This window comes from Salvia miltiorrhiza, chromosome 5 (genome assembly GCF_028751815.1).
Source record: "Salvia miltiorrhiza cultivar Shanhuang (shh) chromosome 5, IMPLAD_Smil_shh, whole genome shotgun sequence".
NCBI classification, from domain to species: domain Eukaryota; kingdom Viridiplantae; phylum Streptophyta; class Magnoliopsida; order Lamiales; family Lamiaceae; genus Salvia; species Salvia miltiorrhiza.
The window spans coordinates 48,159,872-48,231,960 of record NC_080391.1 but is presented as its reverse complement, the minus strand read 5'-3'; the positions used below and the strand labels follow the sequence as shown (position 1 = coordinate 48,231,960).

General features: G+C 38.0%; 5 protein-coding genes and 1 pseudogene across 7 annotated transcripts; 1 reads left to right on the top strand and 5 right to left on the bottom strand.

The window, feature by feature from the left end:
• Positions 1-2,094: 2,094 nt before the first annotated feature.
• On the bottom strand, positions 2,095-5,286 carry LOC130987104 (ubiquinol oxidase 2, mitochondrial-like). 3 transcript variants are annotated; one of them, XM_057910722.1, is made up of 3 exons: positions 4,614-5,286; positions 3,729-4,304; positions 2,095-2,438 (listed from the first exon to the last, which is right to left on the bottom strand). In XM_057910722.1, exons 1-3 carry the CDS (start codon positions 5,079-5,081, stop codon positions 2,409-2,411), a joined length of 1,074 nt encoding a protein of 357 aa, XP_057766705.1. In that variant the 5' UTR covers positions 5,082-5,286; the 3' UTR covers positions 2,095-2,408. The 3 variants fall into 3 exon arrangements, with proteins under 3 accessions (XP_057766705.1, XP_057766704.1, XP_057766706.1); XM_057910721.1 differs by having other exon boundaries at positions 2,095-2,422; XM_057910723.1 differs by having other exon boundaries at positions 2,095-2,305; positions 3,816-4,304.
• Positions 5,287-19,228: 13,942 nt separating this feature from the next.
• On the bottom strand, positions 19,229-22,222 carry LOC130987103 (probable carotenoid cleavage dioxygenase 4, chloroplastic; annotated as a pseudogene).
• A 9,105-nt stretch (positions 22,223-31,327) lies between these two features.
• LOC130987102 (uncharacterized) lies at positions 31,328-32,389 on the bottom strand. The gene is made up of 2 exons (XM_057910720.1): positions 31,804-32,389; positions 31,328-31,684 (listed from the first exon to the last, which is right to left on the bottom strand). Exons 1-2 carry the CDS (start codon positions 32,185-32,187, stop codon positions 31,361-31,363), a joined length of 708 nt encoding a protein of 235 aa, XP_057766703.1. The 5' UTR covers positions 32,188-32,389; the 3' UTR covers positions 31,328-31,360.
• A 23,836-nt stretch (positions 32,390-56,225) lies between these two features.
• Positions 56,226-57,527, bottom strand: LOC131026055 (protein ALP1-like). The gene has a single exon (XM_057955833.1). The coding sequence runs from the start codon at positions 57,525-57,527 to the stop codon at positions 56,226-56,228; it is 1,302 nt and encodes a 433-aa protein (XP_057811816.1).
• Positions 57,528-57,947: 420 nt separating this feature from the next.
• Positions 57,948-59,078, bottom strand: LOC131026054 (uncharacterized). The gene has a single exon (XM_057955832.1). It carries the CDS (start codon positions 59,076-59,078, stop codon positions 57,948-57,950), a length of 1,131 nt encoding a protein of 376 aa, XP_057811815.1.
• Positions 59,079-66,113: 7,035 nt separating this feature from the next.
• LOC130987101 (probable carotenoid cleavage dioxygenase 4, chloroplastic) lies at positions 66,114-71,258 on the top strand. The gene is made up of 2 exons (XM_057910719.1): positions 66,114-67,566; positions 70,774-71,258. Exons 1-2 carry the CDS (start codon positions 66,176-66,178, stop codon positions 71,132-71,134), a joined length of 1,752 nt encoding a protein of 583 aa, XP_057766702.1. The 5' UTR covers positions 66,114-66,175; the 3' UTR covers positions 71,135-71,258.
• The last annotated feature ends 831 nt before the right edge of the window (positions 71,259-72,089 follow it).

The following is a 72,089-nucleotide window of genomic DNA, read 5'->3' as shown; positions in this document are numbered from 1 at the left end:
TATCAAATTGTCTATATGTTCCGTCCCTATCTCATAAGTTGTTGTCAATTAGTCATGTTACTAAAGAACTCAATTGTACCATGCTAATGCATCCTCACTTCTGCTTTCTTCAGGATATCAGGACGGGGGAGATTATTGGGCGTGGCACTGAGAAAAATGGACTGTACTATGTGGATGAGATTGCTCAAAAAGGCAATGTGATGCTGGCTCACGGAACTGCAAACCGGGAAGCTTGGCTTTGGCATCGCCGGTTAGGACATCCTTCCACGGGATACCTTAAACTTTTATTTCCCAAGTTAATCCAAAGTGATACTCTTTCTTGTGAGACTTGTGTCTTAGCTAAAAGTCATAGACAATCTTTCAAATCGAATGATACACAAGTGAACTCTATTTTTTCATTAGTACATTCTGACGTTTGGGGTCCTTCACCCGTGGTAGGGGGACAAGGTTTTAAATATTTTCTGTTATTTATTGATGATTGTACTAGGATGACATGGGTATATTTTTTAAAACACAAATCTGAAGTTTTTGAAAAATTTACTCATTTTCATACTATGGCTCAAACTCAGTTTCAGAAAAACATTCAAACCCTTAGAACTGATAATGGGGGGGAGTTTGTTAATAATTCCATGAAAACGTTTTGTCAACAAAAAGGGATTATTCATCAAACTACTTGCCCCCACACTCCTGAACAAAACGGGGTAGCCGAAAGAAAAAACCGAATTTTACTTGAAATGACGCGTGCTATGATGATTGAGTCTCGTGTCCCCTCCTCGTTTTGGCCCGAGGCCGTGGCAACCTCGGTTTACCTTGTCAACCGTCTCCCTACTAGGACTCTTAAACTTAAAACCCCACTACAGAAATTGTCTACCCTTGCCTCCATACCTCTTGCCCTTACTCTTCAACCACGGGTCTTTGGGTGCTCTGTTTTCGTTCATATTCCTAAACATGAACGCACCAAACTCTCTCCTTGTGCAGTCAAGTGTGTATTTGTGGGATATGGGGTTAATCAAAAAGGATATAGGTGCTACAATTCCCAAACCCGTCAAATCATCACCACCATGAACTGTGATTTCCTTGAAACTGAGTATTTTTACAATAACCACCTTACCAGTCAGGGGGAGAGTGAGAGTGAGATCGACTTGTTAAGTTGGTTACCAATGCCAAGCAGCCCGGAAGCAGATCCAACAGAAAAAGTTAACCTTGCCACAGAGCAAACTTCTACATGCTCTGATACCAACGCCGATGAGTCGAAAACACCCCTCTTTGGTGTGCTTCGTCATTCCACAGTGAGTGCAAACGAGCTTGGATTTGTCCTCCTTTCTTGTTTTCGATGATGGCATGCCGGGGCCTCTGCCGCCGGCGGTACTGGCAGCGTGTGGCAAAGGTGGTCTTCCTTGCGTTCCAGAGTGGTGGCGGGAGGAGGCGAGTCCAGCCCCTATTTCTCCCGATGATGAGCCGTTGGTTTCGGTAGAGTTGGTTGCCGGCTGCAAGATCTGTAGTCGGGCGGCCTCTCGTCTTACTTTTGAGAAAGCCGATTCGGGTGGCGGGAGGAGGCGAGTCCAGCCCCTATTGATGTGATTTTCTCTTGATTGATTCTTTCCTTTCAACAAAATAAAGGGCACATTGTTCCACTGTTATTTAGTACTTGATTATTATATTCTTATTGTTATTAAACTTCGATAATATTTTTATAGAATATGGTTAATTCATTTATTTTGAATAATTGTTGAAAATCTAGACAATAATTATAATTTTATTTGGGATTAATTTAAGATTTATAAATTTAATTTAGAAGACAAAAAGTATGGATCCGGGTCTGGAACCGAGACCCTGTGGATCTTATGGATCTGGACCTGGATCTCATTTTTTTGGATCCATTGGATCTGGACCAGATCTGGGCCTAAGTCAAAAAATTCGGATCTGGCCGATCCAGATCCGGCCCATTGCCATCCCTAATCACAATGGACTCGAAATCCCGACCTCTGAAAAATCAATGAAAACTGACTTCATACAGATTATTGATTCCTCGAATCGAACGGCCCCTAAATATATAATCCAGTGATATGTGACGTAAATTAATCACTAACAATTAAATAAAATATATCCCTATCTATTCTTATAAATTTCAATATTTACAATAAAAATGATTAACGTAATTCTAAGCAAATCTCACAAGTCACAACATAAGCAAATGTAATTAACTTATAAATTACACATAATTGGCTAATTTAGTTGCTGGCTTTTAGTGGTATCCCAGGGGAGCTGGATATTCCTTCAGCTCATGTCCTTGGCATTGTATGTCCTGCAAAAAAACATTACAAAAAATTATGTCAATTTTTACTTCAATTTCTAAAAATTATTGTTTCTCAAAATTCAAATAACCATTATAAAAATACGAATATTTTTTAAAATAATTCGCCTATTTTACACCCACACTAAGGGGGGTGTATTCGTTGTGGAGTTTAATAGATTTCTATGGATTTTAAAAGTCTGGGTGTATTCGTTCCAGACTTTTAAAAGTCTGCAGAAATCTGGGTGTATTCGTTCAAGACTTTTAAAAGTCCATATAAATCTGGGTGTATTCGTTTCAGACTTTTTAAAATCCATACAAATCTAGGTGTATTCGTTATTCCATTGACTTGAAATCCGGAATGACTTTCATGGATTTCATCCAAAAAATACACACGACGAAATCCGGCCAAGAACCACGAGAATTGAAATCCATGGAGTTTTGAGCGAGCGCTGAGTTCCAGCGGCCGCGGCCAAGAAGCCAGCGAGCGCCGGAACTCAGCACCCGTTGAGAATGTCCAGCGCTCGCTGGGTTTCCAGCGCTGTGAACTGTGAACTTTAAGGAACGCCATTTTTCTTATGATCTGAAAGCGTGTTTGCTTATGCTTATCACTAGTTGTTTGATTATATATATATATATATATATATATATATATATCTTAGAAGTTCTAGAATTTTGCTCCTGTAAACTCCAGAATAACAGGCGATATCCTGGTTTTCACGCCATAGGTTTCTCCTTTTTTCATACTCCCTCCACCCTCTCGCGGAAGTTAACAATCAATCTTTAGGCCGTTCATAATTCAGCATATTTGCATTTCATTGTACCTATCAAACAATGAGTAAATATGGCAATCTGTAGTTACTAATGGAAGTTCTCTTTGCAGTCCATTTTCAATAGAGTTCAAGCTGAGCATCGTGATAACTTTCGCATCAGATCTATATAAGAAGCACACAAAAGCTGACCTGATATCTTCTAAACCATGGGTATGCACCTAATTGCTCAGTGTAATTTCCGTAACTGCATGCTTCGTTCTTAATCAGAATGTTCGTCTTTTCCACTCTTAACTTATTTCCTTTTACATTTGAAAGCGTGCCACTGGAATTGGTTCGCACAGCGCTCGCTGGAATTTCACGTATGTGAGACTCGGTTGTCCCCTTTTACTCCCAGCGCTCGCTGAAACCCAGCGCTCGCTGGGTTTCCAGCGCTCGTTGGATTCCCAGCGGTCGCTGGGTTTCCAGCGGTGCTGGGACTCAGCGGGTGTTGGCATCATGGATTTCAATTCCAGAATTATCCCCTAAATTCTTCGAAAATCAGTGAAAATCAGGGTGAAATCCAACCACGAATTCTTTGAAAGTCGTCTGGAATCTATGTGAATTCCATGGAATTTAAAATCCATGGACTTTTTAAAGTCTGTGGAAATCCACAACGAATACACCCCCCTAAGTATTGAATTCCACAAACACAAAATTCTGGAATTCCAAAGAAGAAAAAATGAAAAACGAAGATCGGAAAAGTTTGTTACCGAAGCGAAGTGGTTGAGGTCACGGTGGTGCGCCTCGTCGGCTCGGATGACGGTGACGACGTCCTTGAGCGTGGAATTGGGCGGCAGGCGCCAGTAATCGATGGCGATGGCCGGCGCCGGCTGATTCTGGACGATCCCCTTCTCCAGATCGTGGAGGAAGTCGGTGTAGGAATTGACCGCCTCCTCCTCGAGGTATCCGACGATGCGGTGGGCAAGCTTGGGCGACAGCAGGTAGGCGGCGAAATAGGCGTTGAAGAAGACGCCCTGCACCGCAATAACTAGGGCGCGCTCCGTCCATTTCGGCTGCGACAGTTCCAGGAAGGTCATCAGATGCATCCGCTCATTCTCCGCTTCTTCCAGCAGCGCCTTGATCCATCCGCCGCTCTGCTCGAACCGCCGCAGCGATTTCAGGTGGAGCATCATTCCCCCCACCATCCCCGGCACCGCCGCCACCGTCTCCAGCAGCATCGCGTGGCACATGTGCCGCCTCTGTATATTTCATTCAGATAATAAACAAACTTTAATTAGACTCTAATAGTTAATTACTAATTACGACGTCTGCTTTAAGAAGAAAAAAAAAAGGATCATTTCAAAATAAATAATTAATCATTTGGTTCTTAGGTTATTCATCCATTTTGAAATCAATAACAATAGTACTAAACTTTGGACACAATTAGATAATTTAGTGAGGGTGCTTATGGATTGGAGTGACAATGTAATTATATTCTACACATGTATATCAACGAAATAAAATACGATAAAGATAAATATAAATTCAAGAAAAAGAAAATTAATGACCTGAAAAAATAGGTGTGTTGGGTATTTGAGAGATTGGACAGTCCAATAAGCAAACTTGTCCATAAACGTCTTAGCTTCATGGTGCTTCTTTACATCAATAGTAGTGTCTGCAGTGTACGTCTCCCATGGCCGAAAGCAGTTCCACCGCCACGGCGAGCCATCGGCCTTGCGCACCTGAGGAGTCGCCACCCCCCAATAGCTGCTAACGACGCTCTTGCCACCTTGATCATTCTTTACATTTTCGCCACCGAGCCCTAATTTTGTCTTTTCTTCTTTAGTCTCCCCTGATACTGAGCTGATCGTGTTGTTCTGATGTCTACCCCCGAGCACTGGAGCTACTCTAAAGATTTCATAATTTGCGAATGTAGAGTTTTTTGAAATTTTGGTAGCACCATTGAATATAGCCGTTGTGTTTCGAGACTGTTTGTCGAGCAACTTGGAAACTTGCAAGACGGCACGACGGCTCATTGCGTAGAAATTGAAGTTGAGGAATGAGATATGAGGTTTGGTCTTGTTTGATTGGGGTTTTGAATTTGGTGTCTCTTGAAATTAATTAGGGGTTGATGCTTATATATGTAGTGTGGCCTTGGATTCGCGTTTGTTTTGTAAAAGTCTTGGAGTTGACATATGAAGGTGTCTAGAAATAACTTGTGTTTCTATTGTTCTTGCCGTAGCCAATATGTTATGGGAATTATGACCCAAATTTGACACGTCTTTGTAACTAGTCAATATTTGATTTATTTTTTTTAGTTAGGACTTCCCGTGATATTATAATAATTGAAAATTATTGAGAAAAAACAATGAACTTTCTGTAAAGTTCATACACATAACTAACATGCATAAAAAGAATTAGCAAATATGAGCGGCTGGGAATGCTTCCAAGAAACTGGATATTAATTGATTGACATAGAAATTTAGCATTTGTTGAGAATTTCGGAGGATTGAAAAGTCCAACTTTATATTATGCATCCATAATTGCAGGGTACCTTTATTTGGGTCAACCTCATTTATATATAATATTAAATGTTATACTCTCTCCGTCACCAATATCATTTCCATATTTGTCATTTCGAGCCGTCTGCGATATAGTTTTCACGTCTATCTATAGTTGTAGGGTTCACATAACACTTTATTCTCTTAACCTTATATTTTCACCTTTATTGTGGGGCCCAAATTCCACTCACTACAATATCCACTATCCACCACTTTTCTTAAAACTTGCGCCGTCCACAATGTGGAAACGATATCGCGGACGAAGGGAGTATGTGATAGTCACACAAGATAGACAAATTAAATAAAACTAGAAAAAGTATTATGTTATGAGCAAGACTTATATAGTACTCCATCCGCCCACAATTTAAAGCCCTACTAGTCCTTAAAAATTTGTCCACAAATTAAAATCATATTCTGCTTTTTGTACTCTTTTACCCTCCCTTTTTATTTAAAATTACTACCATTTTCCATTAATTATCCATCCCCGTTTTTAAACCTGCTTAATTATAGAATTAATTACTGTAGCTAATTACTTCACTTAATAATCGAGAATCATCCCTCCCCATTTAATATTTGTAGCCTTATTTAATTCATCCACATTTTCAAGGGTTTCTAGAGAATTCGAATGATCTTTATCGTCTCTCTCTTCGTCTTCCTCTCACTGGAAGAAACCCAAGATCTATAGCCTCTCTCTCTTAGTCTGCCTCTCTCTGTAATAAACCCTAGGAGCCTATCTCTCTCTCGTGTTCCTCTCTCTGTTACTCAATGAATCTCTCACAGACAAAATACCTTCCATCTTCGATGGAGGGTGTTTTGCTACACTATGTGAATCGGTTTTATCCTCCATAAAAAACGGAGTCAATTGTGCCGGAAACCCAAATCTCGGCCTTCAATCTCTGTGAATCAGTGTCGGTTGTGTCGGAAACAGACTTCGCCGCCTTCGATCTATGTGTGTCAGAGCCGTTGTCGGCGGAATGCGAAGCGGCGGCTTTTGATCGCTCAGAAGTGTCGTGGTTGCTCCCTCTCTCTGGATCGAAGGTGATGCAGCTGGAAACCGAAGCGGCGTCGTGGTTCCTGCCGGAAACCGAAGCGACGAGCCTCCCTCTCTCTGGATCGGAGCCGATAATGCCAGAATTCGAAGCGGCGCTGTGATTGCTGCCGGAAACCAAAGCAGTGCGCCTTCCTCTCTCTGAATCGCCGGAATACAAAGCCGAGCGTCTCCCTCTCTCTAAATCGCCGGAATACAAAGCCGAGGGCTTTCCTCTCTCTGGATCGGAGCCGATGCAGCCAGTGTCTGAATCTTTCAGACGAGAGAGGGAGAAGGCCAAGCGAATCTCCGACCTCAGAGAATCTTAATTTCAGATGAGATAGGTGTTGTACATAGTTTGGAAGTTTATGAAACCACCCTCAGACACTGAACTGAGCTGTTTCAGGCTCCAACTAAGTCTTGACAGCCTATATATTTTGTGGGGTAAGGAATGGTTTTGAAGAGTTGTATACTGAAAGCAAGACTTTATGCTTGTATACATTGATTCCTTAGTTCACTATGATTCTTCTATCTGAAATATTGTTATTGCATAATCCTATTGTAGTCCAATTTATCTCATACTATAGATTATATGGTGTGTTGTAGATCACAGAAGATCATATAATTGAAAAAAGTTGAGATATAAATTGAGTTCACAATCGAGACAACTATGGACGAGTTGCTGGTTTAGATTGTAGCATAAATGGATAAATAGTTTGTCTTGGCTATTTATTTATGCTAGTACCTTCGTGTATTGAATAGGATCACAGTGAGATGAATTCTTATATTCCGACTTATTAAGAATCAAGCTCTTGGTGACTTAAATAGTCTTAACCTTAATTGAATTAATCGGTGTGAATAATTAATTGACTATTGCTTTGATTTATCAAGGGTGAGAGTTCTATTGAAGCTCAATATACTCAATACTTTGGGTGATAGCAATTATTATTTGACATGCGGTTATATTGCAATAATAATCCGTGTCCTGCTAATAACAGGATGATAATATCCTCTCGAGGAACGTAATAAGTTTATCGTATTAAACCTACAGATGGAATTAGTTCTGATATGATAATAAGTTTAAGTGGTAGCACTCGAGATGTCGTTTATAATTAAACGACAAATTAATTAATTAATTGATCGTCTGAGGAACTAATTAATTAATGGGTATTGGATATCTTAAACACGGAGATTGATTAAGTCTAATACTAGCCCCGACTCACCTAAAGAATAAAGAGGTAATTCAGTATTAATTTTCTAGTGGAATAAATTAATACTTGTGTCTCGATTTTATTCTGGGCTGAATAAGAAAATCGAGCACTGGGAGGCCAAACTTTATTCAAGATAGTAGATCCCCGCTTGGCCCAATAAAGGCTTAGCTTCTTATGGGGTGTCTGCCACTCTATTTCTCACTTAAGCCTTTGGGTTTTGTCTTAGTTTAATTAGATGATGAGCTTATTATTTAGGGTTTTAATACCCAGTATAAATAATAGGTACAGCCCTAATTCTAGTTAGTTGTGACTTTACGTGAGACTAAAAAGAGAGAAAACTGTGAGAACACAGAAAGTGAGAGGCGGCGCGCATCCCTAGGAAATGAGAGGACTTGAAGATCGTTTCCATCCAACGTCAAGTCTTGTCGTGGAAAACACGTCGGAAGATTCACTCTGGAGTCGCTCATCGCCGGATTTGCAAGTAAGATTCGTTATCTTGTAATAGGCACGTGATTTTTGTATGTATTCGTTTGGTATCCGGAATTGGTCATAGGCACGTGAATCATATATCAAAATATGGTTCCTTCAGGTTTGATAGCACTTGTGTGTGGTTTTAGCTTTTTCTCCTTTACCCACTTGTGAATCAAAGACTTAGACACACCTAGATTTGTAGACATGATTCTCATTGATGATCTTTGAAGCACAGAAAGATTCTTCACTTTTTTAACATCAATACTCTTCTTATTTTTGTATGAGCTGCCTTTTCTAATGGAGTTTACCTGAACAGGTACACCACAAGCTCGCTGATGTAATACTTGGCTCCAAATCCTCCAAATGGTCTTCAAATTCACTTTAAAGAGAAGGGTTGCCTCCTTTTTTGCACCATATTCAAGCTTGCCACCAATGCTATGTACAAGCAGCCACTGTGCTATTTTGTTTCTGTCATCATCTTGGATTTTAGGGCTTTCAATGGCCATTTTAGTGATTTATTTGTACTAGGTGAGAAATGAATGCAATTCTGAAGTTACTGTGGTATTTATAGGGATTTTAGAGGTTCGGTGAATTTGATTTTCCCTCCTAACTTTTGGAGGGACATCTGTACTTGTTTCTTGGTTAAATGCAATGAAATGTTCTATTCCCTCCTTTTTTTACTACAGATTTTAAGTGCTGACTTCATTCCATTCGATTTTTTTTTTTACTTTGCTAATTTTTGCCTGTTTGTAAAAGAAAAAAAAAAACAGATTAAAAAAAACAAAAAAATCGAAGTGCAGAAAATAAACAAGAAGAAAAAAAAAACAGAAAAAAAAACGCAGTGCATGTTTAAACAAGTAAACAAGAAGAAGAAAAAATAATCCCAAACCTATAAAAGAAAAAAATAAGGAAAATAAATTACAAATGCATATAAAAATAAATCCAAAAATTAAAAGCAATCTCCTAATCAAAAATTAGTAAAAAAGTAATCTAATCTCTTAACCACTACCCTTTATTTTATATATTCACATCACATTTTTCAGCTTTCTTAGTCTCCGTACTCACATTAAAATGGGGCTTTAAATTGTAGACGGGCGTATAAATTAGACTAGTAAAAATACTACATGTTAGTACTTTTTCTTTGTATTCATGTGAATTCGCATGCATGAGCAATGAGTAAATCAAAATGTACATATATAATAGCATGTAAATAACACAAGAAATGTAAATAACACGAGAAATGTAAATCACACTTAAAAATCAAGCATGATAGGGCTGGTGAGACCTATAGATTAGTTAGTCTCCCTTCATCTCACTTATCTTGACTTGCTTGGAGCACGGAAATTTGCTTTGAGTACACAAATTAAGAATAATGTGTTAAAAATATAAAATGGGTATAAATCATTTATTTGATGTGTGTAGAAAAGATAAGAACCACATATTATCTTTGGAAAGTGTCATTATAAAACTGTGCCAAAATAAGTAAGACGTAGAGAATATTATTTTATTTTTATAAAGTGAAAATGCATTTTATTGGTATTAAACAGTCTAGGTACAATTATTGTGCATTATCTTACGAATTTAGTAATTTTAGAATTTTCTTTATTATGTCGGTGTGAAACTATTATCTTGGATTCAAATTAATTAAATCGGACGGCTGCGCGCATGAGAAAAGTACGAGCATAAGGCAGTCGACTTGGACCAAAACTAATGAGATGACAATTATTTTTTCAATGTTATGATGATATGTGAACTTTTAATTTTAACAAAAAATTTCTTATCAGACTGCATGTATGAATGAGTGAGACAGATTGGATTGGAATTAGGGAGTGGTCCTGAGCACAGATCGGAGCGGATCTGACATGAGTCGCGGGTTTGGATCAGATTGTTCAAAGTAATTATTATTTTGATAAAAAGTAATAATCGACGTGAAGAAAAGTGATATTTTTAATTAAAACATTGTCGTTCTTTATATCAAGAATTATTTTTTATTACAATAATAATTACTTGACCAAAATAAGTACACCGTTGTCCCGCCCTTCACTCCGCGCTTGTGCCCTCTGCTGCTCTGTCAATCAGAACTGGTTAAAAGTATATTTTACATTATCTGCAAATAATATAAAATAATAGTATATAGATGGGTCCTGTGTTTTGTTATTTTACATTATTTGCAGAAAGTTTGATAGAGATAATATCTCATTCTAGTTTGATAGAAAAATATATAATTATATAAATCTATCTATGTATCTATATATATATATATATATAAATAAATAAAATAATTGTTGTTTTGAATTATTATGTTCTTATACATTTACTTGATTTATACGATTTACACACTCAAAAATATTTCAAAAACTTTTAGAACTGTTAGCATTATTGAAAAATTAATTGCATAAGTAATAGATATTAATGGCATACTTAGGTTAGGCTAATTTGTATTAAAAAGTTAGAACCCCATAAATTGGAGCAATTCCCACCGGTAGTCAAACTTTGAAAGAAAGAAGAAATTTCCGGTTTTGGTTGACAAGAAAGCTCATTGTCAATTTTATAACCTCTCTTTTTAATGTTTTTTATGGAAGGTTCTCCCAAAAAATATCTCTCCATTCACAATATACATCCCTATTTTTTAAAAAACTGTGTTCTTTCATCCACACCACATTTATCGTGGACAGATGAAATAAATAATACTCCCTCCGTCCCAATAATGAAGACACACTTCATTTGGGCACGGAGATTAAGAAGAGGTAGTTTAGGTGTTAAAGTGTTATGGCCCACCACCATTAGTGTATTGATTAGTTTAAGTTTAATGAATTTGTTGACTTTTATTTTAAGTTTTGACTTGAAATTTAAAATTTTAAATAATTAATTTTTGGAATTTTAATTTAATTAATTAATTAAATTTATTTGTACTGCACAGAATTTCAATTTGAATCCTTTTTTTCCCATTATTAATTTTTTCAAATTAGCGCATCCAATTAAAAACTGAATTGCACAAAAGCTAAATTTAATTGCACAAAAAAGTTGAATTTAAAAACTGAACTGAAAAGGTAAAAAAGGCGCTGCTTCAATTAAATTGCACAAAAACTGAATTTAAAATTCCCACCAAAAGATATGTTTACAATCCCTATAAAAGGGGTCTTTGCCACACTAATTTCATCAAAATTTCGGCAGCAATTCTACACAGATTCATAGCTCAAAAAACACTTCCCACCAAAAAAGAAAAAAAAGAAAAAGAAGATGACAAGAAGGAAAGATCTAACTAGTGAAGAAAGACAAGCTATTGCATTGTTTCTTCTTCAAAACTCTACAAATGGGAAGCTCCACTACGGGACGCATACGGCTGCCATGGCGAAATGGGGATGTTGTCGGAGTTCTATCGCCCGTTTATGGAAGGCTGCAAAAGAGGAACAATCACAAGGTCAGTTGATTAGTGTTCAAAGCAAAAAAATCAACAAGAGTAGAAGGAAAAGAGTGCAAATAGATTTAGAACTCATTTCAAGTCTTGAATTGCACAAAAGGGGCACAATTCGAAGGCTAGCAACCGGCATAAGTTGCTCAAAGAGTACAGTGGGTAGATGGATCTCAAAGGGGCTGATCAGACCTCATTCAAGTGCCATCCGACCAGATTTGACAGCCCCCAACAAGTTATTGCGGCTGCGGTTCTCTCTAGAACAGATTGTGTATGACAGGATATGCAATGTCCTAAAGTTCAAGAACATGGACAATGTAGTGCATGTTGATGAGAAGTGGTTCTACATCACCAAAGCAAACCACAAATTTTACTTGACTCCGGCAGAAACAGAACCACATCGCACATGCAAAAGTAAGACTTTCATTAAAAAGGTTATGTTCCCATGTGCAGTATGTAGGCCTTTATTCGATGAAGATGGGAGTGTGTTATTCGATGGCAAAATAGGGATTTTCCCTTTCACTGAGATGGTACCAGCCAAAAGAAGAAGCAAGAACAGGGAGGCTGGAACAATGGAAGAGAAACCAATCCAGTCCATCACTAGACAAGTGATGAAGGATAGCTTCATCTACAAGGTATGGAGAACAGCCGAGATATGTATACATTGTACTGCACAGTTAGTTGGTTTTATTTTGTTGAGTTCATATGAAGCTTAATTTCCTATGTAAGAATGTTTAATTTCAGTTTGTTGGCTATATATACAGCTTATTCCTGCAATTATGGCCAAATGGCCCCAATTTGCAAGCAAAACTATATACATCCAGCAAGATAATGCTAAGCCACATATAAAAGACAGTGATCCAGATTTCAGAGCTGCAGCAAGTGCAAATGGTTTTGATATCAGGATTATTCATCAACCTCCAAATAGCCCGGACACCAACATCAATGACTTGGGTTGGTTTAGGGCTATTCAAAGCTTGCAAGTACAATCAGTTTGCACAAATGAAGGGGAGCTAGTGAAGGCAGTTCAGAAATCTTTTGAGGAGCTTAGTCCAACAACTTTAAACAATGTGTTTTTGAGCCTACAGGGATGCTTAACTGAAATCATGAAAGTTAGAGGCCAAAATTGTTATAAACTCCCACACATGAAGAAGGGAATGCTTGCAAGACAAGGTAATTTGCCAATGGCATTGGAGGTCCCAAAGGAGCTAGTGCAAGAGTGTATTGCCTATTTGTTTGAAAAAGGAGAGGTAGAGGGCATAGACCAGTTGAAAGTGCAGTTGGGGATAGAAGATAATGCATTTGATGGAATGGAGGCAGCCTTCAATCAAATGAATTTGATTGAAGATGCCTCCACTTAATTACTTGCAAGAACAGGGCCTATGTATTTTTGTAAAGAATACTTTTTGTAAAGTTGCCTTTTTGTAAATGCCTCACAGCCTGAAAGTGTAAAGGGGCCTATGTAAGTGCAGTTGGTTTTTTTTTTGTAAGTGCAGTTGGTTTTTTTTATAAAGATTAGTTTTTGACAGCCTTCATACAAACACACATGTGAGCACAAAGGGGTCACAACCCTCATACCAACACATAAGTGAGCACAAGGGGGACACAGCCCTCATGCCAACACATAAGTGAGCACAAAGGGATCACAACCCTCATACCAACACATAAGTGAGCACAAGGGGGACACAGCCCTCATGCCAACACATAAGTGAGCACAAAGGGATCACAACCCTCATACCAACACATAAGTGAGCACAAGGGGGACACAGCCCTCATACCAACACATAAGTGAGCACAAAGGGATCACAGCCCTCATACCAACACATAAGTGAGCACAAAGGGGGACACAGCCCTCATACCAACACATAAGTGAGCACAAAGGGGGACACAGCCCTCATACCAACACATAAGTGAGCACAAAGGGATCACAGCCCTCATACCAACACATAAGTGAACACAAAGGGCACACACCATATTCAGTCACTCAACAATCTTGATCAAGAAAGAACCAATGAGCAGCCAACACACAAAATGAAGGGGACACAACCCACAATCTCATTAATTTCCTAAAGTTTAATCATAGATGTCTAGCATTGAACTTAATTGAAGAAATGAGCATAAAATCATCATCTCAGCATAGGGATTCCATCTACCACAATGTACTCCGAATCGAGACAGAGGACCACAGGTACTAAGGCAATAAACAGAGGGATCAATCAGTATAATAAGAACAATCTCACCCTTTTAGAGCAGGAAACATGCTCTCAAGCATCCGTCGTAATGCAGGGGAACATTCACTCCACCAATCGCCGCCGGCAGCCTCTCCACGATCGCGCACGACCTCATCGACAGTCGTCTCTTCCCTCTCTCTTAGGACGTCTTCCCAGTTCTCCGTGCACAAAAAAGGGAGTAAATCTGACTCCTCTTTCTTCATCGCGAGAGAGTGGCGGTGACGCCTATAACGGCGAATCATGGGCCGTCGGATCGGCAACACCGGCGAATCATTGACCGTCACCATCTCCTCGAAAGCACCACCGGAGGACTCCTTCGAGGGAGTCTGGAATCCGCCGTTCTTCTCAAAATAATAACCAGGGGGCGGCGGTGGCAATGGAGGCAAAGCAAACTCGAAGGACTCCGCGGATTCCATCTGGAATCCGCCGTTCATCTCAGAAAAATACCCAAGGGGCGGCGGCGGCAATGGAGGCACAGATTCGAACGGCTCGAAGTCCTCCGAATCGGGGACGAATTCGTCATTCAAATAGGCAGCCCAACCCAATTTTTGTGCCATAGCCTTAGAGATTTAGGGTTTCTCAAAGACGAGGGCGGCGGAAACACAGAGGACTCACACCTCGAAGGAGGGCGGCGCAGATGGAGAGAGAAACGGAGGGCGGCGTATCGGAGATCGAAGGTGGTGACAGATCGGAGATTTAGGGTGGAGGGAGACAGATCGGAGATCGAGGGTGGAGGGAGACAGATCGGAGATCGAGGGTGGAGGGAGAGTGGCGGAGAGGCCGAGTGTAGCTAGGGTTTCGATCCAAAGAGAGAGAGAGAGTGAAGTATGCAGAGAGAGAGAGAGAAGTATGCAGAGAGAGAGAGAGATTGATCTATTTATACTTTAATTAGGGGTCATTTAATTAGTGTAAATAAAGCCCTAATTATTTCCTTTTTTGGAAGTGTGTCTTCATTATTGGGACAACCCAAAAAGGAAAGTGTGTCTTCATTATTGGGACGGAGGGAGTACTACTCCTTCCGTCCACAAAAAATAATTCTAAAAGGGGACGACACGTGTCTTAATGAAAATGGTTAAGTTTATTTTGAGTGGAGAAAGAGTCCTACATAAAAACTAGTGTTAATAATAGTACTCCCTCCGTCCCAATAATGAAGACACACTTTCCTTTTTGGGTTGTCCCAATAATGAAGACACACTTCCAAAAAAGGAAATAATTAGGGCTTTATTTACACTAATTAAATGACCCCTAATTAAAGTATAAATAGATCAATCTCTCTCTCTCTCTGCATACTTCTCTCTCTCTCTCTCTGCATACTTCACTCTCTCTCTCTCTTTGGATCGAAACCCTAGCTACACTCGGCCTCTCCGCCGCTCTCCCTCCACCCTCGATCTCCGATCTGTCTCCCTCCACCCTCGATCTCCGATCTGTCTCCCTCCACCCTAAATCTTCGATCTGTCACCACCTTCGATCTCCGATACGCCGCCCTCCGTTTCTCTCTCCATCTGCGCCGCCCTCCTTCGAGGTGTGAGTCCTCTGTGTTTCCGCCACCCTCGTCTTTGAGAAACCCTAAATCTCTAAGGCTATGGCACAAAAATTGGGTTGGGCTGCCTATTTGAATGACGAATTCGTCCCCGATTCGGAGGACTTCGAGCCGTTCGAATCTGTGCCTCCATTGCCGCCGCCGCCCCTTGGGTATTTTTCTGAGATGAACGGCGGATTCCAGATGGAATCCGCGGAGTCCTTCGAGTTTGCTTTGCCTCCATTGCCACCGCCGCCCCCTGGTTATTATTTTGAGAAGAACGGCGGATTCCAGACTCCCTCGAAGGAGTCATCCGGTGGTGCTTTCGAGGAGATGGTGACGGTCAATGATTCGCCGGTGTTGCCGATCCGACGGCCCATGATTCGCCGTTATAGGCGTCACCGCCACTCTCTCGCGATGAAGAAAGAGGAGTCAGATTTACTCCCTTTTTTGTGCACGGAGAACTGGGAAGACGTCCTAAGAGAGAGGGAAGAGACGACTGTCGATGAGGTCGTGCGCGATCGTGGAGAGGCTGCCGGCGGCGATTGGTGGAGTGAATGTTCCCCTGCATTACGACGGATGCTTGAGAGCATGTTTCCTGCTCTAAAAGGGTGAGATTGTTCTTATTATACTGATTGATCCCTCTGTTTATTGCCTTAGTACCTGTGGTCCTCTGTCTCGATTCGGAGTACATTGTGGTAGATGGAATCCCTATGCTGAGATGATGATTTTATGCTCATTTCTTCAATTAAGTTCAATGCTAGACATCTATGATTAAACTTTAGGAAATTAATGAGATTGTGGGCTGTGTCCCCTTCATTTTGTGTGTTGGCTGCTCATTGGTTCTTTCTTGATCAAGATTGTTGAGTGACTGAATATGGTGTGTGCCCTTTGTGTTCACTTATGTGTTGGTATGAGGGCTGTGATCCCTTTGTGCTCACTTATGTGTTGGTATGAGGGCTGTGTCCCCCTTTGTGCTCACTTATGTGTTGGTATGAGGGCTGTGTCCCCCTTTGTGCTCACTTATGTGTTGGTATGAGGGCTGTGATCCCTTTGTGCTCACTTATGTGTTGGTATGAGGGCTGTGTCCCCCTTGTGCTCACTTATGTGTTGGTATGAGGGTTGTGATCCCTTTGTGCTCACTTATGTGTTGGCATGAGGGCTGTGTCCCCCTTGTGCTCACTTATGTGTTGGTATGAGGGTTGTGATCCCTTTGTGCTCACTTATGTGTTGGCATGAGGGCTGTGTCCCCCTTGTGCTCACTTATGTGTTGGTATGAGGGTTGTGACCCCTTTGTGCTCACATGTGTGTTTGTATGAAGGCTGTCAAAAACTAATCTTTATAAAAAAAACCAACTGCACTTACAAAAAAAAAACCAACTGCACTTACATAGGCCCCTTTACACTTTCAGGCTGTGAGGCATTTACAAAAAGGCAACTTTACAAAAAGTATTCTTTACAAAAATACATAGGCCCTGTTCTTGCAAGTAATTAAGTGGAGGCATCTTCAATCAAATTCATTTGATTGAAGGCTGCCTCCATTCCATCAAATGCATTATCTTCTATCCCCAACTGCACTTTCAACTGGTCTATGCCCTCTACCTCTCCTTTTTCAAACAAATAGGCAATACACTCTTGCACTAGCTCCTTTGGGACCTCCAATGCCATTGGCAAATTACCTTGTCTTGCAAGCATTCCCTTCTTCATGTGTGGGAGTTTATAACAATTTTGGCCTCTAACTTTCATGATTTCAGTTAAGCATCCCTGTAGGCTCAAAAACACATTGTTTAAAGTTGTTGGACTAAGCTCCTCAAAAGATTTCTGAACTGCCTTCACTAGCTCCCCTTCATTTGTGCAAACTGATTGTACTTGCAAGCTTTGAATAGCCCTAAACCAACCCAAGTCATTGATGTTGGTGTCCGGGCTATTTGGAGGTTGATGAATAATCCTGATATCAAAACCATTTGCACTTGCTGCAGCTCTGAAATCTGGATCACTGTCTTTTATATGTGGCTTAGCATTATCTTGCTGGATGTATATAGTTTTGCTTGCAAATTGGGGCCATTTGGCCATAATTGCAGGAATAAGCTGTATATATAGCCAACAAACTGAAATTAAACATTCTTACATAGGAAATTAAGCTTCATATGAACTCAACAAAATAAAACCAACTAACTGTGCAGTACAATGTATACATATCTCGGCTGTTCTCCATACCTTGTAGATGAAGCTATCCTTCATCACTTGTCTAGTGATGGACTGGATTGGTTTCTCTTCCATTGTTCCAGCCTCCCTGTTCTTGCTTCTTCTTTTGGCTGGTACCATCTCAGTGAAAGGGAAAATCCCTATTTTGCCATCGAATAACACACTCCCATCTTCATCGAATAAAGGCCTACATACTGCACATGGGAACATAACCTTTTTAATGAAAGTCTTACTTTTGCATGTGCGATGTGGTTCTGTTTCTGCCGGAGTCAAGTAAAATTTGTGGTTTGCTTTGGTGATGTAGAACCACTTCTCATCAACATGCACTACATTGTCCATGTTCTTGAACTTTAGGACATTGCATATCCTGTCATACACAATCTGTTCTAGAGAGAACCGCAGCCGCAATAACTTGTTGGGGGCTGTCAAATCTGGTCGGATGGCACTTGAATGAGGTCTGATCAGCCCCTTTGAGATCCATCTACCCACTGTACTCTTTGAGCAACTTATGCCGGTTGCTAGCCTTCGAATTGTGCCCCTTTTGTGCAATTCAAGACTTGAAATGAGTTCTAAATCTATTTGCACTCTTTTCCTTCTACTCTTGTTGATTTTTTTGCTTTGAACACTAATCAACTGACCTTGTGATTGTTCCTCTTTTGCAGCCTTCCATAAACGGGCGATAGAACTCCGACAACATCCCCATTTCGCCATGGCAGCCGTATGCGTCCCGTAGTGGAGCTTCCCATTTGTAGAGTTTTGAAGAAGAAACAATGCAATAGCTTGTCTTTCTTCACTAGTTAGATCTTTCCTTCTTGTCATCTTCTTTTTCTTTTTTTTCTTTTTTGGTGGGAAGTGTTTTTTGAGCTATGAATCTGTGTAGAATTGCTGCCGAAATTTTGATGAAATTAGTGTGGCAAAGACCCCTTTTATAGGGATTGTAAACATATCTTTTGGTGGGAATTTTAAATTCAGTTTTTGTGCAATTTAATTGAAGCAGCGCCTTTTTTACCTTTTCAGTTCAGTTTTTAAATTCAACTTTTTTGTGCAATTAAATTTAGCTTTTGTGCAATTCAGTTTTTAATTGGATGCGCTAATTTGAAAAAAATAATAATGGGAAAAAAAGGATTCAAATTGAAATTCTGTGCAGTACAAATAAATTTAATTAATTAATTAAATTAAAATTCCAAAAATTAATTATTTAAAATTTTAAATTTCAAGTCAAAACTTAAAATAAAAGTCAACAAATTCATTAAACTTAAACTAATCAATACACTAATGGTGGTGGGCCATAACACTTTAACACCTAAACTACCTCTCCTTAATCTCCGTGCCCAAATGAAGTGTGTCTTCATTATTGGGACGGAGGGAGTAATAATTAATTGTACTGTGAGTGAAAAAAATGGTTCACCGTGTGATAGAAAGTTTTTAAAAGTAAAAATTGATTAATTTTTGTAAACGTCCCAAAATAGTAAAAAAAGAGACTATTTTTTGTAAACGAGGGAGTATGTTTTTAAATTTACTGGTTTTATTCTTGGTCTTTCACAAAATTAGGAAAGAAAGTATTTTATTGAAGAGAGAAAAAAACACACAGATCACACATACACAAATAGAAATGAAAATAGATGGAAGTTTTCAAAGTTTATTAAGGTCGGCCTCCGGCACGAAGAGGCCGTGGAAGCCGTCGGGAATCCGCTGCGGCAACCTGACGGCGGCGACAATGTCAAGCGTGGGAGACTTGGCATCCATCACCAAAAACTTAGATTCTTGGGCATTCGCATCATGTACGTATGTTACTAAGTAGCCATCATCCTCCTCCGCCGCCGGATTGTTGGGATCCCGCGCCACAAAGTAGGGCTCACCGCCGCAGCAGCCTCGGCCGTAGAGGCGGCTAGCCACCGTGCAGCCACTGCCATCCTTGTCGTCCAATGATAGGTCTAGCTTCACCACGCCTTCCCACGACTTTTCACCTAATACTGATGCATATACATATCTACACATGCACACATATTCAAAATTAATTTTGATAACTTACTAATTAACTTCTCTTTCATTAATATATGTATGTTTCACAAATCAAGCTTCAATGTACTTATCGAATCTTTGTATAGTACTATATATATATATAAGAATGTCTAGTTTGGCCTATTAGCTCTATATATCTATATATATATATCCCATCACAACATACATAAACTGACAAACTATCCAGTCTGGCCAATTTGTTGAATATTAAGATATTCGATCGTATCATGTCATCATGTATGTATCCTTTCCATTTACTTGAATAAGTTGGTTAGTAAAAGAATCGATTGGGATCCTCTATATCCATGCACTTTTTGGTCCCCCTTAATATTATATACATACGGGAGTTGTAGTTACTATTTATTTATTTAAAAATTTCTTAAATTATTAATCTCTAGTACATTAGTTTGGTATTATAATTTATTAATATATAAAGACTTAATTATTATATTTTTTTTACATTCAACTTTACAATTTTTAGTTAATAATTGATTATTGGGTGTGTATATATTGTTCCATAAGTTTTAACATTATTTACTTAATTATAGAATTAATAAGGTTCAGTTTTTAGTCATAAATGTGAAGATTCATTAATAAGGAGTATTTTTATTTTTATACTTCGTCCCTCAAACATCTTCATCTCTTTTTATTTTGGTCTATCCTCGAAACATCTTTCTAACTTATTTTTGGAAATAATTCCACTAACTTTTACCTTTACAATTTTCACTTTTTGTGGGACTCATTCTCTACTTTTCAAATACACAATTAACTTTTACCCTTACAATCTTCATTTTTTGTGGGACTCATTCTTCACTGTTTAAATACACAATTAATTTTTATTGAAACTCGTGTCACTCTTCGTTAGGAAGATGTTTGAGTGACGGAGGGAATAATTACTAAAATAGTAAACTTAAAAAAGGAAATAAATTTTTAAAAATTAACAATATCTATTTAATTTTTTTTATTAGGATTTCACTAAAGATAAAATAATCTAATTATATAAAAAATAATTAGAATTAATACATTTTTATTTTTGTGACTAACTTTAAGCTTTTGTTAATCAAAAATGGTGAGTGTAATAACATTAACATTACCGGGTTTTTTTGGCAGCGTAAGCAGGATTAATGACTCCCAAATCAAGAGACTTGGTGGAGAGCCGGCGGCGGCGCACCGTCTTCTTCTCCACATCAATGGTGATCTTCTCCAACGTGATCTCCGCCAAATGAAAATTCTCCAAGAACTTGTTCACCGCCGTGCCGTTGGAAGCCACCACAGTAATGGCGGCGCCGCCGTCCTCCTCCCACGCATTGACGCAGTGCATCATGTTGAGCCCCGGCGAATCAACCCACCACATCTCCCCGTCATCCTCCGCGTACTTGGGAATCACCCCCACGCGCGGCACCTTCGCCAGATCCACCCCCTACCGGCGACCTCCCCCGGGCGAACCACCACGGGTTCACCATCCACCTGTATGTCCGGGAACACCGCGTACTTCTCCGTCACCGCGAAGTCGTGCGTGCACGAGCACGCGCCGATGGAGGATATCGGCACGCCCCGCCCCTTGCGCCCGTCCGCCCCCACGCGGAAGAACGTGAGGAAGGGGCGGACGACGTCGTACGTGTACGCGAAGGCCTCGCCCGTGGCGCGGTCGACCTTCGGGTGCGCCGTCATCCGCACCATCGGCTCGCTCGTCTCGAAGTCGTGGCGGCCTAGGGTCTCGACGTCGCCCTCCGCCGTCACTCTGACGGCGTAGGGGATGTCGGTCTCGCAGAAGGCGAGGAGGCGGCCGGCGATGAGGTACACCGTGGCGTTGGCGCCGCCGAAGCCGTGGGTGGCCGGGTCGAACTGGCCGGCGAGGACGCGCGCGGTGGTGAGCAGCAGGCGAGCGGTGGAGGCGGCGAGGCCGCCGCTGAAGGAGCTGAGAACCCTAGGGACGAAGGGGCGGCCGGCTGCACGCTCCACTGCGTGTTTGTGCGTTTTGACGTAGCGGCAGCAGAAGGTGGCTTTGCCTTGGGAGATTCTGATGACGTGAAGCATGCCGTCGCCCTCGAAGAAATGGTGAGGGCTCTTTGGGATGAACTGAGGGTTGGGGCCGTTGCGGATGTAGGCGCCGTCGAGGCAGGCGGGGAGGGCGCCCTCCACCACCGGGCACGGGGTCGGGGGCAGCTCGTCCACGGGGGCCGAGTGCCCGGAGAGGACGTGCTCGGGGTCGATGCTGGGGTGGAGGGCTGAGTCCATGAAGTTGATGATGAAATCATCTAGTTTGTCCAACATGCTTGAGACCAATGGCTTGTTGGTGATGGAGGGTGGTGATGAATTTTTTAGGGTTTGTGAAGTCTGGTTGGATTTGGTGAGAGAAGATTTGGGTATTGTGATGCTGGATTGATGGTGAATGCTACTACTTCTCTTAGATGATGTGATTAATGAAGGGAGGAAAGAGGAAGAAAGCTGGGTTGATTCCATCACAAATTTTGGTTGCATTTTGTGATATTGCTGTTTCAGGTAAGATGCATGGAGAAACCATTTTATAGAGTTTTCACGCGATTGAAAAGAAAGGTTCTAAATTAATACTCCCTCCGTCCATGAAAGAACTTCCTAGGAGGGAGTGACACGAATTTTAAGAAAAAATATTGTTGAGTGTATTGAGAGTGGATAAAAGGTAGTTGAGTGTATTGGAAATAGTGAAAATGTATTATAATTAATATTGAGAGTTGTGAAAAGTGAAAAGTAAGAGGATTATAAGTGGTGAGGTATAGTCCAAAAATAGGTAGTAAGTTCTTTTGTGAACGTCCTAAAGAGGAAAGATATGAAGTTATTTCGTGGACTGAGGGAGTAGTATATGTCAAGAAATATCTAAAAAATATTAACGTACACCACCACCCCATGATAATAATTATCATGAATTGAAGTGGAAATGAGAGAAAATCGGCCAATTTTTTTTCATATTGTCTTGAAAATATTATCCACCAAAAAGAATATGTGAAAATAGTGAAAAAGTAGTGAAAATATGTGTGTTGAAAATAATTTAATTCCAAAATTTTAAATTCACGTGTTTGGTTGATTTTTTTTTATCAAATAAAGAAAATAATAAAAATTCTGAAAACAAGGAAGATTTTTTTTTTTTTTCTCTCTCAAGTTTTCTTAAGTGCTCTATATTCTTTTTTCTCATTGTTGGGATTCTTGTGTCTTTAATTTTATAGTATTTAGTAGTGTTTTGTATTATTATTAATATTATCATAATGAAATAAAAATCCATTATTATTAATATATTTTTATTATTACTATTGTTTTATTATTATTACTAATTAGCACTGTTTTTTTAGACCACTACTACCTTCTCATATATTTTCAAGAAAATCGTAAGGCCAAAACTTCTATATATGTATGGCCTATAAGATAGACGATTGGATAACGGAAAAATTAGGACGTCCCAATTCAATAGGTCATGTTTTCTTATTTGAATGTTTCAATCAATAGGATCACTTCCTAAAATGAAAAGTTAATATCTCTATTTCTCTCTCGCACTTTTAGGACAAAAATGTATTTTTAAAAAATTACACTTTTTTCATATTTTATTATAAATTATTCGTCTTTTAATATCGATGTCCAAATTAGTGATCTATTGAATTATGACAGAGGGAGTAATAAACAACACAACCAACAGTAAGGAAGAATTTGAGGGGAGAACTTAATAGTGCTGATCACAAAAGAAGTTCTACCAATTATACTTGAATTCCTAACCTATGTAAGCACCCTAAATGCATTATTCGAGATGGCAAACTGTTGACTATATTATTATTATTATTATTATTATTATTATTATTATTATTATTATTATTATTATTTAGGGTTTAGGGTACTACTACCACCACTTGCAGCTACTATTACTACTGCTACTGTATTATTAATTTAATTTTAGTGTTTATGCATACTTTTAAATCTTTATGAAAATATGGGATTCCGAACTAATTAAACACGACAAATCCTTAAAAAAGTAAGTCCAGATTTGGAATTTTGTTGCGCCATATATGTTTCTCACATTCATTGCTTTACTCCATTATTTGGCGACAACGTAAGAGTAAATCAAGCTGGAAAGTCTAATTAAACTCATCTCTCTCTTGTGGATAGTGATTCTGTCTGCGTGCGAGTAGTTTTCCCACATTTATGTGGTGTAAAAGTTCCGCCTACGTGCAAGTTGTTTATTTAATTATATAATAAATATGTTTTGTAATTTCAAAAGAAAAAAGTTTCAAATAATCCTTTTAATTATCTTCTTTCTCTCTTTTCTCATTTAATTATTTCGGAAAATCACGTATGCATCTCAAATTAAATATTACCTCAAAAACTTCAATTTAATATATAATATGTTATATATGGATTTAAAATAAACGAATTATGATTATTAAAAATATTTCAGTACAATTTATATACGTATAAAATAATATATATATATATATATATATATATATATATATATATATATATATATATATATAGGGAGAGGTTCAAATAAGAACCACTAATTAAAATTAGAACGGAGAACCATTTTAAGCCATTCGATCATCAAGATCTACGGTGGATGGATGCAGATCCTGAGTTCGAATCCTGAAGGCAGCAAAAAATTTATTTTTTTCGGATGCATTAAATTTAACAATGAATGTATTAATTTATATAGCAGATGCATTAATTTTAATGGTTCTTATGTTCTCACGATAATTATGGTTCTCACTATAACCGCACCCGATATATATATATATATATATATATTAGTGACGGATTCGGAAATTTTGATTTGAGGGTGCAACGCGAGTTCTGAAGAACAAAAGAGGACGTCTAAGTTAGAGAGGAAGATTTTCTTTTAAGAATTCTAAAAGAAAAATAAATTATTTAGAAATACAAATAAATTCACATTTTAAATAAGTAAAAATACGATTTACAAATGAGTTGGATATTTTATCAAATAGGCATATGAGAATGAGACCTAATTTAGATGATGAAAGTGTAGTAGACTAGTAGTACCTTACAAATGGATGAAAGAGCTCGCGACGATAAGATTGAACGCCAGAGGAATTCAAGTGCAAAGAAGATTTATTTTTTTCCACTCAGGATCTCACCTCTCTGTTTCTCTCTTTGCGCGTGTATACGAGCTTTATATATATATATATATATATAAATAACGATTTCTTATCTTTTTTATGATGACTCAATCTTCGATTTATTAGTTTGAGGAAAAGCTTCTTATCAATTAAATTGCGCTTCGATGTTGAGTTTTTGTCTATATCAAATAGCCGGCGATATTTCCGGTCTTAGGATTTGTTTGAGAGGAAGAAATGGATGCTTTTGGACATCTGGATTCTTCAAAATTGGGAAACAAAAATTAAGCAAACATTATATTTTTAAAATTTCAAATTTTGTGACTACTAGGTTTGAAAAGATTCCTAGCTAGCTTGTAAACTTAATTTCATGAAATGAAATACTACTATAATTTTCTTTACAGTTTTATATAGTTAATTGAAATTTTCGACCAAGTCATATAATTTAATGGTGTCCTTCCTTTTTATAAGAATAGGATATATTCATCATATGAATCTCAATCCCGTTTATTGTGAAAACTGCGCATGCAATTTGTAATTGTTTCTTTCTTTTCTTTTTTTTGGACTTTGGGGGAGGGGAGCAGTGGGGTTTGAACCCTAGATCCCAGTGTTCGTAGACAGAAGTTCGCATTGCTTGGTGTCCCTTTAGGTACTACTTGTAACTATTTTTTAATTGATCAAAATAAGGGAAATTAATTACGAGAAACTTATAAAGGTGTAAATTTTGAATTAATTTTTTTCAAGTTAATACAGACATTCGAACTTGTTTTATCCAATCATTCAATGTCATGAATTCCGTATGTAAAGTTAAAAAAAAAACATTAATACAAAATACATAGGAGTATATTGAAATTACTATAATATATGAAAGAAAACAGTGAATAAAATCAAACCATTGTCAGGAGATACAAATGATTTTAGCAAAGTGCGTAATCTAATATTATTTCAGTGTAATACACCCAAAGTGATAATATAATAAAAGCAAAGCATCTTACATCTAAAAATAAAGATAAGCAAAGCATCTATAATTGAGAATTTGTTATATATACGACTTGTCGTTTCAAACGCATTACATTAATTATCATCGTTTGAATTAAAAATCTGAACGCTAAACACGATAAATATTTAAAAAAGTAAGTTCGGATTTGGATTTTTCACTATCCAATGTACATAATCTTATAATATTATCTCTTTTGTGAATTAGTAACAATACTCCCTTCGTCCACAAAATATTGCCCTACTTACCTTTTTTTTTTTGATGAATAATTTCTTTATAAATAATACAAACCACACACACACCCCACCTATGGTGGTTATAGTGGCCGAGAGTACTCGAACCTGTGACCTCTTGGACAACAGGCAACCACCCCATCCACTAGGCCATCCCAAGGGGACCCTACTTGCCCATTTTTCCTTATCCACAAAGTAATGTCATACTCTGCTTTTTGTACCACTACACCCTTTTTTCTTTTATTTATTTACCATCAATTGCCACTAATAGACCCACCATCAACAACTTATTTCATTTTTATATTCTACTTTATTACACTTTATTAATAGTGGACCCACCACATAACACCTTTAACACTTTAGTCAACTACCTTTATCACTTTAGTCAACTACCCTTATATTTTACTCACAACCACTTTATCAGCTTTTTTAAAATATGTGGGCAATACTTTGTGGACGGAAGGAGTAGATTTTAAACACCCATCACATTAAACTCGAACTCAAGATCTATAATTTTAAATATTAATTATTCTATTATTAGACTAATAATACTATAATATTTATATTTCTACGCGCAAAATGTCATTTGAATTGTTTATGGGAAATAATAATTTTATACTAATATTTATATTTCTATGCGCAAAATGTTTTGAATTGTTTATGAGAAATCTACGATGTTATAATATTTAGGGTAAAGGTCACTTTCTGTCCCATCGTTTCAACGAATTCTCAAAAATGTCCCACTCTAACCATAATATCAAAACGGTACACAACCTATCACAATTTTATCACGCGTGTCCCGTAAAAATTTTCCGGGAATCGGAAACTTACGTGGATTGCCGGACTTACACCATGTCAATTCCACGTGGACTCATTTAATCTAGGTGGAATGAATTTTTTTTGCAGCCATTTTATTAACTCTAAAACGGCACCGTTGCTGCAGCACACTTCGTCTTCTTCTTCTTCTCCTCGTCAAAGAAAAATTCAGACGCAGAACGGCAGAAACGTTGGTGTCTTCGTCTTCTTCAATTCACGGCGCCCTTCTTCGTCTTCAATCGCGGCGGATTCCTTCGTCTTCTTCAAATTGCGCAGGAAACGTTGGCGGCTGCTGAAGAAGCCCTAGAGGCGGCTCAAAATTTTCGGTAGGTATCGCCGTCCCCAATCGCAATGTTCTTCAATGCTACTTCTTTAGCTTCTTTCTACATATTTGTTTCAGAATTTCATTCGAAAATTTCCAGAATTTTTTCGAAAATTCCCAAAATGTTCGAATCTGCTGTACAATACATATTGCCCAGAATTTCCAAATTTCCAAATGGATTTTCGAAACATAATGGATTTAGGGAGAAGCACAGAATACATCTACATGCTGAAATTTCCTTTAGATTTTCCTTTAGATTTTCGAAAATTTCCAAATTTATGTATATTGCACAGAATACATCTACATTCTGAAATATATTCTCTAATACTCCTAAACATATTTTTTTGCAGATATAATATAATGGATAAACTTGTGGTTAGGCTTAGATTGTGGCATGGAGGGATTTTTCTCAGTGGTAGAGAGTATGAATTCAAAGAAGCATTTGATATTCCCGAGTATGACATATTTGAATGGGAGGATGCTTTTGTTAATGAGTTGGTGGCTGCCGATTTTGGGTATGATGATGTAGGTAGATATGCATTTAGAGATAAAATCAGTGGTGAGTTTGTGTTTGTGGATCCGTATGATGAGAAGGTTGATTTTGTGTCTCTTGCATTAACATATGTGGATGATGAAACAAAGATCTTGGAAATATTTTGTGATTGCAAGAAAGAAGAAAATGAGGATGATGGAGGACCAACTGTTGAGAAAAAGGGTAAGGAAAAGGTGGTAGAAGAGGGAAGACCAACCGTTGAGAAAAAGGGTAAAGAAAAGGTGGTAGAAGAGGGAGGACCAACTGTAGACAAAAAGGGTAAAGAAAAAGTGGTAGAAGTTGATGTAGGTGAGTGGGGACCAACTGTGGAGGAGGAGGTATCAACTGATTCAGATCCTGACTTTGATGAGAGGGCCTTTGAAGATGTAGAGAGCTGTGATGATGGGCTGGAAGACATAGACTTTTCGGACGATGATGATGAATTTCTCCTCGCAAGAAAGAATGGCATATCACGAAAGAATGACAAAGGCAAGAGTCTTGTGCAGTCTTGTGAAATTGAGAGTGTGAAGGCAACAGTACAAGCAAAAGATGTCGAGGATGAGGATGACCTGGACTCAGACACTTCTTGTGAAAGCACTGATGTTGAAGGCAAGAGAAAGATTAAGTCCAAGTTGTACTCGAAGAATATTCCTTTCAAGGATCTGAAGATAGAACTTGGAATGAGATTTAAAGATCCTAAGGAATGTCAGAATGTTGTTAGGCAATGGGCTGTTGCAAATGGATACAACATTAGGTGGACAAAGAGTGCCCATGGGAAAGTGGCTGCCGTTTGTGTAGATGGATGTGAGTGGCGGTTGTATGCTTCAAAGATCCATGGAGAGCCGACATGTATAATCAAGACTCTAACTGGTGAGCACACATGTGTACGAGCTGCTTCCAATCGACAAGTAGGTACGAAGTTCGTGGCAAACCATTTTAGGGAGAAGATTAGGAGCAACAACAACATCACAATCAAAGACATGATAAACGAGCTGCGCGTGACTTTCGGAGTCGTTGTTAGGCCAGTTACGTGCTATAGAGGGAGAAAGATGGCATTGGAATCCATAAGAGGTACTTTTGATCAGCATTATGCGAAGCTAAGATCATATGTTTCAGAGTTGATGTTGTCAGATAAGGAGGGGCGTTTTGAGTTGAAGACTTATCTTGATAAGCACGATCGACCCGTGTTTGAGAGATTCTATGTAGGTTTTTCAGCCCTACGGAAAGGATTTCTTATTGGCTGCAGAAAGTATATTGGGTTTGATGCATGCTTCTTGAAGACGGTTCTAGGAGGAGCATTGTTGGCCGCTGTTTCTAAAGATTGCAATAATCGGATGTACCCCGTTGCATGGGCAGTTGTTGAGAAAGAAAATGAGGAAAGTTGGACGTGGTTTTTTGAGCGTCTCTTCGAAGAACTGCACATTGGTGACGGCTTAGGATGGACCTTTATGAGCGATAAGCAAAAGGTATAAACAAAAGGATTACAGTTCATTACTCATAATTGTTGTTTACAGTTCATAATTGATTACAGTTCATTTTTCATTTGATTACAGTTCATTATTCATAATTGATTACAGTTCATTTTTCATTTGATTACAGTAGATTTCTTTCTCAATTTTTCCTAATTGTTGTTTATGTATAGGGGTTGATAAATGGCATTCAAAAACTTGCGCCACATAGTGAGCACAGACATTGCGCGAGGCACATATATGCCAATTGGAAGAAGAATTTTAGTGGCCCGAAGTACAAGGCGTTGTTTTGGAATATTGTCAAGGCAACATGCAAGGTAGACTACGAGTGGGCATTGAACGAGCTGAAGAAGAACAGCACAGAGGCTGCCAATGACTTTGAAGCACGAGGTCCAGCTGCATTTTGCAAGGCTTTGGTAAATTCCTTCACAAAAACTGACTTGGTGGACAATAATGTGAGTGAGACCTTTAACTCTTACATTCTAAAGGCAAGAGACAAGGTACTTATTGATATGTTAGAGGATATTCGTACTATGATCATGACAAGGCTATATGAGCTCTCAACTAGCATGTCTAAAAGTCTTCATTCCTCTGATCCACTATGTCCCAATATTAGGAAAAAATTGAATAAGCTTCAAGGTTTAGTGAGATATTGTGATGTGAGGCCGGCTGTTGGGAATAAGTTTGAGGTGCATATGAATGATGACACACACGTAGTATCTTTGATTGATTGTGATTGCACATGTAGAGCATGGGAGTTGACAGGTATTCCGTGTTGTCACGCCTTAAGTTGCATATTTCACAATAGAGATGATCCTGTGGCTTTCATTGATCGGTTTTACTATAAAACCAACGCTGTGGAATGCTACAACTTTGGTTTGAAGCCTCTGCGGGGATATAAGTCGTGGCCGGTTGTGACCGAATCGCCTATCTTACCTCCTAAATATTCAAGACTGACGGGAAGGCCAAAGAAGCGTCGGATTAGAGGGCTTGATGACCAACAAAATGCTACGAAGACAAAATTGTCGATGCGTGGTTTACGCATGTCTTGCAAGAACTGCGGTGGATTTGATCACAATAAGAGAACGTGTAAAGAGCCCACAACAATGCCACAGGTTAGTCTTTTCAGTTGAGTTTAAGGGATGCTAATAGATTGTAACTGGTCAAATAATATATGATGGTTTTTGTTTAGGAAAATGCGAGCTCAGCCGAGGGCACCGAGGTCAGCCAAGGTCAGCCGACCAAAAAGCCTAGGGCACCGAGGGCACCGAAGGGCAGCGAGGCACAAACTGATGGCACCGAGGGCATCCAAGGTCAGCCGACCAAAAAGCCTAGGGCACCGAGGGCACCGAAGGGCAGCGAGGCACAAACTGATGGCACCGAGGGCAGCCAAGGTCAGCCGAGGGTAGCCGAAGGCAGCGTGCCACGAGGTAGGCAGCCGAGGGCGCCTCCGAGTTCAATGTTTCAACCCCCAAGGCCAAACAATCTAGCCAAGTTTGTCAAGCAGAGAGAGATTCGCACAGTATGTATCTAAGTTAAGTTTGTTGCAATTTTGTCGAATTAAGTTACAAATGTTATACTTAATCGAACATCCTTCAGGCACGACAAGGATATGGCGCATTTGTATCTCCTGAGACTGGAAATATTTATCTTCGGGTATGTATTAGTTGGACGTGGTTTTTTAAGCTATGTGAAATATGCTCCTCTTGACGTTTTATTTCAGGAACCTGGGACACGCCGTGTGAAGTTTGTCAGTGGTTACAATGCTACTCAACGAGCTGCTCGACCTTCAAAGAAGAAGAAGAATACAGTGGAGTGCACTCCGGGATCGCAAAGTAGCCAAGTGGATGATCCAACCCCTCCTTAGTTGTATCTTTTGGGTTTTTTTTTGGTAGCCAAGTTTAGGCTTTTTGATGAAACTTATCATTTGGATGAAACTTGTCATTTTGATGCTTAGCCGAGACTAATTATTTGGATGCAACTTATCATTTGGATGAAACTTATCATTTGGATGAAACTATGTAATCCAAAGCATTTTGATGCTTCTAGCATTTCATTTGGATGAAACTTGTCATTTTGATGCTTCTAGCATTTCATTTACAGTAACTTAGATTTAAAGTGAAGCAGCAACTCAACTCATTTAAATTAGGGAGAAGTTTGTGTAATGAAAGTCTAAATTTCATTAAACATAACATTTACATAGGAAGACGACGACGGGTGTTCGATACAAACTCAACTCGACCTCCTAAAATCCAAAGCATCATAAACACATATGTTACAATCAATACACAACACAAACTATGAAGTCTACACTTCGTCTCCTTCAATGATCTATTTTCAACACGATACTTATGCATCTTGAACTCTAGGTCGTCCTTCAATTCTTGAAATTTCTCGGCTGCAACCTTTTGCTCCTTCTCAACCAATACGTTGCTTTTCCGTATGCAATGTAGTAGAGCCGCTTTTGCTCTTCCATCAAATGGCTCATCGTACCACACAAAATACTTGCAATCACCCGGCTAAATCAAGAAATACTTTGACAATTACATAGAATTGGACAAAAAAAAAACGCCTTCAAAGAAGAAAAAAAAAAGGAACTTTAACGCAAATTGCAGAAGAAAAAGAAGAAAAACCTTACCAAATTTCCAAATCGACATCTCCAAAACCTCCTACCTGGATTAGCTGTACTAAATGATCGAAGGAGATTACATTCTCCATGACGGCAGTGCTTTCTCTCAAATGAATTCACAGACTCCTCACTGTAAGAGTTCTCCATTCTATGATCTAGGTTGAGAGATTTTGCTCGAGAAATTGAAAATTCAATAAGATATAAGAAAGAGGAGAAGAAGAGTGCAGCGTCTGAAACTAGGGCTGCGATTTGAAGAAGAGTGCAGCGTCTGAAACTAGGGCTGCGATTTGAAGAAGAGTGCTGTGTTCTTTGAAGAGGAGAAGAAGAAGAAGAAGAAGAAGACGAAGTGTGCTGCGTTTTAGGGTTAATAAAATGGCTGCAAAAAAAATTCATTCCACCTAGATTAAATGAGTCCACGTGGAATTGCCATGGTGTAAGTCCGGCAATCCACGTAAGTTTCCGATTCCCGGAAAATTTTTACGGGACACGCGTGATAAAATTGTGATAGGTTGGGTACCGTTTTGATATTATGGTTAGGGTGGGACATTTTTGAGAATTCGTTGAAACGATGGGACAGAAAGTGACCTTTACCCTAATATTTATATTTCTATGTACAAAATGTGAAATTGAACTCAAGATCATTTATAAAAAAAATTAAATGTCTCAATTTTGCCATTTAAATTAAACCTCGTTGGCACATCATTCGAATTGTTATAAAATATAATAACAGCAAAGCATCTCCCATAAAAATAAAAATATAAAGCAATACAGCAAAGCATCTCCCATAAAAACAAAAATATAAAGCGAAGCATGCTATATAAGGAGTATATAATTTGTCATTGTCAGCTGACGCATTACATCATGATTCATGAATCATGATAATCGTTTTTGAATTGAAAATCAGAACCTTACACGCGATAAATAATTTGGAGTATCTAATACTATTTCAATACGCATAACGTCATTTGCCAATAGTGGAAGAATTTAGAAAGACATTATCTATAATCTATAATTTATAATATATTAAAATGGTAATTTTCTTTAAAATCAAGTTTAAATCAATTTCAAATTGAACAGAAATTTTATAATTATAATAAAATTGAAAATTTATTTACCAATTATATCTATTTTTTATTTTCTTTATCTTTATCTTTATCTTTTTTTTTCTTTCTAAAATTATGAAATTCAATTAATTATAAAATATTTTATATGCATGTCAAATTAAAGTTCACGATAAGAGTTATAATTCGATACATTTCATATGCCTAAAAAAAATTTGATGGAGTATATGTTAGGTAAATATTTGATTTAAAATGTAAATTTTATATTTATTTAATGATTGAAATTAAAAAAAATCCTCTCTCCTCTCTCCTCTCTCATTTTTTTTTAATAAATTTATTTTTCGATTCTTTTTTTAATATCTTTTGTGCCTTTTCATAATATCAATTTTTATTATTGTGAATTATTCTATATTTTATATTGAAAATTAAAATAAAATCATCAACTTAATTTCAATAAATTATATAATCAATTTTCATAAATTCGAACAAAATTACTTTAGGATATTGTTCTATTTGATTGATAAATTTATTATGAACGTGAGGAATAACAAAAATTTCTCTCATTAAATGCCTCATTTCTTTTCCATTATTTGTACATAAGAGAATTTCATCATTTTTCATTTCTATTTTTCACTCCAACAAGAAGTAATTATCCCACTATTTTTTGTGTGATAATATTATCCCTCCTTAAAGTGACAATGAGGATTGAAAAATGATTTTTTTTTTGTTATCCCTCTTTTTCTAATAATAAAATTTATCAATCAAAGATAACACACTTTAGAATAAATGCGAACAAAATTATAATCATATTAGTGCGAATGAGATGATTTGCATTGGTCGTTCCGACTAATAGCATCAGTTAGTAGTACGACTAGAACGAATGAGGATTATTCATATCAGTTGTGGTGCACAACGTTCTGGTATGACTAATACGAATAGTCCCAATTCATATTAGATGTACTAGGATGTTGCGCTCCACGACTGATTCAAATTCGTACCAGGTGTACAATATATTTATATTCGATAAATAATTGTGCAAACTTAAAGTAAGGGTATATGTAAATCTCTTCATGTTAAAATTAGTTATAAGTTATTAAAATTAAATTGGTGGCTAATATTTTATTTTCACAATTTATTTTGCATATTTCGCACCATTTACTCTTGCTAATATACTGAAATATACTCCCTCCGTCCACTAATTCAAGGCCTAAGAGATGAAACACGAATTTTAAGAAAAAATGTATTTTTATTAGTTGAGTGGAGAAATGGACCCACATTTTAATAAAGTCAAAGCAAAAAGGCATAAATTGAGTGGAGAAAGTGTACTTTTGTGATTAAAATATGAATAAATACTTACTAAAAATAGATAGGCCTTGAATTGGTGGACGGACCAAAAAGGCAAGTAGGTCTTTAATTAGTCGACAGAGGGAGTAATATATAATAAAGTGATTTATGCTTAATTGTTCTAATTTTAGGGGTTTGCATGAGCTTTATTTTAAGATAATCTTCTGGAAATTGGTGCATTTTATGGTGTATTTTATGTTTTGCAGGAGATTTAGGTTTTCGAGATGAAGAGTGCAAATTTTGGAGAGTTTGGGTTAAGAATCGTGTTTATGTGCATACTCTAGCGTGCCAGAGCAGAGAAGGCCCGCGCCAGAGCGGAAGCCCCGCGCTGCAGAGCAGGGCAGATGCACTCGCCAGAGAAATCAAAGCCAGAGCAGCGAAGTTAACTCGTCAGAGTAGAAAAACCAATCTCCAGAGCAGAGAAACCAATAGCCAGAGAAATCAACGGTCAGACCAGAGAAATCAAAAGGCCAGAGCCAGAACAGCGAAATCACAAGTCAGAGGGGAGAAAAGTCATCGCAGCGAAGTCAGAGCAGAGGAATCACTAGTCAGAGCAGACAAGTGCGCCAGAGCGGATGCCGTTTCTCTGATGGAAGCCGTTTCTCTGGCGAAGTCCATTTCTATGACAACATCCGTTCCTCTGGCAAGAGCTGCGAATTCGGTCAGAATGGAGATGACTTGCAGCGCGCGTCACAGCTGGAAGTTGCCTTATCTTACACGATTTTATTGCCTTTAGAGTTCTACTTTGCATGGCAACTTCCATGGTGATCCATAGGGATTCGAAGTCTATAAATAGGGTCATACTTTTCATTGTAAAAATACACTTTGCCCTAGTTTTAGACGCCATCTTGGAGATCTGTTGGCATCCGAAGCTTAGGATTTAATTGCTTTCTTAGTTTTCGATTTTAGTTGTTTAGGTTTTAATTTAGTTTTGTTTAGTTTTTATTCTTGGATTGTGATTGAGTGACAGCAATTGCACGTTCAAGGATTTTACGGTATTTCGTAATTCAATTCAATTTATTTTGTTTACTCATGTTTACGTTTTTCGTTCATGTTTATGCTTTCTTTTTAATTATGCAATTTAAATTATGCACTTTAGTTTCACGCCTAGATTAGTTGGTTTTTAATTTACAAGTATTTAATTTCATAAGTAGGTTTAATTTAAGTTCTTTAAAATCTTGCCTAGGGTTTAATAGTTCAATTCGCCTAGTTAATTTTAAGTTCGGTTTTTAATTAAGTTTTTAATTCCAAGTTTTAGTTTAATAATCAAACTCTTTACTGCTTTCTTTTATTGCTTTTTCCTACGATACTACTAAAAGCCCTTAAAGACTTTCCTTGAGAGATGACACTGGGTCAACTTACCATCACTAGGATGTCATTGTTCTATTGCAAGTCAACTTAGAGGTGTTTCTAGTTGAGTCAAATTTTGGCGCCGTTGCCGGGGAAGGTTTTAGGCGTTTAATTGTGTCACTTTTCTTTCCGTTTTTCTTGTTTTCTTTACTTTACGTTTTTTTTTTACTTTTCTTTTCCTCCCACCCGGTGCGTTTAATCCGTGTGTTAAGTGTTGTGTATGCAGGGACGCCGTAGTCTGAAAAGAAAACTAACGTCCCCGCTGGATAACACTCGGACACATACCAGAGCAGACGTGTTATACTCTGACTCTGATTCTGAGGCGCATTCTGACTCCAGCTCTGACCGATCAGAGCAGAACACGAAGGAGGAAGCCAGCTCTGACCTCTCTGACCGATCAGAGCAGAACACGAACAAAGAAGAGATGGCCCAGAACATGGAGTACATGGGAGATTTCACCCGGCCCGTCATCGGAGACACCAACACATCGGCTATTGTGCTTCCCACCGCCGTCAGAAATTACAATCTAAAGCCGAATTATTCAAGTCTTCTACCTCTGTTCCATGGGATGCCGAGTGAAGATGCTCTACAATTCATCCGTGATTTTTGCACACAAGTTCAAACCATTCCCTTGCTGAGTCTCACAGAGGACCAACTTAAGCTCAAGTGCTTCCCCTATGCACTCAAAGATCGGGCGAGAACATGGATGCTAACTCTGCCGCCCAACTCTATCACTACGTGGAGAGAAGCGTGTGAAAAGTTCATGCTCAAGTACTATCCCAGCCACAAGACACAGGAGCTCAGGACGCAAATCATGGAATTCACCCAAGGAGTGGACGAGCCCCTACATGAAGCATGGGATAGATTCCAAGAACTCCTTCGCCAGTGCCCGCAACATCAATTTACCAATGTGATGTTGATGCAATACTTCTACGATGGGTTAGTGCAAACTGCCCAATTCATGGTGGACAGCACTGCAGGAGGTAACATAGCTCGAAAGACTACAGCAGAGCTGAAAGAGATTTTCAAAACCTTAGCAGAGAGCTCTCAACAAAAGTTGGTCCGTGGAAAGAGAGTTGAGGCCATCGCTGTGACGAACCAGTTTGAGATGCAGAAACAATTGGCCTCAATCATGCGCGAAGTACAGCAGCTCAAGATGAGCCATATGGAAGCTGCACCTGTCCCTGCGCAGAGCATAAATTATAATCAAAGCAATGATGGATGGAGAGGTCAACACCAAAGGAATTTTCAGCCTGCTCAACAATTCCAGAATGCTCCACAATAGCCAATGCCTCCGCAAAAACAGTCCCTGGAGGAGACTATGCAAGCTTTCATGGAGGTTAGTAAGCAAAACTTTGAGATGACCAAGCAAAGCATGGAGTCTCAGGCTGCCACTATCAAACGCCTCGAGACAACTGTGGGGCAACTGTCGGGCGCGCTGGACCAGCTACAGCAGCAGCAGAGCCAAACTCATCAAGTGCTAGCTCTGGCGAGGATGCCAGAGCAGACTAGGCTGCCAGCTCTGGCGAGGATACCAGAGCAGACTATGCTACCAGCTCTGGCTTGGCAGCCAGAGCAGAGGAGAAAGCCAGCTCTGGCTCGGCAGCCAGAGCAGAGGAGAGAGCCAGCTCTGGCTTGGCAGCCAGAGCAGAGGAGAGAGCCAACTCTGGCTCGGCAGCCAGAGCAGAGGAGAGAGCCAGCTCTGGCTTGGCAGCCAGAGCAGAGGAGAGAGTCAGCTCTGACTCGACAACCAGAGCAGAGGAGAAGGATGACAGAGCAGAGGAGAGCACCAGAGTTGATAAGGCCAGAGCAGAAACTTCACAAATCAAGTACGCCATATCAACCACCGAAGCCCAGCCCGCCTCTGCCACCATCAATAGTTGATCCAACCCAACCATTGCCAAATAAAGAAGATCCAGGAAGTTTCATTATTGGTATTGGTTTGGATCGAGCTAGAGAATTCACCGGCATGTTAGACTTGGGTGCGGCAGTCAATTTGATGCCGTATGCTATTTTTCAGAAATTGGGCAGGAAGGAAGATGAGCTTAAAAGCACAAAAACAAGACTACAACTAGCTGATGGGGCAAATTGTAGCACTCGTGGTATTTTAAAAGATGTTGAAGTCATGGTGAGAGGAATCACGGTGCTAGCCGATTTTGTTGTGCTCGAGGCAGGGCAAGGCATTATAGGAAATAATGGGCGACTTGTTCTACTTGGTCGGCCTTTTATGGCTACTACCCAGACGCGCATTGATGTGGGTTCTGGAACTTTGAGCATGGCCGCATGGGCGGATCTATATGGAAGGTGTAGTGGGCTCCAGCTCAGTGCAAGCCTAAAATTTTGTCTTATATATATTAAATATATTTAGCCTAATATTTATATAGTTCAGTCCTAGCCCAGTCTAACTTTCAGAAAAAAAATGAAAATACCTTTCAATATACTAATAAAAATAAGTTTATTTTTGTAGAAGCTACATTAATTTTTTTTAAAGCATACAACGATAGTTTTTTTATATGCTTTCAATGTATATATTATTGAATCAATAGAAAGAGAATAATTATTTATTATAGTAGGTGATTGAATTTTAATCCTAAGTCTATTAAAATTCTACTTGAACATAAAAATGAACTGTACGGACTCTCGAAAAATTTTGAACCCCCACTTAATACCTTTGAAGGTCAGCCCCCCTATTGACGAATTCTAGATCCGCCCCTGCATGGCCGGGTCTGGTAGATCGGTAACATTCTCCGTTTTTAATAAAAAGCCTATTACTTCTAACTTCTCAATGCATATATGTTCTCTTGTTGAGATTGCTGACCATGAGGAAGAAGTAGAAATTTTCAGAGCTAACTGTCTTTCACCAGCTCTGCCAAGCGCTCCAGCCCTGACTCTTCCGCCAGCTCTGCCCGTTCAGCCAGCTCTGACTACTCCAGCTCTGCCGCTGAATGACAGAGCAGAAATTCCTCCGCCAGCTCTGCCTAATCCAGCTCTGACGCTGGATGACAGAGTAGACATTCTTCCATCTGCTCTGACGACCCCAGCTCTGATGAGCTCAGCTCTGAGCAGTCCGCCAGCTCTGCAGAGTACTTGCCAGAATGTTGCTAAGGAGAAACTGATGTGCACCAGCCCGGAAGAAGACAAAATTATACAAATTTTTCTTGATAATTTGCAGGATGATGAAGCCATTGAAGATCAATTTTTGGCCAAGCTTCCAATCGACGTTAATGTCCTTCATGAGGTGCCAACTACCGTGAAAGAGGGTGCAACCGTTGAGGAAGAACGGGCTCATGTGCCGCCAAGCAAGGATGATACCGTGCCAAGAGTGCAGAGTGCACCACCTTTGGAAAAGAAGAAAGAGGAGAGATCTCGACATAGCTCTTGGTTCGAGAGAATGATGAATGCGATGAGCTCTGCTTGCTCATTAAGAGGACCCGCAGCTGAACTGGAGGATGATGTGCTTTCACGAGGACTAATTCAGCTGACGTTTCATAGCGATTTTGGTTAAGGGATCCTCTACGTCGGGCTGGCGACTTTAAAACTAGCGCTTGGTGGGAGGCAACCCACCGTTGGTTTGTTTATGTTTTTCTTGTTTTGTTTTTCTTGTTCTTTCCTTGTTTTTCGTTGTTTGTTTTGAGTTTTTCCTAAGTTTCGGTTGCTTTGCGGATACTATGATGCGTGGTGTGCATGTCTTGTTTTCAGCGCTGCAATTCTCAATATGCCGCCAGCGCTGCTGCCACCACCGCTGCTGCTCTGCCAGCGCTATACTTCTCCGCGCTGCACTTCTTCGCGCTGCTCTGCTAGCACTACCCTGATTCAGCGTGGCCACTCTTCACTCTGCCACAGGCAGCAAATTCCACACTTCACCACCTCGCACGATGCTTCAGTTTCTCAATGCCGATAATCAGGGACGTTTTCTCCTCTATTCTTATTTCTTTTGTGCCCTGAGGACATGACATGCTTTAAGTGTGGGGGGTGTTTTATTGTGTTTATGCTTTCAATTGGGCAAGATTAGTCTTTCTATGCTTAGTTTTTGGTCTCGAATCTTGCTAATTTTTATGAATTTGTGGAAGAGTAGATGGTTTTCGATGCGCGTTTCGGGTTTGTGTTCGTTTGGTGGTTATTCTTGTTTTACTGTTGATATGTGTTTCTTGATTGTGCAAAGAATTTGAGTTTTGTTGCAACATGATTGTAAGTTAGTAAAACGTGATTTGTCCGGTAGATGCTAGAAGGAGTGTTGTCATTGTGATTGCCTACGATCGTATCTTATCTGTGAAATGTGAAAAATGTTGGACGAATTGCCAACTTCAAAATTGCCAGCTCTGAAACATCTGGCCTGTTCTGAAAACGTGACAGCTCTGAGTCTCTGCTCCTCTAGTCTAACTATGAGCATGGGAAACCACGTGAAAAGACTTTGGAGTACATTCAAATGGTTTTTATTTCACGAATTATGGCTCAACTGTCGAAAATCTCAAGCACACAAAGTGTGAAAAATGGTGATACTGATTATAAAGGCGATCACATTAGGGAATTCACTTCTAGCGGAGAATTGGGTCTGATCGAATTGCTTACATTACTTTTTTGTTGCTTCTTAAACTTTGAGTTACTTGCATGATCAAGAGATGTGTGTTGATTGTAAAATTTTGAATTGACTTTGTGAATGTTTGGATGGAAATTAGCATTGTTGAAATCAATCTCTTCCTAGGATTCATATGGATTTTGCTTGAGGACAAGCAAAAGGCTAAGTGTGGGGGGGTTGATTTATGCTTAATTGTTCTAATTTTAGGGGTTTGCATGAGCTTTATTTTAAGATAATCTTCTGGAAATTGGTGCATTTTATGGTGTATTTTATGCTTTGCAGGAGATTTAGGTTTTCGAGATGAAGAGTGCAAATTTTGGAGAGTTTGGGTTAAGAATCGTGTTTATGTGCATACTCTAGCGTGCCAGAGCAGAGAAGGCCCGCGCCAGAGCGGAAGCCCCGCGCTGCAGAGCAGGGCAGATGCACTCGCCAGAGAAATCAAAGCCCAGAGCAGCGAAGTTAACTCGTCAGAGTAGAAGAACCAATCTCCAGAGCAGAGAAACCAATAGCCAGAGGAATCAACGGTCAGACCAGAGAAATCAAAAGGCCAGAGCCAGAACAGCGAAATCACAAGTCAGAGGGGAGAAAAGTCATCGCAGCGAAGTCATCGCAGCGAAGTCAGAGCAGATGAATCACTAGTCAGAGCAGACAAGTGCGCCAGAGCGGATGCCGTTTCTCTAATGGAAGCCGTTTCTCTGGCGAAGTCCATTTCTACGACAACATCCGTTCCTCTGGCAAAAGCTGCGAATTCGGCCAGAATGGAGATGACTTGCAGCGCGCGTCACAGCTGGAAGTTGTCTTATCTTACACGATTTTATTGCCTTTAGAGTTCTACTTTGCATGGCAACTTCCATGGTGATCCATAGGGATTCGAAGTCTATAAATAGGGCCATACTTTTCATTGTAAAAATACACTTTGCCCTAGTTTTAGACGCCATCTTGGAGATCTGTTGGCATCCGAAGCTTAGGATTTAATTGCTTTCTTAGTTTTCGATTTTAGTTGTTTAGGTTTTAATTTAGTTTTGTTTAGTTTTTATTCTTGGATTGTGATTGAGTGACAGCAATTGCACGTTCAAGGATTTTACGGTATTTCGTAATTCAATTCAATTTATTTTGTTTAATCATGTTTACGTTTTTCGTTCATGTTTATGCTTTCTTTTTAATTATGCAATTTAAATTATGCACTTTAGTTTCACGCCTAGATTAGTTGGTTTTTAATTTACAAGTATTTAATTTCATAAGTAGGTTTAATTTAAGTTCTTTAAAATCTTGCCTAGGGTTTAATAGTTCAATTCGTCTAGTTAATTTTAAGTTCGGTTTTTAATTAAGTTTTTAATTCCAAGTTTTAGTTTAATAATCAAACTCTTTACTGCTTTCTTTTATTGCTTTTTCTTACGATACTACTAAAAGCCCTTAAAGACTTTCCTTGAGAGATAACTTGTTCTGTTGCAAGTCAACTTAGAGGTGTTTCTAGTTGAGTCATAAAGCAAAGCATCTTCCATTAAAAGAAATACTCTCTTCGTCCACCAATTCGTGTCCTAGCTAATTTGCCATTTTGATATGTCCACCAATTCGTGTTCTAATTTGTTATTTTGATTCGTCCACCAATTTGTGCCATACTTATTTTTAATAACTATTTTCTTAACAAATAAATCATTTTTTCTTAAAAATTGTGCCCCTTTCTTCACTTTTTTCTTAAAATTTGTGCCCTCTTTCTTTAGAACACGAATTGGTGGACGAAAGAAATAATAACTAAGCATCTTTAAGGTTGTAGTTGTACATGATGAATATATTTTTCATAATAATAAACATAGATAGAAATTTAGTGAATCAACCTTCTAGATTGTGATCACTTAATAATATCTACACTTTTTTTTTTTTGAGAACCAATATCTATATTGCGTTTTCCCATTGAATTTTTGTCGACAAGATTTTGATGAGGCTCGGCCCATTAATTTGCTTTTTTATGCTCTCAATGAATTTTTTCCTTTTCTAAGTTTTATTTTCTCCTTTTCTTTAATAAAATTTTAAATTCAGCTACCAATATCTATATTATTATTCGATAGCTTTTCTAAACTCTAGAGCCCATGTAAGTAAAAATACGTACGCAACACAAGCTGAATAATCCTCATAAGTGGGTGATATATATATCACTATACACATAATCAATTTAGAATCTAATATTATGAGGATCAAATAAATAACTAGCATTGAAATAGCTTAATATTATTATCTCTCGATTCCTCATTAAATAGATCAATATCATGCTTGCCTTAAAGATAACAAATGATATGATTAATACTATTTCAAATTCTCCTATATAAACATTAAGATGATATTTGGTTAAGCTTATTTTAAAAAGTTTATAAGTTTTTGGAGCTTATAAGATGTTTTAAGAACTTATAAGATGTAGTTTCTTAAAAGCTTATAAGTTGTTAATGTATTTAAAAAATTGAGCTGGAATATATGAAGTCTCAATGAACAACCAAATCTGGTAAGCAGTTCTTTTACAGATTGGTTTGTGTCCACAGTGGTGTATTGGCTTTGGAAAGAGAGAAATAGAAGAAAGTTTTGTGATGAGAATAGTACAGTGGAAAGAGTGCTAAGGCAATGTCAATTATCCATTGCCACAGTAGGGAATCAATATGGCAAAGCGATGCAGTATTTGAAGTCATAAAGGTTAGAGTAGATGATAAAATTGAGTAGTTTGTTGGATTGTTGGTTGTAAAGTTTTGCTTACACTGCTTCACTTGGTAATAAAAGTCATTCTAATTACCAAAAAAAAATTAAGCTTATAAGCAAGAGAGAAAAAAATCTTTGTCGGAGAGAGAAAATTGAAGAGATGTAAAATTAGAATGATATATGATGAAAATAAAAAATCATAGTTGAATTATTTTTGTAAAATAACTGTTGCTTATAAGATTATGAGAAAATAAGTTGGGGTAGATGTTGGGAACCCCATGGAATATCAGGTTTTATTTTGATGATACCAAAATCCTTAGGTTTGATTTGTAACAGACTATAACTGTTTTGAACTCAAGTGTTAGAGTTCGTTTCTAGTTTAGTTAGCAGTTCTGAAGACTGAAGACTGAAGGATCGAAGGACTGAAGGACTGAAGACTGAAGATACCAACTGAAGTATCAGTTGAAGAATCGGTTCAGAACTGATTACTTAATGCGTGCTTCGAGGACTCAGCAGACTGATACTAAAGTCAAGTATCAGTTAAACATTCTTCCTCGGACTGAACTTCCAACGTTCAAAGGAAGCCACGTGCGTACACGTACAGCCGCATTAAATGCAGAGATCTCAGGATCATCCCTTTCTGCAGAGGTCATTCCTATTTGGTGGCTACTTTATCAGAGACGTCACATCTCCTATCCCTCAAGAGAGCCGTTTCCACCAAACAAGGAACCTCGAAGATTGAAGCCTCAGCCCAAATTCGAATTGCCCTCCAACGGAAGAAATCTTGATGACGGTCTCCGCCAACAGATCTATTCAAGACCTCTCCAATAAATAGCGCTCGAGGATCAACTTCAATTTTCACCGATTCAACGACCTAAGCTGAAGCTCTGCCGAAATTGCTACTCAGCCCAAAGCTTAATCTCCCCAAAGCTTGAATCGAAGAAGAGAATTCCAAAGCCAAAATCAGTCACTACTGATTACACACATTCTCTTAGACCTTAGGCATATATCTGTTTACCCAGAAGCCCAGGTCAAAACTTGCTCCAAAGAACTTGTTCTTTGAAGTATAGTTGGCAAGTTTTTCAAACCTCCTTTCGCAAGAAAGAAGCCGATTGTTTGAGTGAATAGGAGTTCAGGAAGTTACTCTGACTCCGTGAGATCCTAGTGCAAGGTCGTGCTAGGAGTGAAAAATCCGACGCGAGTGAAGCGTGGGTACTGAAGTAAGGTCTCTTCAGTGAAACGGTTGTGTGCACCCGGTAAGCACACGGTTCGGTTTGCAGTGCACCAGTTAAGCACTTGCGAAGTGAATTGTTGGTTTGATCAACCGACCGTGGATGTAGGAAAAGGTTTTCCGAACCACGTAAAACTCTCTGTGTTATTTACAGCTTTCAGTCTTTCCATTCTTATATGTGTTCTTACTGTTGATAAACTGAATACTGAATAACCGCAAAGAGAAACCTAAGACTAACAACGTGCTCAACCGAGGCTATTCCGAAATAAGTTTATTTCCACTGTGTATGATATCAGTCTGACTGATCTATCTTCTGATAGTCAGGAAGATTTATATCATCTCTGTTTTAGCAAACTCGACTGAAGCCCTTACGTGCATCAGTTAAGTTCCAGTGACTTAACTGATAACTCATTACTGAAGAGTTTTCAGTATCAGTCATCAACCCTGTTTGGTCAAAACTCTTTTCAGTCAACAGGTGTCAAAGTTTGCGTGTAAAGTTTCGTTTTGATCTCATTCTAGAGATCCCTCTGTTTTTAGAGGAATTCGTCAAAAATAGCCCATAGGTGTATTCCCCCCCCTCATACACCTATTCGAGACCCTCCGGACCTAACAGTAGAGAATTTAGTTTTGTCGAGCTTATAAGCTCTTAGAGCTTCTTTTTACAGCTTATAAACTATTTAAGAACTAATTTTGTCAAACACTTTGAAGGAGCTTAAGATTAGCCAAAACCTTGAAGGAGCTTAAGATCAGCCAAACACCCTCTAGAATCTTGCTAGTAAGTTCACTTCAATTTTTATATCAGGCCTAATAAAGTACGTAGTGCTTCACAAATAAGAAAATTTTGGTCCTAAAATATCTTTATTATCTTCTTAAGACCTAAATGGATCCTTATCCACTTTAAGTGACCAGACAAGCTAATATGATGCAATATAATCATATAAAATTTATTCAAAAACCTTTATCAGGTAGGTCAATTGGTTTAAAATGTTCCATCAAGAAGATGCTCGATTTGCAGATTTAGATATTAATTTTTTTTAAACCAATTAAAGAAGCAAACTTGTATTACAAAATATCATCAGCAACAATATCTCTAAGCCATCTAGGGAAATCTCTCGTCCAACAAACGGACTCCGAACAATGAGAAGAAAATTAGCAAGACTATGAGCCGCCATATTAGCCTCCTTATAGACATGCTTAACATTAATAAGAATGTTCTCTCTAGCAACATCAAGAATCTCTTTATCCGCACTCGCCATTGTTCGCGCAGCCAACATAGAGTCTGTGAAAATCTGCATCGGCGACACTTCATGCTCGACGCACACAACAATCCCTTGAATAAACGCCATAATTTCAGCCATCATAACACTCGACGGGGCGGCCCTCAGCGACGACCAGAGCACCCTATGGTTTCTGATAATAACCCCAACTCCATATTCCCTCTTTGCCGAATCAAGTTTGGCATCAACATCAACCCCAGCTTGACTCCCAACCATTTATGAGCATCATAAGTTGGTTTAGCGTCCATAAAAGTTTTCAAGAAAGCACGGTTGTCATCTCCATGCTTAAGATTGCAATTATAAGTCCAAACTCTCCATAGCATAATGCACCAAAGGTTGTACTCGTCGTCGTCAAACTCCTTCTTAATTAATAATGTTTCAAACTCCATCTTTAGGCGTGAGTTAACTTTCTCAATACTACCTGTTTGTGATTTATATAATTATATTCACATATCCTCTCCGAACAAAATTCATTTTGTCGTCTGTATCACCAAACTATTTTAAATCACATAGTAATTTTTCTAAATTGATGTAATATAAGTATGTTGCAATTTAGGTCCACCAAAGACTTTTATATAATAATAGTTAAATTACGTCACAAATGAATTTTATAAATTTCTTTTTTTTATTCATCAAAAACCTTTGGTTCCGCATCAAATTTTTAATACATTTAATCATTTTTTTTTTGACATTAATACATTTAATCGTTTAGATAACCTAAAAGGAAAATAAGATCTAACTTCGATTGAGAAACTTTATATTAGAAATTATAATTTTAAAATCTAGACAAAAAATTTAAAAATGGAAAAAAATAATAAGGAACAATATAATGTTCTATTTAAACTTATTAGTATTTGCATTCAAATTCTTGTAGCACCATGTTAGTTGATATTTCTTTATGATTTTTTCATCATCTTTAATCTTTTGTTATTTATTATTATTATTATTATTATTATTATTATTATTATTATTATTATTATTATTATTATTATTATTATTATTATTATTGTTGTTGTTGTTGTTGTTGTTGTTGTTGTTGTTGTTGTTGTTGTTGTTCGAATTTTGGTTAAAATGTATAATCAACTAAGATAATAAATTATAGTATTTGATTATTAAGAGATTTCATAAATTTAAATAAGTTTGAGGGATAGTGGGTATTACTATAAATTGATTTGAAACCAGAATGTATAGTCAAATAATTTTTTATTGAGTTTCAAATGGTTATATATTTGAAATGAGTTTCATCGATTGTATGATATCCAAATATATACTTTTAAGTTGATTTTTTTTGTTGAATTTGTATACTGAAAGCAATAACTTTTATGCATGTATACAATGATTCATAAGTTCACTATTTTATCTCATATCTGAATTGTCCATAATTGCATATATATATATATATATATATATATATATATATATATATATATATATATATATATATAGGGGGCCGCTCCAATGAGACCCCCTAATTTTAGTAAGATCTAGTGATAACACTCATGTTTCCATGGTTTTTAGTGTTCTTATGATGTTAATTTTATAGGAAATTGAGTGTTGGATGATTGTTTTGTGCTTAAATTATTTTATCTTGTGAAATATGTTACTTTCTCGTATTTTGATGAATTTTACAGAAATATGGAGTTCTAATTTGGACTGTTGATCTTAATGAAAGTTGTAGTTCGTCTCGATACGAGTTCGTAGGCGCAAACGGTTCGCAAATCCGAGTTCGGACGAGGAAGATATGGCCGAAACAAAAAAATCGCGCACAGCAGTGAATAGTGCCCGACGGGAATTTCCGAATTTTCGGGATTTTGCGGGATTTTCGGATTTTATCAGTATTTTCGAGCTCTACACTGTATTTATCTCCTGTGCCTATATATAGGTCCTTTCCCTGACCTATTAGACACATCTTTTCACATCTCTTTACCTCTTTTCATATTTTTCAGTTTTAGACTTAGGATTTTTATGCTTTCATAGATTAGATTAACTTTTCCTGCAAGATTCAAGATTCAAGCCGTTCATCCAGAATTTCTTCCGGGTTTTATCTATTTTATTTATTTCAATTGCTTTCTTTTATTTATGCTTTTATTTTATTTTATGATGTCCAGCTAGTTCTTTCATCTGAACCTAGGGTTTGTACATAGCTATTTAATTATGTGTGTGTGATTTATTGATATCAATTTTCCTTCCAACTTGTGATTCATGATTCCTGGTGCTTAATTTCTTGTGAATTATTTGGCCAATAATTTACATGTCTAGCTGTTCAGTTTGAGTCTTGAATGCGATAATTGTTCAGCCGATTCAGGAATGCATGTTATAGAAGTAGCCTTGACACTTGAATGAGATAGGTGAAACTATAGGGAGCTATTCTTTGTGTACGCTTGGGAGTTAATTTATTCCTTGGAGTCTTGAATGTGAAGGGGGTAAATTAATCTACTTTCATAGGTGTTCGTTAGAGAAGCTTGTGAATAGTTCTGTGATCTCTCATCAGGGTTGGATTAAATTGGTAATTGAATCAATAGGTTAAATGCATGTAGTTAATTAGTAAAAGTACATCCCTAGGGTCAGAGTCTTTTATTATTTGAATTTCCTAAGTGTTTTTATTTGTTATTTTCGTTTTAGTAAATCAATCTTTATTTTCGTTTGTCTGTCTACTATTTTAGTTTGTTTAGGAGATAGCTAGAGTGATTTCGATTTTTCAGTCCCTGTGGATACGATACTCGGTTACTTTTTACTTGCTACAATTGCCTGTGTTAGTTGCAGTATTTGTTGCTAAGAAATTAGTGATCAACTTTTTGGCGTCGTTGCCGGGGAGTGATTAGAAGTTGCTTTAATATTTCCGATAGGACTAGGTAGTACTTCAGGCGTTTACTGTTTCTTTTTATTTTTATTTTTCTATTTCTCGTTTTTTCAGGCACTGCATACGATGGCAACTATTGAGCAAATTCAATTTCAAATGTTGGATATGATGCAGCAGATGTTAACAGAGATGTCTAGTATGAAGACAACTGTTAATACAAGAATGACCAATTTGGAGCCTCAAGTGGGTCATATTGAAAATAATTTCTCAGCACTGTCCAAGCAAGTGCAGATGTTGGAGACTCAAATTGGTCAGATTGCCAACCAAGCAGCCGCGCAGCACAAGTCGAGCCAATTCCCGAGCAACACTACTATCAATCCAAAGGGCAAATGCAATGCGATTTTCGATGACTCTGTGTCTCCTGAAGATGAGGAAGCGATTGAATTTTTCCTGGCAAACTGTGAGGAGACGAGCAAGGAGCATGAATCTCTGATTGAGGAACCACACAAGGCTCCTGTTCCACTTAGGGAATACATTCCAAAGGGTCCACTTCCCCGTAGGCTGATGAAGAGGAAGGTGCTTGAAGAGCAATGTGCTGAGAAGCCGAGCAAAAAGTGTAACGCAATTCAAGTGAGAAGCGAGCCAGAGCAGCGAGATCGTACAGAGCAGAGGAATCACCATTCCTCTGCAGAGCAGCGGGATCAGCCAGAGCAGCGAGATCGGCCAGAGCGGAGGAACGGCAAGGATGCCAAGGAAATCAAGCTGGAGATCTCCCATTGCAAGAATGAGAGAAAAGTTGTAAATCCCGATGAGACAGAGCATAGACGCATAGTGGATGAGCTAGAGAGGCTACTTGAAGAATCAGACCGGCGTGCAGAGCCTCAAGATAGCAGAGCAGTGAAGCAAAGTTCAGAACTCAACAGCCAGAGCAGAGAAATCAACCATTTCTCTGCCAATATCCGTTCATCTGCCAATGATAAAGAAAAAAAGGCAGTCGTTCACACCAAGAAGATGGGTCATGAGGATAGGAAAATCTCGCAGGCGACAACTGTGGGCACGGAGCTGCCAATGAAGCTACTTTCGAAGAAGAAAGATCCGGGTAGCTTCACCATTGAGTGCGAGATCGGAGGAGAGCTCTTTCCCAAGGCTCTTTGCGATTTAGGGGCTAGTGTCAATGTGATGCCCATCTCTGTTTTCAAGCGGTTGGGAATTGGAGATCTCAAGTCGACCTCAATGGAGATTCAGATGGCGGATAGATCAAGAGTGAAGCCGAGAGGAAAGCTTGACAACATCTTTGTGAAGGTTGACAAGCTCGTCTTCCCTACGGATTTCTTGGTCCTCGATATTCCTGAAGATACAGATCCGCCGTTGATTCTTGGTCGATCATTCTTAGCTACGGGGAGGGCTATGATAGATGTGCCCAATGGAAGCGTCGTCTTTCACGCAGCTGATGCGCATGGGTCTTCTACCTCTGTTCGTGTTAAGCGTTCTGTCACGCCCGCTGTGTTTGATGTTCATTGAGAACATGAGGTATCGTCGAGCTCTAGACGTTAAATTAAGCACTTGTTGGGAGGTAACCCAACTATTTTTCTTCTTTGTTTTGTTTTTCGTTCTTTTTGTTTCTTTTTGTTCCTTTGTTTTCTTTGTTTTGTTTGAGAGTTTAGTGCAGTGTTGAGCTTGGAAGATGCGGGAACTCGCGCCTTGTCCATACTACCACCATGGAGCATGTTTTTCTGTGAGTAGTGACACACATATCATCATCCCTCCAAACTTATTTTCGAACTTTTGTTCTATAATAAGTTTGGGGGAGGGGGTGAGAGTAGATATGTGTATCACTTTTGTTATTTTTGTTGGTTTTATTGTTTTATCCTGCTTGGTTGGTGTTGTGTGATTGTTAGCTCCATTAGATTTCTGGTGAGATGCCAATGATGATTTCTGTGAAAAAAAAATTGAATTTGATTTTCTGTGATGATTTGAGCATAATTGGAACTAAGTTGCATAATTCTAGAGTGATTTTGACCTAGACTTTTAGACGTTGAATAAACCTGTGAGATTTTGAGCCATAGCTGTTTATCATACACAGTTTATTCTTTGTTGTGAGTTTTATCATGCATGTGGTGATCTTCCAGAACTTGCCATGGTTTCTGTGTTGAGGTTGCTGTTGTGCCCAGGATTAGGAGATGATTTTAGGCCATCTTTTATTAGCCACATTATTATCCCAAACACTGTCCTTGAAAAAAAAAATTATCCTTTGTTATCCACTTTGAGCCTATTTAGCTTTTTATTCTTTAGCCGGATGATAGGGGGTGATGTAGTATATGGGAATCTTTGTGTGGTGAATATCATAGTGGGTTGTGAAAAAGAAGGGATGATATTATGATACTATTTACTCTTATGAGCTCTAGAAAAGTTGTGAAAAGAAAAGAAAAAAAAATTGTCGAGGAAGAAAAAAAAAAGAAAAAAGAAAAAAAAAGAAAAAAGAAAAAAAAAAGTGTGAAGTCGAGTGTACTTTGAGATATTTGTTAGAAAATCGACTTTTTGCTTGTTGAAAATAAATGGAGAGCATAAAAGAGTGTTTAGTTCTGTTTTGTGATGATTAAATCCCTTGAGTTGTGTTGATTATGGTGATATAGTTGGGTGGAAGATGGAATTTATTCCATACTTGCTTTGTGAAGTTATAAGGTTGGTGTTCTTAATTTATTTGAGTCACTTAGCCTATATTTCCCTACCTTAACCAATGTCCCTACATTATAACCCAAAGAAAAAGACCTTTCTGATCTTAGTCCTGGCACACTTTTAGCGATGGAGATTGTAGACGATTGGCAAGCCTATGGTAAGAGATCTGCATTGCATTGAATTCGATGAGAGCATACACGTCCTATATATTCCATCAAATTGAGAGTTGAGTGATACACATACCTTGTGAGATTCAATTGTTTGGAATGTCAAGGTTGATTTTGCTATAAGTTGTGTTTATTGGTGATTTTTGTGCTTAATTATTGAGGATTTGAGAATTCTATCATTCTTTATTTTTTCGGAGGCATCGATGAGCTAGATTTCTTACCCATTCGTGATATTGATTGTGTTCTTCTCATTATTCGAGGACGAACAATGGCTTAAGTTTGGGGGAGTTGATAACACTCATGTTTCCATGGTTTTTAGTGTTCTTATGATGTTAATTTTATAGGAAATTGAGTGTTGGATGATTGTTTTGTGCTTAAATTGTTTTATCTTGTGAAATATGTTACTTTCTCGTACTTTGATGAATTTTACAGAAATATGGAGTTCGAATTTGGACTGTTGATCTCAATGAAAGTTGTAGTTCGTCTCGATACGAGTTCGTAGGCGCAAACGGTTCGCAAATCTGAGTTCGGACGAGGAAGATATGGCCGAAACAAAAAAATCGCGCACAGCAGTGAATAGTGCCCGACGGGAATTTCCGAATTTTCGGGATTTTGCGGGATTTTCGGATTTTATCAGTATTTTCGAGCTCTACACTGTATTTATCTCTTGTGCCTATATATAGGTCCTTTCCCTGACCTATTAGACACATCTTTTCACATCTCTTTACCTCTTTTCATATTTTTCAGTTTTAGACTTAGGATTTTTATGCTTTCATAGATTATATTAACTTTTCCTGCAAGATTCAAGATTCAAGCCGTTCATCCAGAATTTCTTCCGGGTTTTATCTATTTTATTTATTTCAATTGTTTTCTTTTATTTATGCTTTTATTTTATTTTATGATGTCCAACTAGTTCTTTCATCTGAACCTAAGGGTTTGTACATAGCTATTTAATTATGTGTGTGTGATTTATTGATATCAATTTGCCTTCCAACTTGTGATTCATGATTCCTGGTGCTTAATTTCTTGTGAATTATTTGGCCAATAATTTACATGTCTAGCTGTTCAGTTTGAGTCTTGAATGCGATAATTGTTCAGCCGATTCAGGAAGGCATGTTATAGAAGTAGCCTTGACACTTGAATGGGATAGGTGAAACTATAGGGAGCTATTCTTTGTGTACGCTTGGGAGTTAATTTATTCCTTGGAGTCTTGAATGTGAAGGGGGTAAATTAATCTACTTTCATAGGTGTTCGTTAGAGAAGCTTGTGAATAGTTCTGTGATCTCTCATCAGGGTTGGATTAAATTGGTAATTGAATCAATAGGTTAAATGCATGTAGTTAATTAGTAAAAGTACATCCCTAGGGTCAGAGTCTTTTATTATTTGAATTTCCTAAGTGTTTTTATCTGTTATTTTCGTTTTAGTAAATCAATCTTTATTTTCGTTTGCATGTCTACTATTTTAGTTTGTTTAGGAGATAGCTAGAGTGATTTCGATTTTTCAGTCCCTGTGGATACGATACTCGGTTACTTTTTACTTGCTACAATTGCCCGTGTTAGTTGCAGTATTTGTTGCTAAGAAATTAGTGATCATCTAGGGCACGATCTGATGCATTTATTTTATCAATCCTATGGCTGATATTGTATCTGGAGGGAGATTTTTTTTTCGCAGGGTTCGAATCCTGGAGGGAGCAGAATATTTTAAATTTTGTTATTCATCAGTATAAACTGCATTGTTCGTCAGTATATACTGCCTTGTTCATCAGTATATATGTCTTATTCATTACCAGTTTTTTAAATTTTATTTTTCATCAGTATATACATCTTGTTCGTTAGATTTACGTCTTGTTCATTAGTATTATATGTCTTATTCATTGTCCTTAGTGTTTCACGAATAATAGAGGGTCCCACTGGAGCGCGCCCCTATATATATATATATATATATATATATATATATATATATATATATATATAGGGAAGGGCTAAAATAAGAACATTTCTTAAGATATAAAATAAGAATCATTTTCAGCCCTTATATATATGTGTGTGTGTGTGTGTGTAATTATCTTTATATAAATGTATTATATGGTGTGTTGTAGATCACAAAATAACCTTATGAGATATAAAATTGATCACAGCCGAGACGACTCTATAACGAGTTGTTGGTTTAGGCTGCAGTATAGATAGAAATAGTTTTTTTGACTACTTATCTATAATGGTGCATGTAAACGTATTGATAGGATCACGATGAGATGTATTCTTCAATCTGACCTAAGTGAATAATCAAGATCTCAGTGACTTAATAATAAATCCTAATAAGATTTCAAGTGTATATATAAATTTGTGTATTACTTTGATTCACTATGGGTGAGAGTTACATATTAACTTGAGTACTTTGTATCTTGGGTGATAGAAATTTATATATGACATTTGATAATTTGTATTAGGTGACCGTATCCGGTATAGGATGATGACATCCCCTTAAAGAGCTCAAAAGGTTTATTGCACTAAACTCTACAGGTTGATTAAGTTCATGTGCAATAATAAGGTTGAGTGGTATTACTTAATGATTAACAAAACAAAATTAATATAAGCTGTCAGAAACTTTAATTAATTAATGAATATTGGATATCTTAAATACGGTGGTCCAATAAGTCAAAATACAAGCCCCAACTTGTAATCGGCAATAAATGGGTAAATCAATATTGATCCTCTAGTGGAATGAATTAATGTTTATGAATTAATTATGATCTGGGTTGATCATAAGAATTAATTTATTTAAGGCCCATCTTTATTCCTTGTATTTGATCATTGGACTCGCCCAAAGTCTCCTGAGCCCTGTAGGAGAAAAATAGCTCAACTCATAAGTCAAACTCATATCCTGGATTTATAATTATAAATACATGCAGCTCTAAAAAAAACACGCAATACGTAATTTCATATTACAGAAAGTTAGGTTTTCTATGAGAGCTGAGCGGTACCTGTTGAGTGAGACTTTTTTTTCAGAGAATCTTCGAAGATCTTCGTTCATCCGATGTTGGGTCCCAGGGTGCTATTGAACTGGTGTATCGGGGGAGGAGGGGATACACCAGTAGGCTTTTTAAAAGTTTTCGACTGAAGGAGTCCAGTAAAACTGAAGTAGAAGATCAGTTGCAAGAAATAGAGTCCAGTCAAGTAAAAGTAAACACAGAGTACCGTGAGAATCCTTTTCGAAAGACTGAGAAATTATCAGAAGGAGTTCTTACACAGGTGCGGAAGCTAAGTGAACAAAAAAAACCTTTAGAGCGACAAGTTTCAGATTTTAAAGTTTCAATTTTTAAGTTATCGATTTCAGTATAGAATGATTGAAAACAAAACTCAAAAAGAAATACTGAAAGCTGTAAACGATACAAGATTTTTACATGGTTCGGAAACACGTTCCTACATCCATGATCAGTCGATCAGGCTGACGAGTACTCGCTTGTGCTTACGGGTGCACAACAAACCTTACAACTGAAACAACTGTTTCAGTACCAACATGCTAGGTTGGATTTCTCTTCTATTTTCTCAATTTCGCAAAAACGCTAAGACTTCACTCGTCTAGCTTGCGGGGGCCGAGAAATCTTTAAGTTTAGACAACCGTCTAAAACTCTAACACTCAAACTCTCTTTTCGCTCGTTTGAAAAGTGTTTGAACTTCCAACTAAATTACAGAGAACAAGCTCTCTGTAATCTGAACTTAGGCTAAAGGTTTACAACGGATTGCCTAAGAATTCTAAGAGAATGTAGGTAATCATGAATCTGATTTGAGCTTTGTATAATCTCTTCTTCGATTCAAACTTTGGATGATTGTGAGTAGGCTGAGTTGCAAATTCGGCAGAGGTTCAACTTGTGTATTTGAATTGGTGAAGAGTGAATTTGAACGTTGAGCCTAGCTATAGGCAAGGTCTTGAATAGATCCGTTGGAGGAGATGTTGTCGTTGAGACATGCTTGATTTTGGGCTTAAGTCTTCAACTTTCGGTTCTCCATAAAGCTAAAAGAGGTAATGTCTTCTTTCGCTTGGAGATGGTGTTTGCAGGCCGATGTGACACGGAAAGAGAAGCTTTGTGTCAGGAAGGACGATCTCCTATCTTTGGCATTTAATATTTCTGTCCTTTACATTAAATTCACCTTGTACGGCGGTTGACTACTTTAACTTCTTGAGCAACAGAGATAAGCATTCCAAGTTATTAGTCCGAATATTGTCAAATAGACTTCAGTGTCATTTCATCAGTCGGCTCTGCTGATCATGAATCTTCAATCTCATGCTTCAGTCAACAGTCTTCAGTCTTCAGTCTTGCATCTTCAGACATTGGTCTTCAGTCTTAAACTAGAGAGGACTAAACCACTTAAGTCCTTAAAGAGTATTAGCTTAGAGAGACTTTCTATCAGTTTTGGTATCATCAAAATAAGGAGGTTGGATATATCTTTTTGTGTCCCAACATCCGACATAAGAGATTGAGTGACAAAACAGTCCAGAAGATCAGAGCTGGAGGAGTCAAATTTTTCGCAGGAAATCAGGTTCTCGCAGTCTCTCTTGAACAATCATAACTTCTTCTACATAATTTCGATTGAAGTGAAACAGGCGGCCACAGAAAAGGTCTTTCGAAAATAAAGAAGTCGTATTCTGGGAAGAATGTGATAGTAGATCGTTTAAAGGGTCAAACGGAGCGTTAAAGTCTGCTTCCCTGTTCAATGATTTAATTGATGAAATCCTGCGAATTCTTGATATATTCAAAAGTCAAATATGGTCTTCCAAACTCTAGATAGTGATGCTTAGAATTCCGACACTCAAAACTTAGATAAGGGTGCCTCCAACCATAAGCCAGTTTTTAGTTTTTAAAATTGCCACATCAGTGCCACATCAGCTTTAGAAACCCACCTACTTTTTTCTCTCACATCTCCTCCAACAATAAACCAGTTTCTTACTTTTTCAGGGTCCCACCATTATACACACTCCCTTTATATATATATATATATATATATATATATATATCCCAATTAATTTAGGAAAGCATTATTATTTATATATTTTAATTTTAAATTAATTTATATATATTAATTATCTAATTTAATAAAATAAATTAAATTTAAAATTCTAAATAATAATTAAAATTACATTAATAAAATTCATATTACATTGCTAAAATTAAAATTACATTGCTAAAATTAAAATTACATTGCATAATTAAAATTACATTAATTGAAACTACATAAACATAATAATTCAAACTAAAATATTACTTAATTCTAGCCATCTGCGGCATTGATTTGTGCCCAAATATGTTGTGTCAAATCATGTTGAAGTTGGAGATGGACTTGTTTATTTGTTAAATCCTTGTGATTTTGGAGATAATTTTCAAATGCTTCCCAATTGTTAGTACCCATTGGTATTGGTTGCTGAGGAGTTGCATCTTCGCCAGACCAGTTGACTGCTTCTTCACCCTCATCCTCAATGATCATGTTGTGCAAAATAATACATGTGAGCATTATATTGCGAAGGTCTTCCTTAAAATAAGAGCGTGCGGGATTTCGAACTACTGCCCAACGAGCTTGTAGCACTCCAAACGCTCGTTCAACGTCTTTTCTTGCAGCCTCTTGTCTCTGCGCAAATTTTCGTCTGACCGGATCTCCTGGTGCTGGGTAACTCTTGACGAATGAAGCCCAAGTTGGATAAATTCCATCTGTAAGATAGTATCCTTTGTTATACATCCGACCATTCACCGTGAATTGAACTGGTGGGGCATTTCCCTGAAGGAATTGATTAAATAATGGAGATCCATGAAGAACATTGATATCATTGCTTGCTCCGGCGACGCCAAAGAAAGAATGCCATATCCACAAATCTGCCGATGCCACCGCTTCAAGAACTATTGTAGGAACACCATGATCGCCTCGTGTATAGTATCCTTTGTATGCGACTGGACAATTCCTCCACTCCCAATGCATGCAATCGAGGCTTCCCAGCATTCCCGGGAAGCCATGTCTTTCTTCATGCATTTGTAGCAAGCGTTCAGTATCTGCTGCATTTGGAGTCCTCAAATATCGATCACCATAAATTGCAATCATACTCCTGCAAAATTCATGTAGACATTCCAAAGCAGTACTCTCACCCATCCGCATGTACTCATCAAGTGAATCACCGGGAGCCGCATATGCCAACTGTCGAATAGCTGCGGTGCACTTTTGGAGTGGTGATAGACCATTCCTTCCAGTTGCATCTTGCCTCAATGTGAAAAAGGGTGAGTAGTTGCTCATCGCATCAACGATCTTGACAAATAAGTCCCATCGCATTCGAAACCGACGACGAAAAAGATCGCCATCATAGATGGGTTCATCACAGAAATAATCACGAACAAGACGATCATGGCCTCTTTCACGCTCCCGATCCCTATATTTTCTAGGACCGCTACTCCTTCGTGAACTTTGCATTGTTGCTTCATCTGCATCAAGCATAGCAATCATCTCTCGCATAATCGGATTGGTTGCCGAATTTCGAAGGTATTGCTTCCACATTTCATCAATTTCATGTGGACTAGGAGTATCAGACATTTTTTCTATTGTGTTTGGGAGTGAGTAAAGTTGAATGAGATGAAAGGAAGTATGAGATTGTTGTGATTAAGTGAAGAATGAATCACTTGTATATATAGCTAAAATATTTAAAACCGTTGAATGGTAGGTGTTGTGGTAGTTGATGAATGGTAGATGGTTGTATATCCAATAAGTTTGACCGTTGAATGGTAGTTGTTGAATGGTAGTTGATTACTACAAAAGTAACATAATTCAAAGCTTGGTCATAATTAATATTACAAATACATTATCTTCATACTACAAGTACAATAATAAATAAAACACACTTACAAGTCCAGAAATAACTAAAGCACACTTACAAGTACAAAATAGATAAAACACACTTACAAGTCCAGAAATAACTAAAGCACACTTACAATAGCTAAACGATACATAAACGTATTACTTCCACCCATATTTTGCCTTGATTTCAGCTACAAGCGTGAAATGGTTGTAGAGTTGATCCTCCGACATGCCACTAGTATCTTGTCTACAAAATTCAATATGTTGAAGCTTGAGTTGTTCCTCTTGAAGCTTGAGTTGTACCTCTTGCAGGCTCATTTGTTTATTCATAGTCTCTTGGAGATGCTTCCACTTATCTTCGTTGACTGTAGATGTCATTTTAGCCTTTTGTTTCGCTTGTCGTTTAGCTCTCTGTTGTCCCATCGGTCGAATTCGAGCTCCAGTGTCCGTAGAAGATGGGCTGTCTGTTTCAGAATTTTTGGCCTTTTTTTGAGGATTCTGTGGCATTTGTTGAGGAGTCCATTTCTCACAAGTTTGGATCATCGTCCATACGTGCAAGAACTTGAAGTCCTTGTTTTTTGGATCATCATTTCTCAATGCTCTTTTTGCCGCCTCCAGCACATCATCATCTCCTTGTCCGCTCGCACGATTGCTCCAGAAATTATTATAGATACCTGCCCACTTATTAAGATCTGGATTCATTCTATAGTAATGATTTTTCACCTGTGATAAACTTCGCGCAGCGGTGTCCTCTGGTTTCCACTCGTTGTAGTAAGCAGTAATTTTCTCCCAAAAATCCTTTCTTTTCTGTTGATTGCCAATAATGGAGTCGGTGCTGGTGTTGTACCAAGCTTTAACAAGAAGGATGTCTTCATCAGGACTCCAAGCCGCCTTTGTCTCCTTGGTTGTTGCAGTGGATTTTCCAACTTCCTCGACGTCATCATCAACAACAACTGGAATTTGTGAAGAATGCTGAGGAAACTGTGAGCTATTTTCCTGAAACTGATTTGGTGGAGGCATGAAATAAGTAGATGGAAAATTGGATGAAAATTGTGGATGAAAGCTTGGTCCAGTAGGAGAGTTGAATGGAAATTGTTGAGGAAAATTTGAACCACCAGGAGAGTTGAATGGAAATTGTTGGGGAAAATTCGAAGACATTTGGTAGTTGTATGGAAATTGTTGTTGAGGGTAGGACATGTGATGGTATTGTGAAGTTGGAAAATAGGAACCTTGAATATTTTGGGAGCTTGAATTACTAGAATCGGAATTTTGGGAGCTAGAATCCGCCATTTTACTTGTGAAAATGAAGTGAACAAGATAACAAAAAAAATGAAGTATTGGAGAGTTGTATGGAAATGAAAGAATGAAATGAGTATATATAGAAAATTTTAAGAATTAATACGTTAGAAAAATATTTCCGTTACAATGATAAAAAAATAGCCGTTGTTTCAGTAATTAAAATAGCCATTCCATCAAATTGAAATACTCTTTCCATACTTTAAATTGAAATAGAAAGTGAGAAATGGTGCAAACAAAAAAATAGGACCCACACAAATTGAATTTCGGCTGAATCATCCCAATTTCGGCTGAAACCATAGCAATAAAGGTGAAATAGGGCCCCACTTTGTCAGTATAAACCAGCTTCCAGTTCGCAACCAGTTTTTTGCTCAAATTTTAGAAACCAGTTTTTATTTTGTCCAATGCTAGTTTCCAAAGTTAAAAACTGGAAGAAACTGCCGTTGGAGGCACCTTCAGACATTGGTCTTCAGTCAACAGTCTTCAGTCTTCAGTCTTGCATCTTCAGACATTGGTCTTCAGTCTTAAACTAGAGAGGACTAAACCACTTAAGTCCTTAAAGAGTATTAGCTTAGAGAGACTTTCTATCAGTTTTGGTATCATCAAAATAAGGAGGTTGGATATATCTTTTTGTGTCCCAACATCCGACATAAGAGATTGAGTGACAAAACAGTCCAGAAGATCAGAGCTGGAGGAGTCAAATTTTTCGCAGGAAATCAGGTTCTCGCAGTCTCTCTTGAACAATCATAACTTCTTCTACATAATTTCGATTGAAGTGAAACAGGCGGCCACAGAAAAGGTCTTTCGAAAATAAAGAAGTCGTATTCTGGGAAGAATGTGATAGTAGATCGTTTAAAGGGTCAAACGGAGCGTTAAAGTCTGCTTCCCTGTTCAATGATTTAATTGATGAAATCCTGCGAATTCTTGATATATTCAAAAGTCAAATATGGTCTTCCAAACTCTAGATAGTGATGCTTAGAATTCCGACACTCAAAACTTAGATAAGGTATTTCAAGTTCCAAATGGGATGATGCTCAGAAGTCCCGTGTTCAATAGACATATATGATCTTTTAAACTCCAGATGATGATCTGATCTTACAAGGTTCAGATGACACATGCGGTCTTAAATTATTTTTATTTGTCAAATAAAAAAAATGTAAAAAAACAACAAACCATGTACCATCAAATGCGACACATCAATCATCCATCATATTCTTGGTCATTTTTTTTTTCTCTTTTGTGTGCACATTAACCTTTTATAAAATTTTACCATATTAAAACTTATATAAAATGATATTTCTATTATCTCAATAAAAAACTAACATTTAATTAGTTAAAATGATTAGATTAATACTCCCTCCCTCCGTCCCACTTCAAATGACCAAATTTCTATTTTGGGTTGTCCAACTTCAAATGACCCAACCTAAATTTAGAAATATTGAACACTACTTTTTGGATGGTCCAACCACCACTTTACACCTTTATCACACATTTCTTAATCTTTTTGCTCAATTTTTTTTAGGTCATTTGAAGCGGAATGAAGGGAGTATAATTTAAACACATTATTAATTTATTTGATCAAAATAAAGTAATCAAATAAACAATATATATAATATTTAATATATTTTTAGCACAAATAAACAACTTAAGGTAATTATAAATCACAATCTCCGTCAAATTTCGACCGCTGACAACCTAGTTAATACCTTAGCCATGTTTGGTTGGGTGTTTTTGGAGGTTTGAAAGAGATTCAATTAATTGAATTCATTAGTTGTTTGGTTTGGGTAGTGAGTTAACCATTACCCTTACTTGAGGGTAATCCAATCACTCAAATTGTTACTCCTCAAAATAGAAGGGAAACAAAAGAAAGAGAATCCCTTACTAATGATTTTTTTCCATTGTTAAACCAAACACTTAATAAAAGTAATTGTTATTGTTATCATTCCACTTCTTTATTTGATCTTATTCTATTTCCATTCGTCTACTTGAACCAAACAAGCACTTAGTATTAATGCTTAGAAATAACCATTTTGGTTAATAAAAGGTTAATGTACACCATAAAAATAAAGATAAAAATATAAAATCTAATCAATTTTTGAGTAAATAGACTACTCTGTCCTTAATACAATTATAATAAAAATAAATTAAAATTAAAATTAAAATTATAACTGAAAAAAAAAGAACATGTACCTCCCCAGTCCGCCCTCCCTCCACCCACCCAAACCCTTCATGTACTGATGTGTGTATTTTAGTTACTTAGTTAGTGTGTGTTTTTCTATGATTTTATATGGTTTTACATGATCGGTGGTATTTTGGATGTAGGAATTGAGCAGAAATTGGAGATGATCTTGTGAATGAAAGAAATTGAAGGAAATCGAGTTTTTGCATGGATTTGGTAAAGATGGTGGACTATTTTGAAGATGTTTAGAAATTGGGTTTAGAATTAATTGTTTAGATTTAATTAAGCCCAAAATTCTTATTTTAATTATTTTGAGAACTTATATTTTTTGAAGGGGCCGAAAGCCCATGTTGAGAGAAGGGACGACACTTTAGGGATTAGGATCCCATATTTATATTTTATTTCTTTAAGGGGAGCCGACTTTTTTCACTCATCAGAAGACATTAGACATTAGTTAGTTTTGTTCTTTAATTCTTAGTATTAGTTTAGCCGCCACTTTTTGATTCCTAGACATTAGACAAAGTTTAGTTACTAGTTTTACTTTTGTTTTATGCTTCATCCTTGGACGCGAATTTCGAGACGAGGAGTTGGTAATTTGGAGTTAACTTTTTGATTGGAGTTAGCAGATTTCGAGTTATTCATTTAGTACAAGTGGTGATTTGTATTTTCAATTTAGTTAATTATTTTCGTATTGATTAATTATTTATTTTATACTTGCTTTAATTTATTTGATTGTTTATAGTTTAATTATGAATAGCTAAATCTTTAATTCAGCGAGAATAATGAAGTATTGATTTAATAATCTGTGAGACCTAATTGAGCCTATAATTAATTCCTATTGATTTCGATTTGTTTCTTGTGTTTAAAGATAATTCTGATTTAATTTAAGCCTGATCAACTTAGGTTAAATTGGATTACAGTCAATTGGTTCCCCCAATCCGTAATTGTGGGAATAGGGCTGATTAGTGATAGAGCTACCGTGTTCGTAGTAGGAATAAATTGGTGGATTAATTATTACTAGCGTATCTAGGGTAATAGGTCTAAATTGGGTTCCTTCATCTTAATGCTATTAGAATATTAAATTTAGGTCTGGCGACTCCAGCTAGGTTATATTTTAATAAGGGAAATAAGCAGGTCTGGCGTCTCCAGCTGTTATCGACACAGTAAGTAGGAATTGGGGTACGTCCGTTGCGTTCACGGTATCCTATAACTGGTTGGTTGATAGAGATTAATTTATCTTTGCGTCGATGAACAGAGTATTAAATTAATATGGATTTATTCGAGCCGAGTTACCTTTTCTTTGATTTATTTCTAGTGTGATTTTCGTTGATTTATTTATTTTCTTAGTAAATTAATTTTTCTCAAAATTAAGGCGTGGTGGCTACACCAAATTAGGTCTTTAGGGAATTGGATGATTACCTGCTCTCTGTGGTTCGACCCTGCTTATCATTTTACTCACTTAATCTTGATAGTATTGCAGGAATTATTTGGTGGTATACGACGACCACCATGTACCCACACACTGGATCGCTGCCCTTGCCCCAATTTCCCCACCCTGTCGGCCTCTTTCCGCATCCTACCTCCACAAATTTCCTTTTTCCCTTCCCAATTTCCCACCCTACGGCCCTCCGCCATTCCACCTCCACCCATTTTCTTCTTCCCCCATTCTCCATTTTTCCACCCCGCAGCCCATCCCACCTCCATCAATTTCCTTTTTTTTTGTAAGTATAGGAAAATTACTTCTGTTTTGTCGCTTTGAGCTCCATAACTTTGACTTTGAAGAGGTTTTCAGTGATTTATGTAAAAATTGATGATACAGACGATTGGTAACGATGATGACAAAAAATGCATGTGGATGTCGGAGGTGGTGATACCGCATCGTTACGCTAGGTCTATGTAGGCGTAGCAGAGGGAAGCCGAGAACTGGATGGGAGAGAGGCTAAATTTTTTAATATTTTTAAAATATTGATAAATTTTAAAATAAAATAAACAAACAGGTATTTTGGTAAGAGTGTGTATAATTAATACGCCTTTGTCCTAATTTGTCATTTTGGTTCATCCACAAAAAGTTGTCATAATCTATTTTTAGTAAATTTGTGGATCCTTTTATGGGTAAATATCACTTTATGTCCCATCGTTTGGCCGAATTATCGATTATGTCCCAACTTTTCGATAATATCTAATTGGTACCCAACCTATCAACATTTTTTTAATTGTGTCCTATAAAAATTTTTCGACACCCGAGAGTTGACGTGGAATGCCGGAATTTGATTACATGGAATTATTAATCCACTTGGAATTGCCAGCTTTTATTATACTTAAAAAAAATCAATAATCACCACACACACACCAGTTCACACACGCACACACTCAAATCAGGGGCACCGCTTCCTTCCCGACGGGAGCAGCTACCGGCTGCCGTCTTCCCTCCATCGACCTCTCTTCTTCTCCGGCGACGGCGACCACCGCCGGTCACCTCTCCCCCATCTCCCTCGACACATGACAGAACACACACTCTCCTCACTCAACGCATACACACACTACAGACACACATCAGCGATGTACCTTCTCTCTTCTCAGACGAAGAGCGCCACCGCTGACTCTCTCTAGACCTCCGGCGACAAGCCGCCATCACCTCTCTCTCCCTCATATCGGAAATAGGACACACAAATTGGACGCAGCCTGCGCCGCCCCTTTTTCTAGCGATAGCAGCTGCCAACCGCCACCTCTCTCATCATCTCCCTTAAATCCCCAATTTCCAGCCATCTAGTTTCTTCACTGAATTACCAATAAGAAACGAAACCAGATCCCTATAAATTCTAAAACATGGTGCAAAATTTTGGAAACACAGAGGTTCATCAAGAAACGCACATTTGCAGCAAAACGAAATCCAATTTTGCTAAATTTAGGGCTAAATTCAAAGCTCAATCTCGTTTATTTCACGAGATGAAACTCGCAGCCAACGATGAGCCACTAGCCGATGATGCCGACGGTGGAGCCGATGAGAAGGATGAGGGGTGGCGAGAGGCGGTCCGAGGCAAGGCCGACAAATATGCCGAATGCTTTTTCGACGCACGACACTACTGCGCCGTCTACGACGAGAAGTGGCGGCGGGTGGGTGGGGGAGATCAAGAAGAAGGAGGCCTCCGTCACCGGAGTGGCTTTTGGCAAGGAGGTTTTCCGGCTGGAGGTGCGGCCGGGGTTCGACGCGATGGTGACGATGGGCATGGTGATCCTCTTGGATCAGATGTACGGCTCCAGAAAATTCATTTTCAAAATTTGCTCTTTTTTTTAAGTATAATAAAAGCTGGCAATTCCAAGTAGATTAATAATTCCACGTAATTAAATTCCGGCATTCCACGTCAACTTTCGGGCGCCGGAAAATTTTTACAGGACACAATTAAAAAAATGTTGGTAGGTTGGGTACCAATTAGATATTATCGAAAAGTTTGGACATAATCGATAATTCGGCCAAACGATGGGACATAAAGTGATATTTACCCATCCTTTTATCCACTCACTAACATGTGGACTCATTCTTCACTCACTAAGTTAATTAACTTATTCTAGTTTTCTTCATTTTGACCCCTTTCTCCACTAACCAAATAAACAACACAAATTTTCTTAAAACCTGCATCCCCCTTAGGACAATATTTCGTGGACTGAGGAATTATATTACTCCCTCCGTCCCCAAAATAAGTTCCTCTTTGGGGACGGCACGAGTTTTAAGAAAAAGTGGTAAAGTGTATTGATAGTGGAGAAAAATATGTTATACTAGTATTGAGAGTGGTAAAAAGGTGAAAAAGTGTTATAATTAGTATTGAAAGTGATGAAAAAGTAAAAAATAAGAATAAATAAAGTATTAATATTAGTGGTGGGGTAGTTGTCCAAAAATAGAAAGAAAGAAAGAGGAACTTATTTGGGGGACATCCCAAAAAGTAAAAAGAGGAACTTATTTTAGGGACGGATGAAGTATTATTTTTATAGGAACAACTAACATTTACTTAAGCAAAATGGCTATTTTAGTTTTGAGGTGGCACCGCTAAAACCTTTTAGTCATAAGAAATTCTAGCCATATAAATAAAAATATAGAAATAATAACATTTCTGATTAAAATATCCTTTTAGTGTGTAACAATATAAAATACATTGTTACACACTTTTTCGAAAGCAAAAAAGTGTATAATATTGTATTTTGAACTGTTACACATTTTTACACAATTACACATTCAATACACTCTTTTGCGAAAAAGTGTGTAAAAGTATAAAAGACATTGATACACGATTTTTGTGATTATCACACAATTTATTAAAAATTGTATAATAATGTATTTTACACTATTACATACTTATGCCATTTTGAAGGCGACATCGATTTGTTTACATTTACATAAAAAAATATTAGTTTTTCTAAATGTTTATCTTCATGAATATTTTTTCCATTTAGTAAGTGAGAATATCTAGTTTGGTCTATTAACTCTTTTAGTATTTGCCTCTGATACTTATTACATTGCCTAAAATCAAAAGGGTTAAGTACCAAATACCCCCAACGTTGGGGCCCCTATCGAGTATAGGACCCTATAGTCAGGGTCCGCGCTGTTTACTACCTCAACGTGGCTAAACCTAAGCAAATCCCCCCTCAAATACCAAATACCCCCTGCATTAAGTCACCGTTGGGGGGTATTTGGTACTTAATACCTGACTATAGGGTCCTATACGCGATAGGGGCCCAACGTTGGGGGGGATTTGCTTAGGTTTAGCCACGTTGAGGTAGTAAACAGCGCGGACCCTGACTATAGGGTCCTATACACGATAGGGGCCCCAACGTTGGGGGTATTTGGTACTTAAGCCAAATCAAAATTAAGAGGTGAATAGTATATAATAGAAACAAGCTTTGATTATGCTAAGCTACAATGGCTTCTCTTTCTTTCTCTTTCGTTCCCAAATCATCACTACACCCGCAAAACAACCACCACCGCGCCACCACCACCGCTCTAAAGGTTTCATCGCTTCTGATAGACGATGCCACCACCACCACTAAGCCACTCAAGACCACAACGCCGCCACCTTCCATCATCACTCGTACAGCCCCACCGCCACAACCAGCGAGGCCGCCGCCGTCTCTGGCAGCGGCGATACTCAACTCATGTGACCAATTCATCAATAACTTCATCGACCCTCCCCTCAAACCCTCCCTCGACCCCCGCCACGTTCTCTCCGGCAACTCCGCTCCGGTGGCCGAGCTGCCCCCCACCGCGTGCCAGGTGGTGGAGGGCGTCCTCCCACCATGCCTCGACGGCGCCTACATCCGCAACGGCCCCAACCCTCACTTCCTCCCCCGCGGCCCCTACCACCTCTACGACGGCGACGGCATGCTCCACGCCGTCACAATCTCCGGCGGGGAAGCCACCCTCTGCAGCCGCTACGTCGAGACGCACAAATACAAACTCGAACGCGAGATCGGATTCCCCGTCGTGCCCAGCCTGTTCTCCTCCTTCAACGGCCTCCCCGCCGCCGTGGCGCGCGGGCTGGTCTTCGCTGCCCGTTTACTCACCAGGCAGGTTGACCTAACCAACGGCGTCGGCTCGGCCAACACCAGCGTGGCTCTTATCGGCGCCAAACTCTACGCTTTAGGCGAATCGGATCTTCCCTACACAGTTAAGATCGATGGGAGAGGCGAAATTCACACTCTCGGCCGCCACGATTTTGGCGGCAAGCTCGCCGTTAGAATGACGGCGCACCCCAAAATAGATCCGCGCACCGGCGAAGCATTCGCCTTCCGCTATAGCCCGCTGCCGCCGTTTGTCACTATTTTCAGGATTAATGCGGAAGGAGATAAACAGCCCGACCTGCCCATCTTCTCCATGAAAAGCCCTGCGCTCGTGCACGACTTCGCCATTACGGAAACCTACGCCGTCTTCAGCGAAATTCAGATCGGAATAAATCCGTCGGCGATTGTGGCGGGGGGCTCGCCGGTGCGGGCGGACCTGGGGAAAGTGCCGCGGATCGGATTGATACCGCGATACGCCGTGGATGAGTCGGAAATGAGGTGGTTTGAGGTGCCGGGGTTCAACCCTATTCACGCGATCAGCGCGTGGGATGAGGACGGCGGTGATGCGGTGGTGATGGTGGCGGCGAACGTGTTGTCGGTGGAGCACATGATGGAGCGCATGGATCTGATACACTCGTCGATTGAGAAGGTCAGGATTGATCTCAAGACTGGGACGGTGGCGCGCCACCCGCTCTCCGCCGCGAATTTGGATTTCGGAGTGATTAATCCGGCGTATGTGGCCAAGAAACACAGGTACGTGGGTTTATGCTATGTCGTATGTGATTCTGTGTATTTCTTTTGTTTTTTTCGTTTTCCACCTGAAAAATTAGAAAAATATATGAATATACAATTTTATGTGCGTCATTGTGTCCCATGCTTACATCTATTATTTTAAAAAAAAATTTTATAAAAATAAAATTTATTATAATACTATGAATTATATTTAATTTTTATTTCAAAAAATTATTTTTTTTAAAAAAATATATACCATGACTTTGAATTTATCAACCTATTATTAGCTAATAAAAGTGAAATTAAATGATAAAAAATAATTATACACATTAGATTGATGGAATAAACCCTAGTTAATAATCACGAAATTAAACTAAAGCATACAAAATTGGAATTGAAGAAAAAATATATAAGAAAATAAATAAAATTGAAAGTGGGACACAAAGTGGGATATAAAGTGTGGTACACTGAATCTCATTCCATGAATATGGTAATAGGTACGAGTAAATAAGAAAAAATATCAGTTTTAGAAAAAATCATATATAACTAATATAAGAAATAAAAAAGAGTGGATTTTTAAAATGGCCACTTTCATATTGTAAAGATAAAAAATGTCCACTAAAATAAAAAACATAAAAAATGTCCACTGTTACCAAAATACTCTTCACATTAAAAATTAAAAAAATATCCACTTTACATTAACCCTTTAAAAAATCCCGTAATTCACAACCAAAAGTTTTTGGTTGTGAATTCACAACCAGAATTTTTTGGTTGCGAATTCACAACCTAAATTTAATTCACAGCCAGAATCTTTTGGTTGTGAATTCACAACCAGTCGAATTCACAACCAAAATTAAATTCACAACCAGATTTATGTTGGTTGTGAATTCACAGTCAGTCGAATTCACAACCAGAATTTAATTCACAACCATAATTTATTTTGTTTGTGAATTCAAGTAGTTGTAAATTTATGTTTTTAAAACTTGAATTCACAATTAAAACTATAATTTATTTTTGTTGTGAATTTATAGATTTGGTTGTAAATTCAAGAATATTAAGTTATGAGTTCATCGAGCTAGTTGTGAATTCAAGAACATTAAGTTGTGAGTTCATCGAGCTAGTTGTGAATTCAAGAACATTAAGTTGTGAATTCATCGAGCTTGTTGTGAATTAATAGACCTAGTTGTGAATTTGAAAACATTAAGTTGTGAATTCAAGAAAATTACGTTGTGAATTCAAGAACATTAAATCTTCAGCGAAGCTCCTAACGGCCAATTCAAGATCTTCTAGCATCACAACTGAACATATGCCACTACAATATGTAACGAGATTGCAAAAGATAACAAACAACTCGACATTTCCGAAGCATCAATCCCAAATGCAGAATATATTATAGGAATGTAACGAGATTGAAAATATAAATGTTTCATTCTCCAACAAAAAAGCTTGCTTAAGCAACAACCAACATTAAAGGCTTAAAAAGCTCCCTCAAACATCAACAGATCTAATAACAAACAGCAAAAGAAACCATAGACAATCGCACAAGAAGATGTAGAAAAATGTAAACTAAATCAAAATCCCAAAACTCGATCAACAAGCTAAAATTAGAATTAAAGAAGAGGAAACGACATCAATCAACATCAGTGCGAATTGTTGCAGACAAACCTAGGGTTTCCAGGCCGGATAATCTCTGGAAACGAAAGGAAACTTCCAAACTACAACTGAAACAAAGACGCAGAGGGGAGAACGGCGTCGTCTAGCTCTGTCGTTTCGACTTCTCCGCCACTCAGCCCTAGATCGAAAATTGCCGCCTCCAATTTCGATTCCCGGCGTCGGCAGTCACAGACCGCCACCGTCGTCGCTCCCCCTGATCTCTGAACCCCAACGGTGGCACGGCCACAAGCCGACCTGTCGAATTTGAACCAGCGATGCTGGAGGGGAGGTCGAAGGTGATGTTGACGTTGCCGGAGTTGGCGGCGGCGCTGCCGGTGGTCTGGAAGAGAGTGTTGACGAGCTCCAAAATGTCCAGATATGTCGATCGTTGTCCAGATCTGCCGGTTGTTGTTGGCGAAGCTCTCCAAGTCAGAATCGAGAGAGAGAGATAGAAAGAGGCGCCGCGGTGGTGGTGGCTGTGCGGCGCTGCGGAGATTGAGTGGCGACGGAGCGGTGGGGGTGAAGCAGGAGATGGCGGAGGCGACGAGGCGGCTGATTTCCGACGCCGAGAGATAGAGATGGAGCAGATCTCGACTCGTCGATCGCTGAGAGGAGGAGCTTGTGGTGGCGCGGATTTCCGACGCCGAGAGAGATGGTGGAGGCGGCGGCGGAGGATGCTACGAGGGAGAGGTGGTGGCGGTAGTGAGATAGAGAGAGAGTGACGTGAAGGTGAAGAGAGAGAGGAGAGAGGGATATAAGTGAGTGGATATTTTTTATTATTTTAAAGTGAGGGTTATTTCCGTCTTTTCAATCACAAAGTGGACAGTTTTTATCATTTTTATCTTAGTGGACATTTTTTATCTTTACAATATGAAAGTGGATAGTTTTATATATTTGCTCAATAAAAAATGTGGTCAAATATTTTTGTATTTTATTCTTTATTTTCTAAAATAAGATATTTATTTTTTCAAGAATAAAAATAAAAGTAGAAGTACCCAACAATTATGTATATTTAAATGTATTGAGTTCAATCTTTATAAAGAAAATAAGCGTACAAATTCCATTCTAAAGATAATTTGATAATAACATAAGTACATGACCTCTTTTTCTTTTCTTAATAAAATAAATAGAAATAAAGGGTATGTTGCTGCCACTTTGAAAAGATTAAGAAACACCGAAGTAATGTCTAAACCCAATGATTCAAAACAGGAATAAAGGGTTTAAAAACAAGGAAACACCCTTTGTAGTTGTTAATTCTTTCGATAGTCTCAATAACTGGATTCGACTAAAGAATCCAAATAGAATTTGAAATCGTTTAACCGGTATAAACGAAAGGGAGTAAAGACTACTCAATAAATGAAATTCACTAAAGATTTTTCTTTGAGCTATTTGAGAGTTATCCGACTTGAGTTATGAGTACGAGCGGTTTCTTTTTCATTACATCAATAACAAATTATTGCTGATAATTAGACTTCTAAAATTCGGACTAACTAAATAGAACCTTACCCGTGTTAACTTCTTTTCACATTTTGCTTGCATTTATATCTTCTTAAATAAATCCTTTGCGTGCACCAGATACATTTATGCAACAGTGGCGGATCCAGCGCCAAAAGTAACAGGGTTAGTGAAGCTCGACATGACGGTGTCGGAGAACGGCCGCCAAGACTGCGTGGTGGCGAGCCGGATGTTTGGCTCCGGTTGCTTCGGCGGCGAACCATTCTTCGTGGCCAGGCAGCATAACAATCTAAATGCAGATGAGGATGATGGCTATATAGTCACCATTGTGCACGATGAGAATACGAAGGAATCGAGATTCATAGTGATGGACGCCACCTCCACCGATCTCGACGTGGTCGCCGTCGTAAGGCTTCCTCGCCGCGTCCCTTATGGCTTCCATGGTCTTTTTGTTTCGAAAAGTGACCTTGATAAGTTATAATCGACTCTCCGTGCACGTTAGGGGACTTAATTTGTTGAAGTATGACGTCTGAAAGTACTTGCATGAGATTCCGGCTTTTGAGCTTATATATCCAAGTATGATCTTAATGTTTTTAGGATTAGAACTCGGTCATTTACTCTAAATTATTTAACAAATACTTTGAAAGCATATAAAGACCTACATGTTTTTCAAAAAATTGCTTTATCTTCTAAAAAGATAAACTAATATATATGCATCACTTTTGGTGGAACGAGTTTTAATAAAATATTAGATGAATGTATTGAGAGTTGAAAAAGTGATTCACTTTATTATAAAATAAGATTAAGAAATAAAGAGTTAATGATGAGGTACTGTCCAAAAATAACAAATGCACATTCTTGTGGGATACCCCAAAATAGAAATATGTGCACACTCTTATAGGACGCGAGGGAGTATAAAAGAAGAGTTTTGTACCTTCAAATTTTTCTCTCCTCTCAATTTTTCCTCCAAATTTTTCTCTCTTTTTTTCTATTTTAATTATTTTCAAAAATTATTAACTTTGATTCATGAAAAAAAAAATATTCAATATGCATAATTAAAAATTACTAGGATATTTTAATTTGATGTAAAAATTATAAAAAATAAATTTGAAATGAATAAGTTATGATTGTTTAAAGTGTCAAAGTTAATTTTTGTTCTCTCATTTATCTATAATGTTGAACATCATACTCTTTTTTCATTTTATTTTATTTTTTTGGTGAAAAAATAAGTAGATGTTGGGGTCTTTTTTCCTTTAAAAAAAGTTTACATGATTGTTTAATTATAATTATTTTAAATTTAAATATTTTTAAATTATAATACTATGAATTTGTAATGCAATTAAGGAACATAAAATTTGCATTAATTTTAATACTATGAATTTGTAAATAAAAAATTTGCTATATATCTTAAAATTAGAATTTAAAATATTATATAG

Bases quoted from the DNA above. Each gene is read 5' to 3' on its own strand.
- LOC130987101 (XM_057910719.1), top strand. From the start codon at position 66,176: ATGGCTTCTCTTTCTTTCTCTTTCGTTCCCAAATCATCACTACACCCG. The intron at 67,567-70,773 runs GTACGTGGGTTT...TGCGTGCACCAG, and splicing joins TATGTGGCCAAGAAACACAG to ATACATTTATGCAACAGTGG.
- LOC130987104 (XM_057910721.1), bottom strand. From the start codon at position 5,081: ATGAGCCGTCGTGCCGTCTTGCAAGTTTCCAAGTTGCTCGACAAACAG. The intron at 4,305-4,613 runs GTCATTAATTTT...TGAAATATACAG, and splicing joins CAACACACCTATTTTTTCAG to AGGCGGCACATGTGCCACGC. The intron at 2,423-3,728 runs GTGTATTCGTTG...GGTGTAAAATAG, and splicing joins GGAATTCAATACTTAGGGGG to GCGAATTATTTTAAAAAATA.
- LOC131026055 (XM_057955833.1), bottom strand. From the start codon at position 57,527: ATGTCTGATACTCCTAGTCCACATGAAATTGATGAAATGTGGAAGCAA.
- LOC131026054 (XM_057955832.1), bottom strand. From the start codon at position 59,078: ATGGCGGATTCTAGCTCCCAAAATTCCGATTCTAGTAATTCAAGCTCC.
- LOC130987102 (XM_057910720.1), bottom strand. From the start codon at position 32,187: ATGAATTTTTTTTGCAGCCATTTTATTAACCCTAAAACGCAGCACACT. The intron at 31,685-31,803 runs GTAAGGTTTTTC...TTCTTGATTTAG, and splicing joins GATGTCGATTTGGAAATTTG to CCGGGTGATTGCAAGTATTT.